Here is a 55380-nt window from a genome sequence, read left to right on the forward strand (position 1 = left end):
ATGAATCCACCATTAGATCATCAAAACCCGGCGAAGCGATGTACTCATCGACGGCCTTCTTCTTGGCATCTTCGATACCTTGAGAAAAGATCTGCATCCTCTCCCTGATGTCCTCCTGAAGATACTCGACCTGATGCTGCAGATCCAGCCTCAAGTCCGCCATGTGCTTCACTACCACTCCCATGGCCTCGGCATCTCTCTGAGACCTCGCCTGCCTGATCCGGGAAAAACCAGCAGTCTCTTCAGCAGCACGAGCAGCCTCCTCGGCGGCACGACGAGCCTCTTCAGCAGCTCACGCCTGCCTCGAGCTCCTCTCCACTTGAGCCGCCAAGGCGTGAATGGAAGAATTCACCTACCAAAAGAGACCGAATGATCAAAAGAACCAACAAAACAAAAGCCAAAGAGATCTAAGAAAAAGGAGAACACTTACCACCATGGCATGGGTAACGGCACGGCAGGCCACTTGATGCAGAGGGAGATCAGTCCACGCCGCGACCTCCTCGGGGAAGATAGCCTCTTTGCTCTTTTGAAGAGCATGGGTCGGCATCAACACACTCCTGAAATCCCCCGGTGTCCCCGAGCCCGAGGGCCCAGCTCGCGTTTGAGCAGACCCAGAGTAAGCAGGAGCCCCTGTGTATGTAGTCTCAGCATAAGGGCCCCCTGCCGGCTCCTGCATCAGAGGGACCATCTCGGGCCCCCTGGGCGGATCTTCTGGCTGGTAGCCCGACACCTCGGGCTCCGCATCCTGAGGCACCTCGGCGCAAGTTCGCTTGGCAACCCGCTTTCTCCTCTTCATGCCTTGAAACAAGTGCCCACCCCGGGTCCCTCGCAAATCCATCACACTTGCGAAAAGAAGTTCGCCGTCAGTAAAAAGCAAGAAAGACAGCAAGATAAGAGTTGCTAAGTGAAGAACCTACCCGAGCTCAGGCCGGCCGCAATGAGCTTGGTCTCCGTCAGATACTGTTCACACTTCAGCCCAAGCCGCGCCCATTGCCGGAGGCCCTTCGCCGTCTCCTTGTCAAGCGTAACCCCGGAGTCAGGAGCGGCCATCCCCCACCCTGTCTGAAAAGGCCACCCCAACACACTTTGCACCCCGAAATAGTCTCGCTTCCATGCTGGGACCTTGTTGGGGAGCTCGTGTAAAAGCTTAAAACCCGGGCGAGGAGACAGGTAGTAAGCCCGTCTGCGCCCGGGGAGAGGACCCGCTTGCTTCTTAAGCATCAAGATTGAAGAAAAAATCTCCAAGTCCAACGGAAAACTCTCATCGCAGAAAAGGGAGATTGTCCCCACCAAGTTTCGAATGGAATTCGGGTGAAACTGGCCGACTGTCACGCCGAAGTGGTTCAAGACTTCGATGAAGAGGGGGTGGAAAGGCAATCGCAGCCCCGCGGCGAGCTGCTCCCAGAATATTACGATCTCATCAGGACCGTGTTCCCAAGGAAAGCCACCCGAAGGTATAAAATAAGCATACTCCCCGGGCAAGTTATAGTAAGTAATGAGGGATTGGAGCCCCTCAGGCGTCATGGTCGAAGGGCCGAACTTGTCTAACATCTGACCCCGGCGAGAGGTGGACGCCAAACTACCCGAAGCGCCACGGCCTACGGGCTCGAACTCTTCCTCGAGCTCTACCTCCGGCTCGCTAGGGCTATCGAGGGATGCAACTTGGTTCGTAGAACCTGCATCAGACCCGCTGAAAGGACTATCTGAGCCATCCAAACTAGACATTGGGAGTGATGAGATCCAGGAAAGTACTCACCCGGACAAAAGCTGTAGACCACAGGAGCTCGGACGAACGGAAGACCTTGAGCGCGAACTGAAAAAAACCTGGACGCGAACTGGATGCGAGCTGAAACTCAGACGCGAGCTCGAGAGAAATACAAAAGCGACAACAATCGGGGTCCCCTCCCCCGCTATTTATGCTCACAGTGACCGAAAGGCAATGACTCAGATCAAAGCCAATTTGACGGCCTACGGCCGCACAGACTGCACGACCCCCGAGACCGAGACGTGATTGGCGTACGTCTTTCTGAAACTGACAGCGCCGACGCACATCTTTTCGAAACTGACAGAACGCCAGCGCACGTCTCCTTAGAAAAAACGGCAGTAGCACGTCTTTTTCAAATTTGAAAAAACGCCCGCTATCGCGCCCCCAAGTGGCGCACTTTTTTTGAAATTTCGAAACAACGCGCGCACCGTCACATCTACCAGCATTTAGACAGGCCGACGCACCTCCTGCATAAATGGACGCTCGAAGAAGCCCAAGAAACCCTGACAACGCACCTCGCGCCTGCAGAACCAAGATCCAAAGTGCAGGACAAATCTACCTGACACCTCGCGAACTCCCCTCGCTAGGGCAAGACCCTTAGCACGAGGAGTGGGGGGCAATTGATGAAGGAAGATTTGGCCCGACCTCGCAAATCACGGCACGTGGCAAAAAAGCAAATAGCTCGGCACTTAAAACAGCGTACCAAGGGTACAAGCGCCAAAGGAAAGAGACCAACGGTCTGAACTCCCTACTTAGTGGTCGAACTCCTTGCAAGGTGCCCGAACACCCTACTTAGTGGTCGAACTCCCTACTTAGTGGTCGAACTCCCTGTGAGGAGCCCGAACTCTCCCTTTGACCCCGAGTCACATAAAGCAGAGACCCGAACTGGCCCGACTTATGACAGTTCGGGGCCCCCCTTATCCGAACTCAAGACTTCGCCTCACGCACCGCTCCAGGCACTTCGCTTCCGGAGCATTGAACTGGACGAATTGCGCCGTACCTGACACCGAAGGAGTCTATATCCAGGGGCGGCGCACCTGACTGACTTGGGATCTGACGCTTGACGGCCGCACTTCAAACGACCACCTGCCACCGTCACCTGTCACCACTACCTCCAGTTACAGAGACGGTTCCGACAAAAGGAGCAGTGACGGTTCTGCCCCAGGAGAGGCGATGACGCCCGAACTGGCAGAAGCACGAAAATACTCATTCCCGACCTGACAGGAGTCTAGGAGTGAGTGTGCGAGGTAGTTATAAAAGGCTCTCCACCCCCAAAGAGGAGGTATGCAAACTCTGTGCTATCTGGTTTATCTTGCCTTTGAAGGATTCTAACTTAAGCTTTGGAGCCTTTACACCGGGTTCTCCCCGGAGCTTCCTCATCTCCTCCGTTTCAGGTTCCCCGCTACTCAGTTCAGAGGCAAGATCGTCGACAGCTAGGACCGGCCGGATTGCACATCATCAGTTAGCAATGGCACAATTGTAAATAATTACATGTTTAGTATCAAATATGAAAGGGGAAAAGGAGAAAGGACAAGTTATGATTGTTTTCATGGTTTTCAAAACCTGATTGGACTAGACGGTCGAATCGGAAAAATTGGGAACCGACCAGGTGACTGGTTCTATTTTACCCCATAATCATTGATCCAGGCAGTTGAACCATTTTAGTCGTTCAACGGTTTGGCCGTTTTTTTTTATTTTTTTGTCAGAATGGGTTATCTGTTCGATTTGAATGGTTGGACCGTTTGACCTGAGACTGGACCCTTGACCGATTCGGTTTTAAAAACCTTGATTTTTTTTTTATTTAGTGGTATCATTGTAATTAATTAAATTTATAATGATAGTGGTTAAAAACATGAAAAGAGAAAGATTATAAGATTCCATTTAGGTAATATAAAAAAAATAACAATCGGCCGTACAACCCTTTACTTTTAGGACGAGGTTCTAAATGAGAGTGAATTTTATGTAGTATATGCATACACAAATACATTATACACAAGTTTCAAAATATCAATATAGCTTGCCTTCATTTTTTTTAGTTTTTTTTTCCTCTCAAACTGGTTCAGGGGGTCGGTCTACCCCCTGAAATATGTGGGGTCCCAAAACACTGTATAGGGGCGTATTGGAGGAACCCATACGTGATGAAATTTTAATCCTTGATTATACATCAATAATACAAAATTTAAGGTCCAAGCAAAAAGGGTATCAACACATGAATACATGAATGAACACTCATCACATTCTTTTAACCTAGACATGGTCTCTGGGAGACGTAATTGCTTTTTTTTTTATGAAAAGATGTAATTGGTTAGATTGTTAGTGGAATGGAATCGGCTGATGTCGCTTATCTGTTATATATTAACTTGGACTCAATTTGTTTGCTGTGCAAATTTCATTCGTATTGGTATAAATACATGGCAGTGCAAACAAGCAGCAAGCAAATTCTTGTTTATTTTTTTATTCAAATTTGACTTTGTTTTATTTGTTTCTGAGAAATAAAATAGAAAGCAAAATGATGAAGTATTAATCTTATATGAAAGAGAACGGAGGTAGGTGTAAGGTTATCTGTTTGGAAGTGAGGTAGAAAGCAAGATGATGTGCTCCCATTCATGAAGCTTTATATGAGAGAATTCAGGTAGGAGAAAGGTTGCACAAATTTTGCATCAGTTTTTTTAGATACAAAGTTAGCACCGCTGATATATATATATATATATATATATATATATATATATATATATATATATATATATATATATATATAAGTGCCAATCATAATAATCATAATTACAACCAAATAGATGAAAATTTGAACCAGGTGGAAAATTGGTATTGGCTTTAAATTTGCACCACAAACAAACATAACCTAAAAGTTTACAGTAACTCCTAATATCATCATACTTTTTTTAATATCCTTAGGAATTCCCTGAAGCTTTGAGAGTGCAAATGTAAAAAAAAAAAAAGCAAATTCTTGTTTAATTTTGTTTTAGATTTTACTTCATTCTGCTTCATGTCTTAATTTACTTCATTTGTACTACAATCAAACAAAATAAGATAAAATTTGAAACAAAAATAGGTCAAAATTTACATTCAAATCATTTACATTGCCACAGTTTTGCACCAGTGCAAATTTATTTGCATTTGCAACCAAATACAGCCTAAGGCTCAGTTTGAAAAAAACTACAAATACAATTATATACAGTACAAATGTATACAAAATAATACAAAACACAGCCTAAGCTGCTGTTGGTGGAGTCTTTAGGCATTAGTTAGTTGCTAATTGCAGGAGCCTATCATCAAATATTTCTGACCTTATTTAGTCTGATGTTTCTTGAGATGCCCAACTCTAATCGAGCATTTATTAAATTTTAAATGGGCCTAACCCTAACCCGAGCTTGAGGTGGTTGAAGTTCTTTAACCCAACTTACACTCCTAATCGGGTCATCACTACAAGAGAGACCAGGTGATGATCTGAGCATCATCCCAAACATAAAAGCCCAAACCACAATAGCTAATTCTAAAGGTGAACTCACATTACTATTTTTTTATTTGAGGCATCTATTGGAAGTGACTCTAACCTAATCACTCTCATACTTCTAATATAATAAATGATGTTACTTTAATGTGATTATATATATATATATATATATATATATATATAAATATTCTTTTTTTATTATGATTTCTCCTGCATGCATTATCGTTTTCTATTTATCCGGACATACAATATAAACATGGTAGCCTAATAGCCTCCATCTGTCTCAATTACCTATAAACCCATAAAATGAATCCAAAATTTATTTTTATTTTATTATAAATAATAAATTAGTAAAAGAATGAAGCTCTAATAGCATAAACCAAAGAATAAAAAACAAAATGAATCGTTTTCTTGTATACTTGGTGGAGGGACAAAACCAATTTTAAATCTCCAATTGTCATATTCATGACATGGACATTATATACGTATTAGATGTTGGGACCCACTGCTTGACATTGAGCATCTAAGAGAATTCTCTGACTGTAAAAGCAATTTGATGAAATGATCCAACCCCTCCATTTTTTGTCAAGTTATATTGAGTAGTCTATTCTTTGTCAAAAAAGAAAAAAACAAAAAAAAGAAACTGATTAAGGGGTTTATTCCCAAAAAAAAAAACTAATGGATGATCCCATTTCTTATCCCATTCAATTTCTAGCAAATATGAACATCTAGCAGAGAGGGAGGTTGTTCAAAGTTGATGTCATAATTTCTTTCTTAAAGGGTAAGACACAGGAGAGAATGAGAGGGATGATAAGGACAAAGGTAGGGGTTATTGGAAAGCAGTGAAAAGGAGAGGCATGGGTTGGATAAGAACAGAAGGAGGGAAGCCAATTAGCCAACCCAAATGCATGCACCATCAGAGATATTGAAGCCTTAATTCATTTATTGAATTGATTTTATTTCTTTGAGCATCTCACTGGTAGCAGCTTTGATATTCCAGTTTTAGAATAAAACCTTGCTGAATCCAATTGGACGGCAGGTTAGGTAAAGAATTCCCATCTCTTAATCCACATGCCAAATCTGGTTTATCAATCTATTATAATAAATGTAAAACACGGTCGTGCATGTCAGCAATTGCTATATCTATGGTTTCGTTTGTTTTTGGTGTAAATTCTATTGTGATAATTGATGTAAATAATACATCAATGGAAAACTCAACCGATGGGGAGGTTTAATTTACATCGATGTAAATCTTACACTGAAAATAAACTAATGAAAATACAGACCAGAGGTGGAGTCTTACATTGGTTTGTATTTACATTGAAAACAAGCATAGGTAAATGGAACTAGCGGTGGAGTTTTGCGTTGATTCACATTTATACTGAAAACAAACACAACCTAAGAGTTTAACAATTTTTGTGGTTATTTGTGTCTCTTTTTTTATAATTTTTTCGAATACATAAATAATATAAAAACAGTTTATAAATAATTTGCCAACTTACACTCGATGGATACTTATTTTTCTTAAAAATGATAATTTTTTAATTATTATTGAGAAAAAAATCTAATTAAAATATTTCATTAAACAAATCCTGTACATCAAACGGGTCCCCAATCAATACAAAATACATATTAAAACTAAGAAGGAATTAACACAATTGATTGTCAATTCATGCAATCTATTCATATTTGTTTTCATTCCAAATAGGTTTAAAAGAAGTGTTAATTGTGATCTTGTGACTTGTGATGTATCAATCCAATGAATACAGATGAAAAGTGCATTTGATCGACCTAGTCGTTGATCTTGAATGAGGTCGGCCAGCCATCTTTATCCATCTAAATAAGCATTATTGTCATAATCCATCTTTATCCATTTAGCCATATCCCAACCCTTTGTTACAAAGGTCCCAAAAACAAATGCAAAAGGAGGCACAAAACTTTCCAAACTATTTAAAATATAATTTAGTAGGTGTTTGGCATCGGTGTTCAAAATATCGCACTATTTTCTTATAAAAATGATATTAGACATTTGGAGTTGTAAGAGAAAATAGTGCTTAATTTTTGTTTGAAACTGGTGTTGTCATATAGACGTTTTTTGAGAAAATAATACTGTTTTTGTTTGGTAATAATACTGGCAGCAACATTTTCAATATTGATTTAAATTATCCAATATTCAAGATGATGCCACATCATTGCATCGCTGGCAGCAATGTACCATTTTTCTTAAAAAACATTGAATTTGGTGTTTCTCCAGACCATACTTTCCCGATTTTCAAGGCATGGTCTAGAGCAATTTTTTTTTTCCTGAAAAACGGTACCAAACAAGAGGGCATTGTTTGAAGCACCGCTTTCTCTGATGTGGCACCTATGTGGCGCTATTTCTTAGAAAACAGTGTTGATGCCAAGCATCACCTTAAAAGCTCATTACTTTCACTTTCCATATTCTTTTTTTGATGCCTGAAATGGTTTTTTATTTTGTTAATGGTTGGTATGTTACAGAACTCTCACAGGATGTCCCAGTCGCATATCGGGAACGTAACATCTCTCGCACTTGTATGTTATTAGTCATGGGGAGATATTCCTAATATATGGTGGGATGTGATGTAAGGTCGATGTGAAGAACATATCGTAGTTCGTTTTAGAATAGTTAATGGAGCCCATTTAAGTATGGTGTCTTTTTTTTTCCGTTTTTTGATGAACAAGTTAGTAATATGTTAATATTTAGAGTTCCTCGTTGCATTTGATTAATATATTAGTTGCATGTTAAATCCAAATCTCAATCAATCATATTGAATTTGTTTAATTTTCATTAGTTCATGTTTCATAAAATGTTCTTTCACATTTAACAAGGTGTACTTATCATCGCGTTTGGCCAATCATGTCTTTCAAAGGATTCACCATAACTTTTGTCTAAAATTTATGTGATTTTAAGTCCAGTTATTTGATTTTAAGAATTTCAACTACATTAGACTCAGCTTAGGATTTGGGCTTATTGAAAATTTGATAATTTCCCAACTAAACACGACCCAAAGTTGTACCCCTAATTTCAGAACCAACAAAACCCCAACTGAACACTTGAAAACAAGGTTTTAAAAACTGACTTGGAATCAGAACCATTTTGGCCACTGGTTTTTGGGTCGACGGTTCGATCGTTTGGTTCGAACGGATGACCTATTCCAACAGAAAATAAAAAACGGACAAAACCATTGAACGGATTAATGGTTCAACCATACAGGTCAGCGGCTCGTTAACCAATTCAACGGTTTTTGGCCAAAAATTGGATTCGGGGTAAAATAGAACTATTTGCTTGGATGGTTCATAGGCCGAACAGCCTGATCGTCCAAATCAATGATGGTTTGAAAACATTGCTTAAAAATACCATGATATGTTCCAAAACCAAAATAAAAAACAAATACACTATGGTGTCAAACACCATTTCAACTATACTAATCACAACACATTGCTGGCCACACTCATGCAATTGCACATCGAAAATATTGGTATATTAATCAATAGATTTGGACTATCAAACACCCCCTAACCTGGTGGTGTTAAACATCATAAGTAACCTCATCAAAATGATCCACGTTATATGTCTACCCAAGGGAAAATAAGGAACATGGGTTCCAGATAATTTTTTATGTGGTCCACTCTCTCTTTTGCTTTAAGAAATTACTACGAGATTTTCCATGTTCAGAGAGAGCTTATTTTGTTTTCTTTTCTAAAAATCAAAACCATACACATTTGCCAACACTCCTTAATGGGCATATTTGGCCATGACCCATTTCTTAACAGACCAAAATTTGGAGATGGGATGATGAATGAGGCTGAAAATGTTGTCCATTTGTCTATATTCAAATTTAATGATATCAAATTGATTTATTTATACTTGCAAGTCACCCCAATTCAATATGTGGAGATGTAATAATAATTTAGGCTGTGTTTGGTTGCAATGCAAATAAATTTGCATTGATACAGAATTATGGCAATGCAAATGATTTGAGTGTAAATTTTGATATATTTTTGTTTTAAATTTTAGTTTATTTTGTTTGATTACAATATAAATGAATTAAATTAAGACATGAGAGAGAAAAAAATAAAATCCACAACAAAATTAAATAAAAATTTGCATTTTATTTTATTTGCACTGCTATGCATTTATAATAGTGCAAATAAAATTGCACTGCAACCAAACACGGTCTTAACTCTTAAGTCTATATGTTTGAATTTCCACTTCACTGCAATCATCTTATCTTATCATGATGTTTCAAAGTCACTTACGGTACTGAAAAGGTATAGTACCTAAAAAACCGGTAACCCATCAATGATCAATAATTCAGATTCACGTAGGTTTTTGATTGATTGAAGTTTTTCAGGTACACGTGTCGTTTCAGTATCATAGAAATTCTTATAATTATTTTGATCATTTTCAGTTTAATTTATGAATGGTATTTAATGAGCCCCATCTGAATTCAATTATAAGATTTAATTCGATTCAAACATAAATCAAGTTTGGATCAAAGTCCAATCTGTTTTGTTGAATAAGAGATTAGAAGTTAAATTTGAAAATTTAGGAATTCAAATATCATGTCGGCCAAAAAATAAAATAAATATAAAACTACAACAATGTCCATTGCAACCAATTCAACTCAACAACTAATCCTTATCCCAACCATATAGAATCTGTAAATGACCATTTCTCTACATATTTAGAGAATGTAGTTTTCAAATCCATCAATATACAAATCGATGGTGACTCATTTGATAGAATATCTGACTAGGGATCAAATTCAAATGCCAATTAGGTATGAGTTACTCCTAATTGTGTGGATTCGGATTTGTTTTTCACAAATCACGTCTCACATCAATCTTACACCATTTTTATCTGTACATTAGAAATATTTCCCGTACTTATATTATTATTGAGGAAGAATTATTTCCAATATAAATGTTAAAACGTAGTGTAGTATGAAATTGGTACGAGGTGTGTTTTGTAAGTAGGAGTGTCAATTGGACTGGATTTTGTCCAATCCCATCCGGTCTAATGTGAGTCAACCCAAAACCGGTCTATTGACACCCCTATCTAAAAAAAAATATGAATCATTCACAATGTTTGACATATATTGGATCATGGTTTAAAAAAATAACATAGAAATAGAATTGTTATGGCCACCGGTTTTTAGGTTAATGGCTTAATTGTCTAGTTTGAATGGACGACCTATTTTGACAAAGATTGAGTTTGGAATAAAATAGAATCAATTGCCTGAACGGTTCTCGGGCCGAATGATCCGATCGTCCGGATCAACAATGGTTCGAAAACCATATATTGGATCAATTTATTGAAATGAGAATACAGACAAATGGGTAGAGTTTGGACTAGCCATGAGCTCACCGTTTCCACTAATTTCTTCATAGCCCATAAAGAGTTTGAATTGTCTACAATGAAACAGATGATTAAAGAGAAACTCCTGAAAAGGAGGATATCTTTGGACTGAAGGTCGCCTTTTCACTTTTCTCGTAAGAAATTGTGCTAGTCCGTGTCTGTCCGATTCAAATTGGGGGTCCCCACATCAAGTGAGATATGGATTCTAATCTGACGTCTAAAAAAGCTTCTCCATATTTATGAGATCCTTTATGAAAAGCTGGTGCTGGTGCTGGTGCTTAGTGTCAGATGTAACATGTAAGATGGGTCACCTATTCTCTGCCTATCCTTCTTGGTAATTATACAGGGACCAGGGTAAGCATTTTAAAAATTTCCCTCCACCTTTTCCATATTTACGAATCACACCCATCCTTGGGCTTGGGAGTTGGGAGATGGGTACAATATGGGTGGGATAACCCGAATCCTTACCCGAGCCTGATGAGTTGAAAATTTTCAAATCGGTCAACCGGATTGCAGCCGCGCTCCGCCTTGGCTTCAGCCTTCAAGCTCCGGCGGTCCGCCGATTATTTCTCGTGAGTCGTGAATGGAGGGGAAGCCAGAGTGGCGTTTCCGTAATTCGAGTACGGACGCGTCCGTTTTAGTTTTTATATTCTATTTATGGTAGGTAACGGGGGTGATATCGTTACCACGTGTCACCTACTGGTTCTTACACGTGTAAAAGGAGATGATGGCTCATCTGAGGTTCTCGTGTTTGAACGGGTCTTCTGTCGTTTCCGCAAGTGAAGTGGGAAGAGGCGACGGGTCCAGCGATTGGATCGGAACCAGGGAGTCAGGCCTTCTAAACGCACTTGTTTCTCCTCAAAATTACGGGGCTTACCTCTCTCTCTACTCATGGAATGTATGTTTTGTTTCAGAGCATCTGACTTTGTACCCTCAAAAATAATAATATGGTAAATAAATCATTTAATTATCAAAAATTATTTGTAACAGGTTCAACCTAGTAATTTGAACCATCCAAACCGAGCAAAAGTGGTTCTGGCTTAGGTCGACCCTTTACGATTGGACCTGGGTCAATTAAGTAGGTGTTTGGCATCATTCATAAAATGGGGTACATCAGCACTATATCAGAAATCCATTTTTCTTTTTTTCTTTTTTGTGAAAACTGCTATTTGATTAGCTGTTTTTTGAAAAATGTTATTTTGGATCATACCTTAAAAATCGGGAAAGGTGTGGTATGAGAACCTGCCTTTTTTTTTTTGTGTTTTCCTATTTTTCTACTATTATTAATAACAGTATGCTGGCATAGCATTGAAAAACACCTATATGGCAACAGCAATAATGATATCAAATAGAACACCTGAGAAAATATCATACTTATGCAGCACCATTTTTGAGAAAACGCCTCTCAAAAAATGGCATTGGTTCCAAACACCACCTAAACTAGTATTCTTTTTTTCTTTTTTCTTTTGCAAGGTAGTCTATGTTAGGTCAGGTTGTTGAACCCCCAAATCTAAACCTTAATCCAACCCAACTTTTTTTTGAGTTGACCCTGTTTCTTTGCTTCACTTTGCCGAAATGTTTTTTTTAGATCTCGAGGTCAAAGTTCATTTGTTTTGGCATTATTATATATATACAATGACAAACGCACTCGAAAATTGTTTCCCCCAAACATAAAATTGTTGAAACTTATATATAAATTTCAATTTGCAGCTGTGCATTGGGAACATCTTTATACTTGTATGCTTTTATTCATGGGAGATATTCTTATGTACAGCTACAAGGGGCTAAGAGGCCGGTCTTATGAGAATCAAATCCAAATTCATAATATATATAAATAACCCTAACCCTAACCCTAATCCAAATTCATATTACTTATAAATAAATATAAATATGAAGAACTATCAGGTTTGGGTTAGAAGAGGTTGGTCAATGCATCAACTCTAACCCGAACTTCAACCTGACCGGCCGATCCAACCAATTCCGGCTAACCCGGCTATCCTACTCGCATGGGTTCCACCCGCTTCGGAAATCGCAACTTGAAAAGCAGTTTTAAAATGGGGAGAGGGGTGGGTTCGTAATTTGAATTTTGAAAAGCTAAACCGGAAAAAGGACATCTTTGTCATTTCCGAAAAATCTGACAAAAAGAGAAAATAGTGTGGCATTTTAGTATTTTAAAACGAATCCAAGGACAGTTTTACGAGGCCCGTTTGGGCATTTCTCATTCCCAAAATCAATTCATCCTCACACATTCATTTTCTCTCTGTAACGTCATACCAAACCCAAAAAACGAACATAGGAAAACAAAAAAGAAAATTTTGGGCAGAGAGATAAAAAGCTCAAAAGCGAAAAGCGAGAGAGAGAGAAAACGAAGAAGCAAAAGAGAAGGAAGGCGAAAGAAAAAACGTTAATCTCAACCAAACAGTAATCTCTACTCTGCTACGATATACGATTTACAAGAAAGAAGAAGAAGAAGAAAAAGAGATTAGTTTTATATGTAATGCATCAGAAGAAATCCGAAGATCAGATCGGGAAAGAAAGCAGCGGTGTCTCTTCCGATTTCAACCCAACACCGCCTCTCCTTCCAGTTTACCAGAAGCATCTCCAATCTCAAACCCATCAAATCCCACAAACCCAGAATCTCCTCCAAATCTATATCCCTCCTCCATCTTCTCCTGACTACTCTTCATCTATATTGGCAACAGCATCCCCGGCACCAACATCGATAACGGTAATAGCACATCAGAATGAAACCCAAATTCAACTTCACGATGAACCCACATCCAGTCCATCAGCCAAAACCCTTCTCTCGGCCCCTCACAAGAGACCCATAATGAACCACACGCCTTCGACGCTCTCTCACTCCCCTACCTTATCCTCCCTCCACCAACACAAGCACCACCATAATGCCTCACCGTATCCTTCCAATTTGTCATCGTCATCGCCGGCTTCTTCTTACCTGTCTCCTTTTCATATATCGCCGAACACCAGAGCCGCCGCCCTCCGTCTCCTTCGCCACCTCCGCCACGTTCGCCGCCTTCGCGTCCACCTCCGTCTCCTCCTGCTCTTCTCCCTCCCGTCCTTCTATTTTTTCTTTTCCAACCCCCGCAGTTCATTCCTCCTCGACTTCCTCTCTGCCCTCGCTTTCTCAACCGTGCTCCTCCTTTCCCTTAACCTAACCCTCCCTCGCCTACCCTCAATCCGGCTCCTCCTGTCCCGCTCCTTCCCTCTCAAATTATCTTCTCCTTCCTCCCGCCCTCCTCCCCCGGTTCTTTGGTCAATTGGGTCGAAGACAAAAACGGAGAAACGGGTCAATTCGGGGTGTTCCGTTCAGGTTTACAGTAATGGAGACGTCTACGAGGGTGAATTTCATAAAGGGAAGTGCTCAGGGAGCGGGGTTTATTATTATTACATGAGTGGGAGGTATGAAGGGGATTGGGTTGATGAGAGGTATGATGGGTATGGGGTGGAGACATGGGCAAGGGGGAGTCGATATCGTGGGCAGTACAGACAGGGTCTAAGGCATGGTCTTGGGGTGTATAGATTTTACACCGGGGACGTTTATTCTGGAGAGTGGTCGAATGGGCAGAGTCATGGATGCGGCGTTCATACCTGCGAGGATGGAAGTCGATATGTTGGGGAATTCAAGTGGGGTGTCAAGCATGGCCTGGGCCACTATCATTTCAGGTATTATAGATATTAGTCTTTAGATTTCTCTATTCAAATAAATTACACGGGTTTACTATTTCCGGGGCTTTGTTAGTCTTCCAAGATCAAACTGGTTTAATAGAATAGTGACCAATGATCATTTGGTATTTAAGTTTCCAATGTCACATTGTCTTATGCAAACTTTTCTGGGTTATTGAATCTCCTTCATTCTAATGGTGTTTGCAGAATAGACATGGATGGTTGATTTTACATTCTTGAGTTCATGAAATATAAAGATATCTGGATCTTGGGTCTAATTTCTAGGTTATTGATCAACCAGAAATGTTTCAATGATACCAAACATAACCTAAATTGATTATTAATAGTTAAGCAGTTTTATGTATAACATAATAAATAATTATGTTATTTATTATAACTTCCCTTTATAACTTCCCTCATTTATGTTGGCCATTGTCTTTTGCAGACTGCTTTGTTATTACATTAGATTTTTCTTCCTCACCTTCCTAAGCTGAAATATAGTGACCATAGGGTGATTACCCCCTAGGGGTTGAGGGATTATCAATTATTTGAATTTTGAATATGTCATGCCCCATAGGGGTTGAGGGATTATTATTATTTTTTTTTCTGCATCTTATCCCTTCTTAGATCTGTATACTACTTTTCAAGGCCATCCATGTTAAGGCATGGAGAATTGAAGACTAAGAAGATTTTGTAATAGGAGTATAAGACCTTTGCTTGCCAAGTCAAGAAAAAAAAAAGCTTGAGCTAAAAATATTGCTTAACACAATTTTGTAACAACTCTATATTTGTCTTAACTGTCTTCCTCTTCCAAAACCCCATGAGACAGCTTGAAAAGATCTAGCCTCTCATCCACTGTCAAATTTGGTGCAATAATTCTTTAGTTGTGTTGGAAGTCTCCACTGAGTTTAAATGGTTAATCCGTAGACCATAGTTCTATATTTAAATTTGATCAATTTTAAGAAATACAAATAACTAGCAATAACCAAACTCTCTTTCAGTTTTACATTTCCTTGAAAACCATTTCTTTCCTTTTTAAGCAAGTCAAATCATTATTGTCATTGTTGGTGTTGAAACTCTTTTACACATTATTCTGGTTTGCATTAGGTAATTGAAAGTCAAAACCTTGAAAAATTCTAATATTAATACTAGGACTAAATCTTTAACTTCCCTCCCCCAATGAAAACCTAGCTTCTGACCCTAACAATGGAAAGTAAAACCTCAAATTCGCAAGACTGTTCAGCTTGTGAATTTATACTAGTGACAACTAAAATAAGGTGCTCTTATACCAATTGAAAAATATGGGGCTCCCCACGTACATCATATACAAGGAAAAAGAACTATTTTGACATATTAGGGGCCCTAAATAGTTTATTTCTTATCTGATCCACTTCTATGCTATGCTATCCACTGTTGAATTGGAAACAATTGGTTACCTTCTGAATGAGGGATTAATCTAGGGCTCGACTATTATACTGGAATGTTATAATAACGGAGAAACTTATAACCAATCAAATGGTATCATAAAAGTGGTAACCAATCAAGTGGCAATCTTCCGGTATCATTCCTTTCTGGCTTCATGGATTTACTCCTTAATTTACCAGTCAGAGCCAAAGCCTTACACAATTGATAACTTGAGTCTCCAAGTCCAAGGTTAAGTGACTGGTAAATTGTGCACTATTCTCTGCCTATGACATTAGATATGAAATAGCTTAATGGAATTGTTCCAGATACGAGATACAAAGCTACAATGGAGAAATAGGTGAGCTATAACTTTGTTTTTCTTTCCCTGGTCACCAGCTAGGTGGTCTCTATTTATTTGCTTTCTATACATTTATTGTGATAGATGTTTGGCTTGATATCTATCACAATCATGGAAGTGCAGAAGCATGCATCACTGACCAACAGGCAACATTTTCTCATTTTGTTACTTATTTAAAGGTACAAGGTATAATGCCAATAATGTCCTAAAGATGCTGTTATTAACATGTCCACATCTCCACATAGTGTGGCTTTCTTTCTAGGACCATTACCCCTTCCAGGGTCTTGGGATGGTATCCTGGATATAGACTTAACCTTTGCCTTTTTTTGGCACTAAGTGGCCACTCTCAGATTCAAACCTGCTTTCTTATGCTTGTCAGCCCGAGATTTTGCAATTGCATTAAGCTGTACCCCCTAGTGGCTTTCTTTCTCTAGATGGCAATATAAGATGAAATATTGATGTGTACAAGCTTACAAGGAGGGAAATAGATCTCAAATGGGATATGGTAGGGATGCCCTCATCTCACCAAAAGAGGTGTCAATGTGCCCTCTCCAACTTGCATGCTCTCCAGTCTTGTGCTGGTCCCACTTCTTTAAAAGTCCGAACCCATGCTGGGTCTTCCCATAATCTGTTTCTGAAGCCTTACAAAGCTGGCATACTTGTACAGCTTCTCACTGTATGGGGATTCTTCCCTCTTTACACAAACATTAATTAATGAAATTATACATTATCTTTTCTCAAAGAAAAAAGTTTAATAATCAAGATCCATCTTATTTCTATGAATCGCAGAAATGGGGACACCTATGCTGGAGAATATTTTGCAGATAAGATGCATGGTTTTGGAGTCTATCGTTTTGCAAATGGGCATCGGTATGAAGGAGCTTGGCATGAAGGAAGAAGGCAAGGACTTGGGATGTACACATTTAGGAATGGGGAGACACAATCTGGCCATTGGCAAAATGGTATCCTTGACATTCCAAGCACACAGAACACCCATCCTGGATCTCCTGTTGCTGTTAATCATTCTAAAGTACTCAATGCAGTCCAGGTAACTTTACTTCCCTGCACCCTCGTCTAAAGGCTTGTGCTAGTTTTAGCAAACATGATGTTTCTATACTGTGAAGGTGTAAAAGCGTCTAGGCAATTAGGCAATGCTCAGGCCTTTTTATGCTCCATGAGACATGGCCTACACAATGATGCATGGACAATAATAGAAAAGTAATGCGTTATGGCTTAACATTAGCCTCTTGATGTAGAACCAACATTCTTGGAAGGAGCAAAATGAATAATGGGATATTTAGTATCTTTCAAAAAAAAGGAATATTTATTTGTTTATTTTGATAAGAAACAGTAATAAGAAGATTTTTATTGAATTAACAACTGAATAATGTACAAAAAAATGAAAACAGGATAAGCTGATCCCCCAGTTACAATTCAAAGATAACAATTAGCAGTTCAGACCAAGGCCCAGGCATATACATTTCCCCTGTAAACCCCAGTACTATCCAGGTTATTAGCAAGAGTATTGACTGTTCGTAGAACCAAGTTTTAAAATATTGACATGCATGATAACAAAAAATCGCATATCATGTGTATCTATTGGTCTATATATATATATATATGTATAAAATTTTTCAGCCTGGTAATTGAGAGACAGGCTTCTGAGGGTGCCTTCTACCATCTGAAACATCCAATACCCCCTAAATCTCATTATTTCACATTTTGGTAACTTTTGATACTGTACTGATAAAAAAAAAAACTTTTAATACTGATACAATACGCACTGCCATTCATTGCATATTGATACTTTAAACCTTGCTTAGAACCAACCTGAACAAGGCACTCAGGTGTTTGGCTTCTAAGCAAGAAACTAAACATCATGGTACTTCAATCCCGAACAGTAGTCAGGTTATGACTACTTGAAGTCCCCTCAACGGTTGGCCAAAATTTTTGCTCTTACTGAATTGCTTATTATTGCATATAAACCTAAAAAATGCACATCAAGCTATAATCTTGATACATCTACATAAGATACAGGATACTGTTCTAATCGAATTGGTCATAGCCATCCTTTAATCAGTGCCAACATTTTAATAGGCATATGAGGCTTCCACACGTTCCATGAGGCAAGCCTCAAGGAAAATACCTCAAAGCTCAGCCTTGAGGTCCACACCTAAAGGTAGAAAGCAAATTCCTTCCTTTGTTGTATGTTTAGATGCCTGTATCTGTGCTTTAACATATTTCAGGCCATTTTTAGCTCTTAACACATAGAATTCCTTAGTAGTTATTAAGGTTTTTTTGGTAGTGTTATTTTTGTGTTTCATCCAGTTCGAGAACACACCAAAGTGTATGGGCCTTTTTTTAAGCCACTTTCATTCTGGTACCAGCAATTCATGGTCATAGAAATCAAAGTATTGCAAGTTTCTGAACACACTTATTTCTCGTGTTCCCAACTGCACCATACTGTTCTGCCTTTATTTGTCATTGCTTCAGTACATATCACCTAAAAACCAACACATTTCAAATCCCGATTTTCTGGAACATACAACACAACACGCAGAGGACTACCAAAGGTGTGGAGTGTGGTGAGTTCCAAAACCTGTAGTTTCAAAGACCACAGTGGGGCCTAGTGGTTTGAAACAAACCATACCTATTCAAGACTACAGTACAGAAGACCCCCTGGATGATTTGTAAGAATGCTATTGCTTTTTTTAAAGCTCATTAATATTCCCAGCTCCTTTGTGTATATGATCATTTATCCAGCTATAAGCTTCTCTTATTTAATAATAAAAAAAACCTTTCTATACATATTTTTACACTATTCCTTGTATTAGTTTGATGTTTTTCTCAAGGACTTAGACTCTCACATCTAAAAGCTCTGGTGCCTATCTCATGCCTCCATATTTTTAATCATCTATGCTAATCAACCTGGAAGTACTACCCACCTTTGTTACAACAGTGGCCTGAAACTGTATGGAGATCACTTTGACCTACCATGCAATTCACATTTACCACCATAATATTGAATGATCTTGTAGTCCTGATTAATGACCATTGCAGAGCAAACAATTGGTCAAATGGATTAGGATCCATCCCTCGAGTATTGCTTTTTTTCACAGTTGCTCTCATAGTAAAGTTCAGAGGGCATATCTATTGTTTGATCATTGTTTCCAACAAGATCTGGAAAATATAAAAGCTGGACCATGAAGAGCAGGTGCTGGGAATAAGGGGTATCACATAGTTTTTAACACTTGATACAACCATTGAAGGTATTAGGTGGAATGTTCTTATTAGATTCTTTTATTTTCAGGAAGCTAGACGAGCAGCAGAGAAGGCATATGATGTTCCCAGAGTTGATGAGAGGGTGAACAGGGCTGTAGTGGCAGCTAATAAGGCAGCCAATGCAGCAAGAGTTGCTGCTGTAAAGGCTGTCCAGAAGCGAATGCATCATAGCAGTAGCGATGACATACCAATTCCAATTGTATGACAACTAATGTTCCATCCACCATCAGCAGCATCAACATCTTGTTTCCACTGCAGCTGAGGCGAATAATTGAACTAAACCAAAAGAAGTTTTGCTACCATTGGTCTTTTTTTCTTCTATATTGTTATTTTCTCTTCTGCATTTTCCCATCAAGAGGATAGCAATTGTGAGGTGCCTGCTTGGAACCACTTTCAGTTGGAAAATGTTGCTGATTGAGGAGCATGTTGGCTCTCTTTTTGCTTCAGTGTAATATGTACATAGGATGAGTGATAGAGGAGTATGAAGACTGGCACTAACAAAGTGCTAGGTGTAAAAGAGTTCTAATTTTGTTTTTCCATTTGGTCCTTTTTTCTTTGTAAAGGGTAGATGTAATGTTGGTGGTGGTGCTAAAGTTGAACTTAGCATGGCCACGGTGTTGTATCTGAACTATGGCTTAAAAGAAGATAATGGGGAGTTGATGTAATTGATTCTCTCTCTCCCTCTCTCCCTCTCTCCCCAACATAATTTGATTCTTTCTTTATTTCAACTTTTCTCGTAGGAAAACTATCATCAAATGTTCTGATGCAGCTAGCAATCCCAAGAAGATGACATAATGTTTGGTTTGAAGGAAAAGGTAGGGAAAGGAAGGGAAAGACAGGGAAACCAATACAAGGTTTGTAAAGGTTTCCCTACCTTTCCCTACATTTTCCTTCAAACCAAATATAGCCTAAAGGAATCATCTACTCAAAATGTTTTGACATGTGGATGATGGTTTTCTTTTTGAGATTTCAGCAATTCCACAAGTCATTCTCATCAACCCTTGGGTGGTCTTATGCTGGACTAAGAAATCCTTTCTATCTGTAATTCATAACCCGACTGTGATTCGTTTTGTACAGAGTAGGTATATTTTACGTTTGTGAACAAGACAGACATCCTGTGCTATTCTAAAAATCACTAATTTTAACATTTGACTGATTATGTTTCATGAGTTGTTTGCTGATTCATTTTAACAATCATGCTCATGATTGTGGTGGTACATTAGCTGGTTTGATGTATTAATGTGATGCTGTGCTATTCTAAAAATAAATGTCTTAGCTTGGTCTTGATGTATTTCATCAATCTTAGGGTATCAGACCTATTGGTTGGTTGGTTAAGTAACATTTGACTGATTCAGTGCATTGGCTTATTCAGTTGAAGGTATGCATAAATTCATCCATGAGAGATTGATTATTTGCAAATTGATCATTAGATTGTACATTGTTTATGGAGCCAATGTTGACCCAAACATTGGTCATTCTGATTCTATTAGGAAGTAAAAAAAGAATCTATAAAGATTAGGGGTGCTTATTAACAAAAACAGCTAGTAGGGTAGGTAGCCTGTAAATAGGGTGCATTGCTCGAAATGCATGCTTCTCCACAGTGCAGTCATATGGCTAGTTGTGCAACACAGAATACAAAAATAGAATGTCTGGCTTATATCAACCTGCATCTCTCTGAAGCCTAAACTGCCAAGAGCAACTCATTGTTATGAAATGTTCCTGACCGAACTCTGCAACAAGGAATGGTCTTGTTGTTATAATTGCGTGGATCTCTGCTAGTTTTCAGTCTGTAGCTTGTACGGCAAAAGGAATCACTGCTCACAGGGCCATGGCACCAACCTGCCAGCATGGGGGAAAGCATGAACCATATGCCATGACTCATGTCTGATCTTAGCACATATATATCATGTGGAATGTGGCTTTCTAACAAAGACATATTCATTCTACAACTAGGGTCCACTCTTGTACAAAGGAAACAAATAGAATCTATCTTGTACAAAGCATTGTTAATGTATTGTTTCTCTCTCTCTCTCTCTGGATGATTGCAGAATGGGAGCCATACTGCATCTAAGTGGTCATGTCATCTTTCTCAGATTTTGACTGATATCTTGGACTATTAGAAAAGAGTTTCTGGTTCTTACGAATACTTGCTTGCTCCCTTTCCCTGGTTGAATCTTGAATCTGAGTGGGCAAGTAATCAGTTGCACTACTGTAGTCTGTGTTTTATTTATTTATTTGTTAGGCAGATGGAGGACCAAAGAAAAAAAAAAAAAAAAGAGACAGTCGCTCCAAAGCCATCTTCAATAATGATATTCATTGGAAGATGTGATTTAACAGTGGGGGCCATTTGCATTTGGAATGCTCAGTATGTGCTATGTGGGGATATTCAATACAGGGATCATATAATCAATAAGTTAGATGAACTCCTCCAAGCTAGGTTCACATTAACAGCCATCATCAAAATGTGGTAGAATGGTGGAACGAAATGACAGGAGAAAAGTGAATAAGTTCAATCTATTCTTGGAAAATAAAAATAAGTTACCTTTTTTGGAAAAATAAAACGAAAAAAAAGAATTCAACAATAGGAGGTTCAATTCAATCCCCCCAAATCTGGAGTATCAAGTGCAAACTCTACAAAAGATGGAATAAAAAGAGACATACCCAAAAACATGACATGGATTAAATGGAAAGGTCCTAATCAGAATGAAGTTTACATAAATTTCATAGCTAGAAATAAATAAAGGAGAAATCATAAGGGCTAAAATAGGCCCAATAGGCAATTGGTAAGACTACAATCACAGTTGCCGAGGTGTGGGCCGCCCTAAGACTCAAGGCTCAATTACATTTGAAGGAGATTCAAAGATCACCATCAAGAAGAGCTGCAAGCTACGTGGAGATGGGAATCAATCAATGAAGACTGCAAACTCATAACTCGCAACCAAAACCTCAACATCAAGTATAGCACGGAGAAGAGGGTAACCAGAGAAGAGAAGTTCTAGTCGAGCGGTGCCCTGGAGTTTGAATTATACCACTAAGATTAGGGGTGAGCAAAAAAAACTGAAAAACAGAATTGATAAAAAAAATCGATCGAAACTGAACCAAAGATTCGGTTAATCAAATTGGTCTGTTTAGTTTTAGTTCAATATTTAAAAAAAACCAAAGGTATGGGTTCAGTTTCGGTTAACCAAAATAGAAAACTGATAGTTAACTGAACAGACCGTTATACATACATTTATATATATTTATGTATATTTGTATTATATATTTTCTATACATTATAAATTAATAAATACACATTATATATAAATATATATTTATAATATATTATTTATTATTTAAAATATAATATAATATTATACATATTTCTAGTATTTTATTATATAGTTATATATTTTTCTATAATAAACATTGTAAATAATAAAAAACTGAAAAACCAACGAACCGAACCGGTTAGCCAATCAACTCCAGTTCCATTTCAGTTATTAGTTTTTCAAAAACCGGTAACCCCGATTCAGTTTCAAAAGTTAGCCCACGGTTTGGTTAACCGAACCGTGAGCACCCCTAACTAAGATGGACTATTGGGGAAAGGATTCTCTCAATTGATGCATTATTATATGGTTGTAATACTTACTATCAGTAGGGGTGTCTATGGTTCGTGGGCAATTTTTTGCAAACTGAACCAGTACCACCAGTTAATCGGTCCGTCAATTTCAGTTTTTGACCAGTTCGGTTCATTGGTTTTTTATATTTATAATATAATATAAATATATGTATAATATTATATTATAAATAATAAATGATATATAATATATTATAAATATTATATACATATATATGTAGGTTAACCGAAAATCAAACCGATGCTTTAGTGTTTCAAAAATACCAAATCGATAGCTTTGATTAACCACATTTTCCAATTCGATTTTCTCAGTTCGGTTTGATTTTTTGATTTTCAATTTATTGGTATCAGGTACGAAACCGTTAAGGTCAGTTAAATGGTGCCGTTAATCACTTAATCTCATTCCATCTAGTTGTGACATGACATTTACTGGTTTTCTATCCTAATATACTATACATCCCGATACTCTGCAACTGATAATTTGATCTTTGTAGTAAGTCGAATCCTTAATGCTAGAGCTCATCAGAAAGCTCGTATTCATGGCATTCAGGGTCCTTACTCCTTTTCCTGTTAGGTCTTCCACGGTAGAATTTGATGTTTGTGCAAATTGAGGAAATGAGGAATACCATGATTGCAGTAAACCCACAAAGGGATTGAGCAGTTCATACACAACCAATTTCTCACACAATATTTATCTTTGGATTTTGTATGATTTGGAAGTTTTTTTTGTTCATAAAATTAGTGTAAGGGCAAATGTTATACACATGTACACATACAGAATAAAGATACAATCTAACATTATATAATAAAATTTAGGGTAAAAGACTTGAACCTCCCTTCATGTTTTCAATAAAAAATAAAACCTCGCTCCTATTTTCGAAACGGGCTATAACCAACCCCCTTATGGGGTGACATCATCAGCCTCTGTTAGCTACTTATTAAGATCCATTTGCATGTAATATAAAGGAGTAAATTTTTGAAGAACCAAACTTTGCCCCTTATCCAAACCTTCGGGATTTTTTTTTAAATGGTCTGTTTGAAACGAGAAGTCCCTTGTGATTCTGAAAATAAATCAAAGATCAAACCTTCTGTTTGCTCGTTTGGGATAGGAAGAAAACCAGCTGAAGGCCCCCAAGAGGTTTTTTGAGTTTTCCGGAATGGATTCCCAATACATTAGACTTGTATTTGAATCTCATACAATGCAATAACGTTAGTGAGACAGCTAAAGAGTAAAAGAAAGACCAGGCGGCTGAGATATGCATCAATATGAGATGGATTTGCTTGGGTTTAGAAGCACGGTAACTTAGAAATGAGACAAGCAAAATTAATTCTAATGCAACACCAGATATGAGATGAGCAAAATCGATTTTGGCATTGCACCAGAATCAAACAAAACAAGCAAAGCCAATCTTATGAATTGTTTTCTGCAGTTAGTGTCTTTGGTGTTGCAGCAAGCAAAGCCGTGAATATCGAGGCTTGTGGCAATGTTTTTGCCTATCCCTTGCAGCAAAAATGAATTCAGATAAATGGGACTTCTGATACTCAGTAATTTTGGTGTTTTAGTTTCAGTGGGTTTATTTGAAATTTTGAAGTACAATGAACGTGGAAAATGTCATTTTAATGGAAATATCAAATATAAGGGCGCAGGGGAGGTTTCAAAATAGAGGAGAGGTGTAAATATTTAAAAGAAACCTCATGGGAAATTAAGTCTTTTACCCTAAATGTGTTAAATCTGATAATGGTATAGATAAATGTGTTAAATCTGATTGCTGCTACTTTAAATTCAGATTTCTATCACCTGCAAAATACAAAAAAAAAAACCCTGATCTCACAACACTGACTTGAGAATGTTCACACAATGGCAATACAAGCCATATACTCACAAGCCCCTCCCTCAACAACAATTTAAATTAGATCCAATAGCTTCATCAAGTTGGCATCTAAGTTCTAACCTAGCCGGATTCTCATAAATTAAATAGAAAAAATCCCTACAAAAGTTTCAACGTTGCTAAATGGAAAAAAAAAAAAGCAAAGGTAAAGAAGAGCGAAGGGTCTCAGCCCTCAGTTTGCTCCCTCAGCCTGCGAATGGTGCTTCTAACAGTCACGGCACTAGCAGTGCTGCATCAAAGAAAAATTGGGGAAAAAGAATAATGAGTATCAGAAAGGAAAAGGCAATTACAATGTTAAGGGGAGTAAAATTTTATCGTCATTTTTCTGTAAATTAGATATTACCACCTAAGCCCCCAAAATTTAATATGTGACTAAGGCTGCATTTGGCATTCCTTATTTGAAGGACTTGTCTCCCTTTTGTAATTAAAAATTCAGTGTTCATAGGGGCATTGGAATGCCAAATGCAGCCTTAGACCCCCTGAACTTTCAGATTGAAACACTTTGGCCTTCTTCATTAAACTTGATTGTCATAGTTAATTTACTAAAATGCCCTTTCAAATTACTAAAATGCCCTTTCAAATTACTAAAATGCCCAACTTTAACTTAAACCCTAATCAAACAAAAGCACAAGTAAACATAAATATGCAAGAGAAAAGGCAAAATGGTCCTATAAATTAAGGAAAGGGTAGTTTGGGCATTTAGAGATGTTTCACAAGCACATGACAGTCACACAAGAATCTTTTTCTAAGCTAACGGAATGCTAACAAGGGAGTTAAGTGTTGGAATCCAAAAGTTAAGGGGGTCTTCGTTGCAAATGAAATCTCAGGGGGCTAAGTGTCACTACCCCCAAACTCTAGGGGGTAATATGTAATTTACCCTTTCTGAAGGGAGGAGGTGGGGGTTGGGAAAGGTAAAGGTATCAGAATCTCACTTCAATGTATAAGCACCGCCTGCTTTAACTTTGCCACAGTCTTTGCAGCCCCAAATTCCAACAACCTTCCTCTTCACTGCATACTGAAATATCTCACCATCCATTAGAATAAGTACTTGCATTTGACATCATTAAATTGAAACAACAACGTAACTGAATGCCTGGGTAAGATTGAAAGAAAAGAAATACCTTCCCACAAAACTCACAGAAATATTTGCTATGCTGGCTAACCTCCATCTTTTTAATCTGTTTCCGAAGACTAGCACCATAACGGGTACCTGAAATAAAGATCAAATAAGCACTATTACCGAGTACAGTTATAAATGTACTATATATCAGACTCAATTAGAGAAGCCAGTTATCACCAATGACCATGTATGTAGTCTAGGTGGTCAGTCAGTACCACTCACATTGATAAAAGGATTCAAACCTGCAGAAATACAAGCTCCCCATGTGGTGTATGTCAATGGACCCTATCTGCTACTGTGACCCCAGAAACAACAGATCTAGCATGTAGTACCTCATTACATTGCAATGGAAAAATTGAAATGCGAGGGAGAGGGAGAGGGAGAGAGAGAGAGAGAGAGAGAGAGCACATCTGATCTAGACCATTTTTGTTGCCCAAAAATCAACAAAGAAGGAAAAAGAGGGGAGTGGGGAAAACAATGCTCAATTGCTAAGAGTTCAACAAGATTTATCAACCATGAATTATTTACTTTCAGTAAGCCTAGTTAGCTCCACCAGGAGATTTGATGAGTAGGCATTTATCAGCACTGAAAAAGTACCAACTGATGATGGACCTTCTGGTCTAACATAGAAACTAAAAGCTGAGAAAAAAGGATAGGGTATATGTTGGACAAAGTCCATACTTGAAAAGATAAGTTTTCTATTAAAAAGAATTGCACTTACCATATTTCCCAACAATGCCTGCCTTCTTTGTTCGCTTCGTCTGCATCAGAGCGAGAGTGTCATTAAAACTCAAATCTGGGTAAAAAATCTTAACACTGTAAGTTCAGTTTACAAAATAACAATTAAGGCAATTGACATATGAAGTTAGGTTTTCACATGCATATATCCCCCTTGTTATAATGGTGAAGCAAACAAGCAATACTATACATGTTATTAACGTAAAGATCATCACTATGGTACAACACAACATGGCAACAATAATGCAAAGACTTGTCATACATCTTTGCAGTTCTAACCATAACAGCTGTCTGGCATATATTTGCATAGTTGTCATCAACTATTGATTACCTTGTCAACCAGCACTAAAGAATATCTAATTATCTATCAACTTAAAGAAATAAAAGTGGTAAGAAACTTGGCACATTTAAAAACAATAAAAGAGAAATACTATATCGTTTATTTAATAAAAAATTCTAATTTCATATATTGGTCCTTGTGTCAAAACCCCATCCCATTCTTTTCTCCTTTTCATCCCAACAACCAACCCTATAGAAAGGGATCAGACCTGAACTCTTGCTTAACTTGTTAATGAGAACGATTAGTAAGACATTTACCAAGGATAAATAGTCTCAGGTATATAAAATTAAACATCACAGCATATAAGCTTAAGACAATATGATTAAAATGCTATATAGCTAACCACTGCCTTAATGAATAATTGGCACTGTCCCTGGTTAAGCAAGTCAGTCATTTAGGCATGCAACGTTTAGATCAAATTGTGGTATATGATGGATAATTTGCAACTAAATTAGAGACCAAATTAACTCTTTGTCAAATAGTCATTCATCTTTTCTATTTCTTCTACTTAATCTATTAAATGGTTAACTAAAGAAGACATTAATTTTACCAAAGATCAGTTTTCCGCCAACATTCTCAGAGGCTTAAAGCCCCACATTAAATTAACCTTTCAGCACCGTCTTATCACAAATTTTAAATGTAATACTTGACTGAATAGATTGCATATCCTATTACTTCTATCAGATACTCATCAGTCATCAACTTTGAATTGCTTCTATTAAGTCTATTAATTCCCCTTCTTCCATCAGGACCAGTGCTTGGAGTGGTAAGAGACCCGTTAAGGGGCAAGAACAACAATGTAATGAGAAGCCTTAGAGACTATTCGATAGAAGTGGCCATGAAAATGCCTACAACCGAAAGAGAGGGCTGAGGGCCCATGTTTTAAAATGACATTCTCCCAATTGAATCAACCACCTCGCACAAAGCAGGTACCCTAATATACAGGAAGTCATGTTAAGCAGATAATAAAATAATTGATACGGGCATCTGGAAAAGACAAGGTGGTATTCGGAGTTCACACAAAAACAATGATACAGGCATCCGGCCCTGATTCACCCAAATACCAGAAATCCAAATTACCAATCATGGACCAAGTATAACAAGCTCAAAGATCTAATGAAATGACATTCAGCCACATAATCTCCAAAACTACTATTCGGAGTTCACACACCCAAAAAGTTAAGGATCCTAATTCTTTTCCTTTAGCAGATTACGCGTTTGACACTTTTTTATCTTATCTTTTGAGGAGGATCAGGCTCTATTTATTTTTATTTTTGCTTCATCTTTTGTCATATAGAAGCAAGTAAGCACTCAACAGCTAGAGCTTCTAGGTCGTTTGAAATCACTCTAAAAGATCTACCAAGTCCATGTTTCATAGTTCATATCATCGTGTACAGAATCATTTTGTTTTGGGTAAAAGAATAGAAAACCATAAATACAGATGAAGATTGTAGAAAATGTAAATGTCTTCTTTGATATAAAAATCAAATTTAAGTAGAATTAATGAGGTATTTCTACATTGACAGAAGAGAACAAAGGAGAGAAAGATTCATGTACCATTGTGGCTGGGGTAAAGCGGAGGCCGACTGTAGCAGACCGAAAGATGCTGAAACCCTAGACAGAAGCAAAGTCGGGAAAATCTTTGGTTGTTAGCTACTTAGTTTTTATACTATATGCACGCATGCTATAATTTTGCGCCGCAGTGCGCAATGCGCACCAGGCCAAGCTTTTATGAGGAAGAATGTTTTTTGGGTAAAATGGTAAATTAAAAATACCCCCGCCCGCCCAGGGTGCAAATGGATCGGGTCATGATTCGAGCTCCGATTTTATTTTGTAGAATTCGGATCTTTGTATTGGATTCAGATCATTCTTAGTCGATTCGATATATATTATTTATTTATAAATATATTATTTGTATTGTATTTTTGTAAATTTATTATATTATTTATTTTTTTATAAAAAAGATGTATATATATGACCAAATTAGTTGAATAGATACTTGTATTTTTTGTGTTTTTTATTTAAATTGTTATATTTTATTTTTCTTTTACTAAATTAGTTATTTTTTTTTTAAATCATATCGGATCAGATTATATCCGAAAATCTGACAATCTTGTTGGAGTCAAATTCAAATCCACGTTTTTGAGATCAGATTGGATCTCCCCTTGATAGTGTCAGATCGGATTTGGATATACCCTAATTGGAATTTGATCTGATCTGTTTGCATCCCTAGCCCCCCTCAGTTGGGTCGGGCTTTGCCTCTTTAATAACAAAAAAATACATCTAGGCCTGAGCCTGAGCTTGGCCCAACCATTGGGCCTAAATCTTGAGCCCAAACCCAACCTTGCTTAAATCCCAAAGCCCAGGCCTGAGCCTAAAGCTTGATCAACAAATAGGGAAAATATTTTTTTTTGTTTTTTACTCAATAAAAAAACCGACTTATTCCTATTAAATGACCTTAAAACCTAAAAATGTTGAAAAATCTCACTATGGCTTCCAAAGAAAGAGAAAAATAACAAAGAAAAAATATATTATATATATTTTTATTATACAAAAAACATGTTTTTTGTTATATCAAATATTATTGGGCTGTGGCTCAAGCCAAGCTCTGTTGAGAAAGCCCAAGCCTGGCCTAAAAATAAAGTAAGGCCTAGTGTTTTGGGTTGGAGCCTGAGCCCACAGGCCTGAAATAATGTCCAAGCTCAACAAATAACGTATCAGGCTAGGCTGACCCGTCAGACAACCTGACCATGACTCTTTCACATTTTTTTAAAACTCACCATGACTTTTCAAAACCCTCAAAGAGCCCTTGTTAGTGAGTTTTATTGTCCAAATGTTCATCTCATTAAGATTTCCATTAGATCATCGTTATTGACCATTAATAGAAGTTGTCCATGTAAGCATTTAAGTATTTTACATGACTAAACTACCCTTGAATGGCCAATGAAGCTTATTAAATGTCTTTTTTAATAATAAAATTACCCATGAAGGGCTAGGGCCCACACTAGTTCTACAAATTTTAAAGTCGAGCCTAGGCCTATCCCATACTTGCTTTCATAGATAACTTCTATTAATGGCCACTAATGGTGATCTAACAAAAATCTAATAAAAAGTGAGTTTCAGACAATAAAACTCATTAATAGCAGCTCTCTGGAGGTTTTGAAAATTTTGTCTTGTTCAAGTTGTTACTATTATTATTATTATTATTAACAATAATAATTTTGTAAAGGTGATCATGGGCCGGGCCAGACCTGATTTGAAAATTTGCCTAAAATTTTCTAGGCATCGCTCTGGGTTGAAAATGAACACCCTACTTTTTTTTGGTTGATAAAACAAATAAAAACGCAGCAATAGAAAAAGAGAACCAAAAAACCATAAAAACTAAGGAGGGCCAAAAACCCCTCCCACCAGGTCAGGCACCTGCAAAACATCTTCAGCACTAAAGAGGGGAAGCATCCATTGTGGGGGTTGCTCCCAAAATTCCTGAACACCAATCTGGCCCTTGGCAGCTAGTCTATGTGCTGCTTCAATAGAGTCCCTTTTTGCTAAACTTACCTTCAAGGAAAAGTCAGACAATGCATACAAGTTGTGAAGGATCGGCCAAATAACAGGATCACAATCAAAAGAGTTCCTGGCGATGACAGAAACAATAGTAGAGGGGTTGCAGAAAATATTAACAAATCTTAGGCCCATACCATAAATAAACAAAACACACTCAAGAACTGTTGTGGCCTCTGCATAGAGAGCAGAAGTAACTTTGCAAGGTCTAGACTTAGCAAAAAAGAAATGCCCTCTATCAATAGAAAACCAAAAACCATAGGCGCTTCTACCAGCTCCAAAACTTCCATCAGTCATAGCAATGCAACCTTCACACTCCATCTAGCTTTGCAAAAAAGGCTTGTCCACCATCTTTTTAGGCTAAGAACAGTCTATTGATATTGGAAGGGAAACTCTCATCACTTCCATCATCAACCTACGAACAACATAAGGGTTGGGAGATGCAGAATCAAAGATGAAGCCATTTATGGCTTTTCATATATTTCACAGAACAATGCAGATAATTCCAGAGCATCATCACCCACACAAGACAGAAGCTGATCCTGACTAATCCACCATTCCCACTAATCATAGAAATAGTTAAAAGAGATGAAAGTGTCCATGTGAAAGGCTAATTCACTGCCAAACCAAACTGATCTAGCATGACCGCACATAAACAGGGTATGCATAACAGATTTAGATACTCTACCACAGATTGGACAAAGGTCTTCAGTTCCTACCTGCCTTCTCACTAAGACTTGCTTCACAGCTATACTATTATGGCAGCATTTCCAAATGAAATGCTTTATCTTCTGAGGGATTTTCAGGGCCCAAATTTTCTTCCAAATTTTGCTGCCAGAGGGGCTTTGGACTACGCTTTGAATAGCTGGCTGCATTTTATTAGCTAGACTCTAATGAGCTGATTTAACTGAGAACTTACCTTTTGGATCTGGCTTCTACATTAGAATATCCTCCCCGCCCCCCCAAGCCTAGGAATTTCAATTTTACTTATGTTGCCAATGGTATTATGGTCAAAGACTTCAAGTAACTTTCTATAGTCCCAGTTCATGATTTGCATATCTATCAAATCAGCTACTTTACCTTTCTCACTATATCTGGGTTGAGGACCCATTGGTTTGAAATGAGGGATTCCATCAATCCACAGGTCCTCCCACAAAGACAACTCCTTTCCTATGGCCACACTCCAGCATGCCCCATCCCTTAACACCTTTCTTCTTGCCAAAATGCTTCTAAATCCCCAAGAGGAACTTGGGGGCTTTATAACTCCAAAAATTCTTATCCCCTAGGTACCTGCCCCTTATAATTTTGCCCCATAGGCTGTCCTTATTTGTGAAGAACCTCCAAGCGAGCTTTGATAGGAGAGCTAGGTTGAAAAGATGAGGGTCTTTGAACCCCAACCCTCCTGAGAATTTGCTTTTACAGATATTGCTCCAGCTCACCCAGTTAACCCTTTTTCTGATTACTATTCTCCCCCCACAAAAAAATGTCTTTGAATTCTTTTAAATTTTTTCACAAATTCCTATTGGAGTGAGGAAGGCTGACATTGTATAGGCTGGTACTGCCATTAACATTGCTTTTATCGACACCTCCTTTCCTGTAAGAAAAAGAAAATTGGTTTTCCATCCCTTTGATTTGGCCTCCATTCTTTCACAAATGTAATTAAAATACTCTTTTTTGAACTTTCCTAAACCTGCAGGTAAACCTAAGTAGTTTGAGGGAGAGCCAACCTTTTTTACCCCCATAACCCTGGATATTTGTGAACACCGTACTTATCCCATTGGCAATGCAATTGACCCTAAAGATGTGAGGAGATGAACACCCTACTTAATCTCCTCACATCTTTAGGGTCTGTTTGATTGCTGAGAAAGGATGGGATGAGAAGAGGAAAATTTATTTTCTCAGTTAATTATAATGTGTTTGTTTGCTGAGAAATTTTTTGTGAGAAAATCCACTTTCTAGTGTTTGTTTTGCAAGAAAATTTATAGGAGAAAAATCATGCTAAACTATAAAAATGCATGTAATTTACTTTTATGACAACTTGCACCCCCCAAATGTTGGGATGACAAGTTGCTTGCTCTCAAATGTTTCGACAAAATTTACATGTGCATAACCAAATCTCTACATTCAACCATCAGCAACTCCCTGTAGGTTATTTTTTCCTTTCTCTTTTCCATAAATCTCTTTGAGAGAGTATCCAGTGCAAGAAGAATCAATTACCTCCGTGGAATAAGGGGACAAGATGAGAAAATGGGAGAATATATTTGTTGTTATGGTGATTTTATATGTTCCATAACCCATTTGTTGAACAAAGTTAGTTATTTACCTTGGGATCCAAAAGTCTATTTTGAGTTGCTCCCACTGTCATGTTTCTTTAAATGAATTAATTTTCTATTATCTTCATTCTTCCTTTTCTATGCTAAAAGTTGCAATTTTCTAATTTTCTATTATCTTTAGAGAATATCATTACCATAACTATAATTTTGGTAGGTAACTGAATCTGGGACACAGGTGACTGCAAATGAGCATAGCTACCTGTAGAAGAGGAAAGGAGCATATGAAAAGGAAAATATCAACTAGGTGCAAGAACTCCTCATACAAATTGGGTATGAAATTGGAATGTCACACTTTCTGTTTTTCAGTTACATTACTCACATATAGGATGAAGAGAATAAAATCTAGCTCGCTATTAGCACTGTCATAAAAAATAACAGGATGCCAATGACAAGACAATTAAATAAGAAATGATTATTTACTGTGTAATGTAGAGAATTTCAGACTTAGTTATGTAAGGTAGGAAACCAAAACCAGTAGTAGGAAGATGACACATTGAAATGATCACAACTCATTGTAGTGAACAAAATAACTTAAGTTGGGCTCTATATCCACAGGTTTCGAGTCCATCAACTTATAATTCACTTAATAAATGCTGTCCTATCACATTGAAAGCAAGCTATACCCCATCATCTGTGAAGAGAGGCAAGCACAGGGAAGAATTGAGATGCCTTATACAAGTGGAAGCCTTACTGACAATCACAATCTTATCATTATCAATTTATAATCAAATAGCTTATTTAATATTCCCTGGAAAACCAAAGATTTCTCCAATCTCCATATGTAAATACCTCTACAAAACTTTTGCCATTAGTGAAGAAGAGCCATAAATATTTAAAGACAAAGAAACAAGCATATCCAACAGGGCCAGGGGGTTTCAGAATAAGGAAGCCATTAAGGATTCATTCTTCAATTACAACAGAAGGGTGCAGCTTATAAATTCCCAAAGAGTAATAGTACATGATTGCGAAGTACTGGAAGCACACATTAACAAAAGAAAAATGAAAAGAAAAAAAAAAAAAGAAAAACACCAATATGGATTAAAGGACCAGAATCAAATGGTAAAGTAAAATAGACAGAGCTAGTTAAGGTATATCTAACTACCGTCTGAATGAAGAAGATGTCTAATCGAGATGTGGGTGAGATTAAGAAACTGTCTGCACAGGGTACCTATCAATGCAATCTTCCCCCCTTGGGAGAAGGCTTTACATGCCGAAGAGCTTCCCAGACAGCAATGTTACACTTGAAACCACTTCCGAATGCAATCTGCCACACACGGTGGCCCTTGCGCATCCTCCCCTTGGCCTCTGTGTAGGCCAACTCATACCAAATGGAGCTTGACGATGTATTGCCGAAACGGTGGAGGGACATCCAAGAAGCCTCAACATGTACCGACATCAGCTGTAGGTTCTTCTCCAGTTCATCAATCACAGCCCTTCCTCCGGCAGAAATGATCGAAAGCCAACTTGAAGTCCGGAATGTATGGCTTCACCTTTGCATTGAACAGCTTCTTCGCCACTAGAGTTGCAAGGAAGAGAAGCTACTCACTAATTGGGAGGACAAGAGGACCGAGGGTGGTAATGTTGGTCTTCTAAGCTCCTCCAGTAATTGTCCGATAAATTTTCTTAGCTTTTTCTTTTTTCACCGGTTTTGGGATCCCGCATCCGTCTTGTTTCTTATCCCAGAATACTTACCGGTAAACAAACACAAGATAGGAAGAATAATTCGGAAATATTCCCTTTTCTCATTCCTTTCTCCGCAATCAAATAGACCCTTTGGGTCAATTACATTGCCAATGATAGCTTTGGCTGGGAGGACAGTCTGAGGTATTTGAGTTTGAGAGCTTCCTCCACTTGACACGTTACCCCACTCAGTCCCTTTGCATTTACTCTTTTACCCCATACCCTTAATTATATGTCATGCGAAAGAGGCTTTCAAACAGCCTGTAATCATAGGATGGATGGTTTTTCACTAACAGCCAAAGCTTTTCCCCTCCTACTGCTTTATAGCGTTTTGTAGTTGAATGGGGCTTTTGTGAAGGCTAACAGATTGGGTTGCTTCTGTAGTATAGTGGTGGTGCGTTCGCTTCGTAAGCAAATGGTCGCGAGTTCGATCCTCGCGATGAGATTTTCTTAAAAATTTTTTGTATAAAAATCAAGTTTTAAACTTTAAATTATTATCGGTACTAAAAATCACATGCTTTTATATTATTTTTAGTTGTTTTTTTTTTAAATTGGTTTTGGGATACATTTTTATATATTTTTTCTATTAAAAAAACCCGAAACACTTATTTAATTCAAAAGAAACGATAAGTATCATACCACAAATCTGATCATTGATAAAAATAAAGTTAAAAAATGTTAAGAAAGTTAGATAGTTACTACAACAGATGTTAGAAATAAATTCTTTTGTTGGATTTATGCAAATTAATCCTAGCGATTTATGAAGAATTAGAACTACATTCTCCATCTTTAATCGAATATCATCATCATTTATGCTTCGCTTTAAATATATGAGATCAGCCATATAAATTCTTTAGCCGAAGGTTAAAAATGTCACAATATAAATGGTATATGATACATATCAACTTTCAAGGTCACTGGAAAATAAAATAGATTAGAGTTAAGTAGGTTTAGTGGATTTAAATAATAGTGACCATTAAAAGAGAATAAAAGATAAAAAGTTTCAATCAAGGATTTAGATATTGTAAGTTTGTAACCAAGGTTCTAAATATCAACATGGGTCGGCATATTGGCCTGTATCGGTACATTTTTGTAGTTTTATTTATTTTTTTCGGAACTGGTTCAAAGGGGTCGGTTTAAGGCCCGGCTACCCTCTAAACTGGTGGCTTACCCGATACAACCCTTGGAGGGGTGTATCAGTATCACGTATTGGCCGATACGTATCAATACTTTGGACCTTGATGGTAATGTATCTTATAAATTGTATGTATCTGGTCGATATGGATGCGTATTGGCCCATATCGCATTGTATTGACCGGTACATTAGGGCGATTGAAACCCAAATTGATTAGTGCGCTTAGCAGTTTAATACCTAAGCCCTTAAACCATTAAGCCACTTAGTTTTTTATAGCTAAAAATGAAATAAAATAATATTTATTAATTTTATTCTCTAAATACAATCCTAATAAACAATACACATTTATGTCTAAAAAGTAACAACTCCAACTAAAAATTAAAAAGAATAATATTCAAAATTGGTATTTTATAAAAATGGAATAAATAATTTATCAAACCTACATGTATATCAAATGATTATTCGAATCTCAAGAAATTAATACAAAAAAAATATTAATAACATAATAATAAAATTTAGTACTTAAAATTTACAAATTTGTACATGGTATGTATCTTAAAAATTACATATATTTATAATTATTAATTAATATTTTAATTTACATTAAATTATACAATATTCAAGAATATTGTAAGTGTTGTGGTGAGGCGAGGTAGGGTGGTTTCCTTGAAGGATGAAGAAGGACTAGGACTAGGGTCGCAAGGGGAGATAATGGGTATGCTTTCGTCGGTTGGGAGATCCAACAGAGTTGGGCAGAAAAGCAGTAAAAGAATGTGTGCTCATTGTTCTTTTTTCCCTCATTATATAAGGGGGATCCCAAGACTTTAAGGAGAATGATCCAAAAAGGGTTTGGTTCCTAAGGTTTCACCATGTGTCCAACGAGATCCTCCAAGGACAATGTTTATTTTTTCCTAATGATTCTCGTCTGGCACATGTGTGCTACATTGGTCACATGGCGAAGGCGGGACCTAGGTCTGACTAGCGCATTTGGTTGTGAGCTCAGTCACTCTAGAGGAGCTACATCACGGCTTCTTCAAGTCTTAGGTTTAGGACAACTCTTTGGATCCATTGCAGGTTTAAGATAGCCTTCTGAGCTCGTCGCAAGCTTGGGATAGCTTTTTGAGCTCATCGTAGGTATATATATATATATGGTTCTGTTTTGATATCTTCATCATAATTACGACAATGGAGGACTACATGTACTTACAAATATAATATTAAATTGAACCTATTAAACCTACGAATCTACATTTATATCAAAAAAATTTTAATTTAAAAAAATATAAAAATAAAAGTATTAATAATGGAATAATAATTTTAGTAATTAAAAATTATGAATTTTCATATGATATTTATCTTACAAATTTTAATAGATTTGATATATTTTAAGTTGAGATTATATATTTTTATAAGTTATTAATGATATTTTAATTTGCATTTGAGAATTAAAATTTGGTTGACTTCTTTGTTAATGTAAAAAAATATAAATAGTAAAATATAAAATAATTGATATATTAATTAAAGTATAATAGATGCATGTATTTTGTGTTTTGTACTTTTGATTGATGCATTATCAATAAAATTATATGATATCTATACATCTTATTATATAAAGGGCAAATTTCTTAAAGTACTCCTATGGTTTAGTGAACTAACAAACTCACCCTTACTATTTACATATTGTCTTAAAGTACCCTTAAGTTTTTTGACAACTGTCTAAAACCTCCCTTACCATTAACTTTCCATCACACTCTATTCACATATGACATCACGTGACATATATATATTTTAAAATTCCTAAAATACCCTTTTATGGTTCCACTCCATCACAGTCTTCGTCTTCGTCTCCATCTCCATCTCCATCTCCGTCTTTGTCTCTGTCTCTAACTCCGCCTCCTCCTTCAGCTCCATTTCTGTGTTGTTCTTTAAGTGTATCTATTTAATCTTCTACACATCCATCGAACGCCTAGAATTACCCTATATTCCACTTGGTGTCCGTCAAGGTTTATCTTCTATGAGAAATAAGCTTCTTAACAACCAATATTTAAGATAGGATTAAAAAATCGTCATTATAAGACACTATTAATGTAAAAATTTGTGCATCTTCGGTATTGTTCAACAAGAGACTATCTTTTAATGACAAATTTAAAAAGTTGTCATTATTGATATTGATAAATTAATTCCACCATTAATAATGAGAGATATAGAACTTATAAGGAAATTGCCTAAAACTCACCATGAATTTTCATCATTTCTTTTAAATTCACCATAACTTTTCAAAATGTTTAAAAACCATCATATCAGATCATCCGTTAGATCACCGTTAGTAATGATTGAAAGAAGTTTCCCACACCAGTGTGAATACAATTTTCATGACCAAACTGCCCCATGAATGGTGAGTTAGCCTTGTTAAAAATATCTTACGCGCATATGTAAAAAGTTTATAAATTTTTTACCGAGTGACAGTAACTTCCACCAAAAAGAGATGGAGGGGGAGCCCCAATCGGGGGTGAATTGTTATTACTACCATAACAAGAACCACGACAACAACAGAAGTAGGACCCCACCTCCCCAACCCCAACTACCTACTCCGCCTCTTCAACAACACCAAAAATTCCAACTGGGGTTACCTACCAGTCCGTCACCAGGATCAATTCCTCCCCTGATGATGGCCTTCGGAGGCGGTGGTGGAATTGGCGGCGGAGCAACTGAGTCGTCAAGCAAGAACCTCAATGCGTACTAGTCCAATGCACCTGGGGGAGCAACATAGCCTCCCCAACCATTGTCTCTATCAAAGAAGAGGTTTTGAACGAAATTCATCCAAGAGCAGAAAGATAGGATGTTGGAGAGGAACAAAAAACAATTACTCTCTCTATCTCCATTGTCTCTATCAAAGAAGAGGTTTTGGATGAAATTCATCCAAGAACAGAAAGACAGGGTGTTGGAGAGGAACGGAAAACAATTACTCTCTCTCTCTCTCTCCGTTTGCAAGGAACGGAAAAAGGGGAAGGGGAAGAAGAGAGATCGGGGGAGAGAGAGAGGGAGGACTTTGGAAGGCCGCCGCCACTTTAACGGCTACCGCCGCTGATGTTCGTGTATCGTGAGGTCAGGGAAGATGAACAGTGTTTTTCTTCAAATAGTTATTATAAGGGTAGTATGGGGATTAAAAAAATATTGCAACTACGGATTTCAATGGAAGGCTAATAGAAGGGGGTCTTTGTCTCACGGTCAAAATACAAGGGGGGTTTTGTCGCAAAAACAAAGTACAGGGGGTCTTTGTCATAGACCCCATAGTATAGGGGGCTCTTTGTAATTTACCCTTTATTTTTTTATAAAACACATGTATATATGATCAACTTAGTTGAATAGATACTTGTATTTTTTGTGTTTTTATTTAAATTGTTATATTTTATTTTTCTTTTACTAATTTATTTATTTTTTTAAAAAAAATCAGATCAGATTAGATTAGATCTAAGGATCTGATAGTCTAATCGAATTCGAATTTAAATCCACATTTAAGAGATCGGATCAGATCTCCCCTTGATAGTGTCAGATCAGATTCGGATATACCCTAATTTGAATCCAATCCGATCCATTTGCATCCCCTAGCCCCGCCCCCTGGTTGGTGTGAAGCGCACCATGTGAAGACTAAAGAGCAAATCCTGACCATGAACAGGCCATTTGTTCATGGGTCAGGCTTTGCCTCTTTAATAACAAACATACATCCAAGCCCAAGCCTGAGCTTGGCCCAACCATTGGGCCTAAATCTTAAGCCCAAGCCCAACCCTGCTTAAAGCCTGAAGCCCGGGTCTAAGCCTAAAGCTTGATCTACAAATAGGGAAAATATTTTTTTTTTGTTTTTTACTCAATAAAAAAATTGATTTATTCCTATTAAATGACCTTAAAACCTAAAAATGATGAAAAATCTCACCATGGATTGCAAATAAAGGGAAAAATAACAAAGAAAAAAATATATTATATATATTTTTATTATACAAAACATGTTATTTTGTTATACTAAATATTATTGGGTGGGGCTCAAGCCAAGCTCTTTTGAGAAAGTCCAAGCCCAACCCAAAAATAAAGTAGGGCCTAGTGTTTTGGGTTGGAGCCCGAGCCCACAGGCTTGAAATAATGTCCAAGCCCGACAAATAACGTATCGGGCTAGGCTGACCCGTCAGGCAACCAGATCATGACTTTTTCACATTTTTCTAAAATTCACCATGACTTTTCAAAACCTCCAAGGAGCCCTTGTTAGTGGGTTTTATTGTCTAAAAGTCCATTTCATTAAGATTTACATTAGATCATTGTTATTGACCATTAATAGAACTTGTCCCTGTAAGCGTTTAAGTATTTTACATGACCAAACTACCCTTGAATGGCCAATGAAGCCTATTAAATGTCTTTTTAATAATAAAATTATCCATGAAGGGCTAGGGCCCACACTAGGCCTATAAATTTTAGAGTTGAGCCTAGGCTTGTCCCATACTTGCTTTCATGGATAACTTATATTGGTCACCAATAGTGATCTAACAAAAATCTAACAGAAGGTGAGTTTTGGACAATAAAACTCATTGATAGGAGCTCTTTGGAGGTTTTGAAAAGTCCTGATGAAATTATGAGAAATGAAAAAAAAGTCATAGTGAGTTTTAGACCATATCCATTTTTTGTTCACTTGTTCAAGAGTATTATTATTATTATTATTATTATTATTATTATTATTATTATTATTATTATTATTATTAAAAAGGTGGTGATCACGGGTTGGGCCAGGCTCGGTCTCGGGCCTACACATTTTCTGTTGATAAAGAGGCAAAGCCTAGCCCGAGCCCGAGCCGGTCCATGAACAGGTCTATTCTCCTCACATCTTTAGGATCAATTGCATTACCAATGGGATAGCTTTGGCTGATTAGGAGGACACTTTGAGGTGTTTGAGCTTGAAAGCTTCCTTCACTTGACACTTTACCCCACTCAGTCCCTTTGCAATTATTCTTTTACCCCATACCCTTAATTACGTGTCATGCGAAAGAGGTTTTCAAACAACCTAGGATGGATGGTTTTTCTTTTTCACCATTAACCATAGTTTTTCTCTTCCTACCGCTTTTAGCGTTTTGCATGGAATGGGGCTTTTGTGAAATCTAACAAATTGGGTTACTTCCGTAGCATAGTGGTAGTGCGTTCGCTTCATAAGCGAAAGGTCGCGAGTTCGATCCTCGCCAAGAGCTCTCCTTAAAAAAAAATTCATTTTTCATATAAAAATCAAGGTTTAAATTTTAAATTATCAGTACTAAAAACCACATGCCTTTATATTATTTTTTTCAAAAATTGATTTTGGGGTACATTTTTATATATCTTTTCTATTAAAAATTTCTTGAAATACCTATTTAATTCAAAAGAAACGATAAATGTTATACCACAAATTTGATCATTGATAAAAATAAAGTTAACAAATGTTAAGAAAGTTAGATAGTTATTCTGACAGATGTTAGAAATAAATTCTTTTGTTGGATCTATGCAAATTAATCCTAGCGATTTATGAAGAATTAGAACTACATTCTCCATCTTTAATTGAATATCATCATCATTTAAGCCTCGTCTTAAATATATGAGATCAGCCATATAAATTCTTTAGCCGAAGGTTAAAAATATAAATGGTATATGATACATATCAAATTTCAAGGTCACTAGTACATAAAATAGATTAGAGTTAAATAATAATGACCATCTTAATGTAAAAAGAAAAAAAAGGATAAAAAGTTTCAATCAAGGATTTAAATATTGTAACCAAGGTTCTAAATAGGGTCAGTGTATCGGCTTGTGTCGATACATTTTTTTTAGTTTTTTTTTGAAACCGGTTTAGAGGGATCGGTTTAAGGCCCAACTATCCTCTAAACCGGCGGCTGACCCGATACAATCCCTAGAGGGACGTATTGGTAAGCCATCGACACAATATGTATCGACTGATATGGCCCGATACGTATCAATACTTCGAACCTTGATTGTAACGCGTCCTGTAAATCGTGTGTATCTGATCGATATGGACGCGTATTGACCCATATTGCATTGTATTGGCAGACACATTAGGGCGATTGGAACCTAGATTGATTAGTGTGCTTAGCAATTTAACACCTAAGCCCTTAAACCATTAAGCCACTTAGTTTTTATAGCTAAAAATGAAATAAAATAATATTTACTAATTTTATTCTCTAAATGCAATCCTAATAAGCGATACACATTTATGTCTAAAAAGTAACAACTCCAACTAAAAATTAAAAAAGAATAATATTCAAAATTAGTATTTTACAAAATAATGGAGTAAACAATTTATCAAATCTACATTTATATCAAATGATTATTTGAATATCAAGAAATTAATACAAATAAAATATTAATAATAGAATAATAAATTTTACTACTTAAAATTTACAAATTTTTACATGGTATATAGCTTAAAAATTATATATATTTATAATTATTAATTAATATTTTAATTTACATTAAATAACAACATACTTATTATTTTATAAAACTAAAAAATAGTTATACAATATTCAAGAATATTGTAAGTGTTGTGGTAAGGCAAGGTAGGGTGGTTTCCTTGAAGAAGGACTAGGACTAGGGTCGCAAGGGGAGATAATGGGTATTGCTTCGCCGGTTGGGAGATTCAATAGAGTCGAGCAACAAAAGCAGTAAAAGAATGTGTGCTCATTGTTCTTTTCCCCTCATTTTATAAGGGGGATCCCAAGACTTTAAGGAGAATGATCCAAAAAGGGTTTGGTTCCTGGGGTTACACCACGTGTCCAATGAGATCCTCCAAGGACAAAGTTTCTTTTTTCCTAATGATTCTCATTTGGCACGTGCGTGCTACATTCTAGCATAGGTTTCCTCGTAGTCACATGGAAAAGGCAAGACCCAGGTCTGACTGGCGTGTTTAGTTGTGAGCTCGATCGCTCTCGAGGCGTTGCATCACGGCTTTCTCAAGTGTCAGGTCTAGGACAGATCTTTGGGTTCATTACAAGTTTAAGATAGCCTTTTGAGCTCGTCGCAAGCTTGGGATGGATTTTTGAGCTCATCGCAAGTATATATATGGTTTTGTTTTGATATCTTCATCTAATTTTAGTAATTAAAAATTATAAATTTTCATGTGATATTTATCTTACAAATTTTAATAGATTTGATATATTTTAAGTTGAGATTATATATTTTTATAAGTTATTAATGATATTTTAATTTGCATTTGAGAATTATAATTTGGTTGACTTCTTTGTTAATGTAAAAAAAAATAGTAAAATAGAAAATAATTGGACTCACCCTTAAGTTTTCTAACAATTGTCTAAATCCTCCCTTACCGTTAACTTTCTGTTACACTCTGTTCACATATGACATCACGTGACATATATGTACTTTAAAATCCCTAAAATACCCTTTTATGGTTCACTCCATTATAGTCTTTGTCTCCATCTCCACCTGCAACTCCATTTCTATGTTGTTCTTTAAGTGTATCTATTTAATCTTCTACACATCCACTGGATGCTTGGAATTTCCCTATATTCCACTTGGTGTTTGTCCGTGTCTGTCAACGTTTATCTTCTGAGAAATAAGCTTTTTAACAACCAATATTTAACGACATGATTAAAAATTTGTTCAACATTTCTTAATGACCAATTTGTGCATCTTTGGTATTGTTCAACATCTTTTAATGACCAATTTAAAAAGTTGTCGTTATTGATAAATTAATGCCGCCATTAATAATGAGAGATATAAAACTTATAAGGAAATTGTCTAAAGCTCACTCACCATAACTTTTCAAAATCTCAAAAAACAATCATGTCTAATCATCCATTGGAGCACCGTTTGTAATGATTAAAAGTTGTCCACATCAGCGTGAATACAATTTTCATGACCAAACTGCCCTTGAATGGTGAGTTAGCCTTGTTAAAAATATCCTACGTGCATCTGCAAAAAATTTGTAAAATTTGTAAATTTTTTACCGAGTGACGGTAACTTCTTATTTTTATTCCCTTTGATTCCCCCACCTGGTCTTTTCCATTCTCTTGTTGCATCCAGCCCTCAAAATCATCCATACACGCCCTTGTATCCCTGTGAATTTGAGGACACAATAGTTGTATGGTGTGCATGAGAATCTCCGCTCTTGTATCAAGAACTTAGTAGTATAGCTAGATTCCATGCATTCATTAATTAGCTTAAACCTTAGAAGATAAAAGAAACTAATGGAATAATAGAAAAGTTAGAGATGAATAAAGAAATTTTCTCAAGTTGATCGCAAATTTAATAAATACCCACTTATTATTTTTCATGTTCTACACAAAACCCATGACTAAAACTTGAGAAATTATCATTGATCATGAGTCTGAATGCTAATACAAGGTTTTTCCATTACTAGGTGATATCAATTATCAAAAACAATAGGTACTTTAAGATAATATGTAAATAGTAAGGGTAGAGTTAGTCAATTAGCTAAACCATAAGGGTAGTTTAAGAAATTTGCCCTTATATAACTTATTATATATTTTTTCATATACCACTAAAATATACATTTCTATATATGTATACATTATTTGTAGCCATTTAATTTTACATGTAGTATTGTTCATGTATTTATGGAATTTATATATGTTTCCCTAATGTATATATCCAAGTGTTTTCATATTCTCGTCCATATCCATGCATTTCCAAAGTATATCTGTATCCGTATCCGTATCCGTATCCATATCCAAGTTGTTTGATACGATACCTGATACCAATACTTTAATCATTGGTTTCAATTGGTAAAACATTTAATACTAAGAAATTGACTATCGAGTTTGTTGAGGCCCGTGGTTTACAGGTAAATAAGCTTGGGAAAATTGGTCAATGGGTATCTTTTTCTCATTAACCAACTTTACAATGTTCTTTTTGCATTTACAAATGGCTCTCATGGTAAAATAAACTCCACTTCCCTATGTAAAACTTACTCATATTTCGGGTGAGTAACTTTTACACTTGAGGGGGAAATTTTATATAGCATAATGGGACAACTTTGCCCATTTTTATATTAGCCTTTTGTTGGATAAAAATGTCATTTTGTTACTTACCTTGGAATCCTATATATCAAAAGAACATGGGCAAGTACACTTATCAAGGTAAATGTTACCCTGGAAATATTTACTTGGGTAAGTGCACTTACCCGGGCAAGTTACAAAGATGCAAATGAACGATGCCTTTGAACCATGTTTTAACTTGTACCTTTTCTCCTCGACAATGACTCTCTTAGGCAACATTTGACATTCCATATTTTAATAACTTATCCCCTTTTTGCAGTTAAAAATCATGCACAGTTAACTAGAGGTGTAAATCGGGCCAGGCCGCTTGCGGCCCAACACGACCCAACACGACTTTGAGTTGGCCCAACCCAATGGTCCACGAGCTGTGTCATAGCCCGACATGATTGTATGGGTTGGGCCATGCTAGGCTTGGAGTTTCAGGTCAACGAGCCGGGCTGGTATGGCCCATATATATTTTATATAATATATTTATATATATAATATAATATAGTATATAAATTATAATTATATAATAATATAGTATATAATATATTAATAAAATAAATAAAAATTTTCAATTTTATTTTATTGTATATATAAGCAATTGTATACATCAAAATTCATATAAAATTAAAATTATAAGTTTGTTTTTTCAATTTTTTAAATAAATAACTTTTGCCTGGTCTACAACCCAGCCTGGTCCAAGGCTCAATCCACGAACCAGCCCAACCCAGGCCCACATGGTCTCTGGCCGTGCTAGCCCAGCATGACCCATTTTACACCTCTACATTTGGCTAGGCAACCTATCAAAGAGTAAAAACATGTCAGTGTTCACGTGGGCCCATATGCACAGACTTTAACTATAGTCTATCCAAACTCCATATGCATAAGTTGTACACAAATGTCACGGACAACTTATAGTTATGAGCTTTCTTTGTCTGGCTACATAGCATACTTGAACTCACTACTAGCCGAGAATAGAAGGATACAAAATGGAAAATAGAGATATTCCATCTACTCCTTACTTATCATCCTCCTCTGTTGTGATAGGCTTTGAAGCATTTAGGCGAGAATGGAAAAATCTGTGTTGCCAGAGTGCTGGAAAGACATAATCCCCTACGAATTTTGGTCAATACCCCTCATTGGTTACCATTTTTGTGATTCCAGCTTGTTGTTTGAGGTGCAAGAGATGAAAGATGCACAGTTTATAATAATTAAAGGGGAAATTACTTAGGCCTTATTCATTTTCTTTTTGGAACGGGATCTGCTCCTCACACATGGGCGCCTCACAGGCACATCCACCGTGTATTGAGAACATTTCTTGTGAATAATAACTTATAAGTATGGAAGATGCTTCCAATGCATGATAGGATATGTGTGAGGTCGGTGTGAGGCACCCTGTGTGAGGAGCATATCGATGTCTTTCTTTTTGGTCATTTACCCAGGTAAATGCATTTATTTTGGTAAGGGAGACCATGACCATTCTATTCTTAAAAATAAAGAATTAAATAGAAAGGAGAATATTATCCCATCATGTGTTGGAAACTTTTTTGTGTGTGCCAGGTAAGTAATTTTTCTATGGATCCCGCTAGAATATGTGATAAAAAACATGGGTAAATCAATCAATGAGAACCACAATTCTATTGACTGAATTCAAATCAAGAGTAGCCACTTTGTACAAAAAATTACCAAAAGCTTAGATGATATCCAATCTGCCCATCTTAAGACCCCCAAATAGCTGGGACCAACATTGGATAATGGCATTTTAATACATGGAAGGAGTTGATGCTGCACAATCTGGGCACTCCTAGCTGGCAGCTGACTGGCTCCTCGTTGGGGACGGACGGTACCTGAGAAGAGAGCGGTGAAGGATTCCCGGTGGGAATACTCCGATGCTTAAGTTAGAACGCTGGAGAAAGTAGTAAAGAGTGTAAAGAAGGCTAAGAGTGTAGGTCGCGCTAGATCACTGAGTTAGCTCGAGAGAAAGTTCGAGATATTCAAGATAAGATATCAGATATTCGAGAGAGCCCTTTCCTTCAACTAGGGGGCTCTTATATATGAGTGTTCTTGTCAAATCGGGCGTGACCGCTACTGGACCTCTGCCTTAGCCATTATCTTCCAGGGCTGCGCAGGTAACCGTTACAGGGTACTAGCCAATCGGATGAGTGACACGTCCCGGAAGGACAAACATGCCACCACCTATCAAGAGACGTGGGCGCAGACTTGTCGGGTTGGCAGGGATTGCACTGCCGGTCAGGAGATGTGGCGCAGTCTGACAAGTACGGTCTTGTCAAATAGAAGCTTCCTGAAAACATCGCATCGCTTAGTAGCGAGCTACCCTGTCACGAGCTACCTTGTAGCGAGCTCCTGAGGGTATTGTAAGGTGATTCCTCTTAAAGTGGCCCTTGAGGCAGTTTTTCTACCTAAGTATTGGAGCGAGTTGGTTATCCTAGCTTGCGAGCTGGGGTAGACTCGTCTTGGAGTATTCCCTTTTAGTACACTGGGGGTCCTCGAGCTCCCCCTGTAGCGAGCCATGACGTAGCGAGCTATCCTGTGGACTCGTTACTTAGTCGCGGTCAGGCTGTGATGCTGAGCTGTTACTTGTGATGAGTCATGTCCACGTGTCACTGCCTCAAGGGGTTGGGTCAAATCACCCTCCATCAATTGCCCCCCACTCCTCGGGCTAAGAGTGTTACCTTAGCGTGAGGAGTTCATGAAGCGTGACGGGTGGATTTGACCGAAGTTCAAACTTGATTGACTGCTCGCATTAAATGTGCGCGTGGAAATTAGGGGATTTCTAACTCTGGAGGTCGTGTAGCTGTCATTACCTCAATCATGGAAGACGTGCAGCCAGTCACATTTTAGTTTCAGAAGACGTGAGGTCAGTTTGACTGCGGACCGTCAGATCTGTCTCAATCCAAGCCGTTGATTTGAGGGTATAGTGACTCTAAATAGGGGGGCCCTAGGCCTCACTTTCTTTTACGCTAACTTGCCTTGTCTTCGGATTCTGAAGTCGCGTCTCCATCTTGCTGCCCGAGCTCTTTTCCCGTTCACACCGTGTCTTCTTTTTTGGTGAGTCTTACCATCTTGTCAATTTGTCTGGATATCTGTACCACGTCTATTCCCGGGACGGTAACTAGGATGGCGCCCCCTCGAGCTTAGGGAGAGCTTGGGGGCAGGCTCCGGAGGCCTCCGGCGAGACGGCTTCCACTTCTTGGGGAAGGGAGCCCAACAACTTCGGCCCCTCCTCTATGTCGATGAAGAGACTTAGATCTTTAGTTCTTCATTTTAACCTTCCCGGAGACCTCATCTACAGTCTCCCTTCTAGTAATTTTCCTTGGGAGCATGGTCCCAACAAGATAGTGATCTTTCAGGAACAGCTCAAGGCTGGCCTGCGCCTTCCTTTGCATCCTCTAATAGTGGAGGTTTTGAACCATTTCAACGTCACCATCGACCAACTTCACCCCAACTCCATTCAAAACGTAGTTGGGACTATTTCCCTGCTTTATGAGTACTGTCTTCCCCTCAATCTTGATATCCTCTCCACCATCCTCTGCATCAAGAATGCTTCTCCCGGAGCGCCTCCAGAAAGGCGTTCCTACTATTTTTCTCCCCACCGCGGCTTCAAGCTCTTATATGAGCTGCCGAACAGGATCCTGGCCTGAAAGTGAGACTATTTTGTTGCTCGCAACCCCGAAGGGTGGCCCTTCCCAACTCACTAGAGGGCCGCCATCCAGGATTCAAGGGTTGAGTTGGACCCCAAAGTTCAGAAAATGCTGCAGTCCTGGGTAGCAGTTTGCTTCCATTGGTCGGACTACTTGACCGAGGAGAAGCTTGCGTAGGCTGGTCTGAGCCCGGGTAGGTTGCCTTTTAGGTCGCGTAGTGCCTTGTTATTATTTTTTTTACCGGACTAATACCTTGTGGTTTTTTTGGTAGCCATCATGTCTGGTGTTGACGCACGCGCCTTCTGCCCAGCAACCAGAAGCGCAAGGCCAAGAGGTCGCATCCTGACCAAGCCTCCACTTCTGGGGGTGCTGAGTTCGAGTCTGCTGACCCGGTCTTCGCTTCTCCACCACCTGAGGTCCCACCTGTCCCATTCGAGGGAGTCGCCACGGAAGGTGGCGCAGAAGGGTCCGAGCTCCCGGTGCAAGGGTAGTTTCCTTCGTCTGGGCCATCCCATCCCTTCCCCTTTCCGCAGTTCCCTACCGGGAACTGGGAGGGTGTTAATGACTACATCGTGGCTGCACGAAAAAGCCGAAGGGTGATCTGCCACGAGGAGGTCGCTAGCTGAGAAGAGATGGACCCCAAGGAGCTCGCCAGGTTTGCCTCCGCCCACTGCATTGTGGTAAGTGTCATTTCTCTTCCTTCTTTCTTTTTTCTCCTTTTCTCTTTTCTGACCTTAGTCTCCTGTTGGCAGGTGAACTCTGCCATCCACGCCATGGTCCTCCAGACCAACATCCACTCTGGCGATGCTCATGCTCAGAGGTCAACCGTGCAAAAGCTCCAGGGCGAGCTCGACCGGGCTCGAGGTGAAGTCCTTCAGGCTCAAAAGGGGAGCGAGGCCCAAGAGCTGCTCGTTCGGGACCAGGAGGCACAGATCGCCAGGCTTTCTGAGGAGAGCGCTCACTACAGGGAGGAGTCATCGAGGGTGGCGGCGGAGAGGGAGCTTCTTCGCCAGTAGGTTCAAGATTTGGAGTCTACGCTTCAGGACCGAACTCGGAACTTTGACACCATGGTGGAGTCCGAGCGGGCTAAAGCGGTCTGGGACTTCAAGGACTCCCAGGAGTATCACGACCTCCAAGTGGAGTATGGCTTGAGCTCGTACCTCTCCGGATTCAAGCTCTGCCGCTGGTTGGTCCGAAAGAAGTTCTCTGGGCTCAACCTCGACGACATAACAATAAAGGGCCTGGATCTTGAGACGACGGACTAGGCGGAGAAGGAGGAGCCTAACTCCCCAGAGGATGATGACGAGGTGGAGGAGGTGGACCCTTGAGGCTGGCGGCTCTTCTATTTTTTTTCTTCTGACTGAATTCTGGTGCTTCCCGGGTGTCAGAACCCGGTTTTCAAAATCTCTTTCTTGGGCGGTTGTGCCCTATTTACTTTTGTTGAAATCCCTCCGGTCTGTTAAGCCTGGTTTTTATTTATGAATTAGTAATGGAATTTTTCTTTTTCTGCTAAGTATGGTGTGCTCTTTATTTTCTACCGAAGCGGTTTCATCACTTGGGCTGTTAGAGCTACATACCCGAAGTAGGATTTTTCGGTAGTTGTTACCCCGAGCTATCCCTTACTGCTTGAGGTATTTTTATAGTATACCCCGAAGTAATTACCATGTATGCCCGGATTGTATGTTCGTAGGTTGTTCCTTGTCAGGTTCAACCAATATACTGAGACGAGCTATGCTTCATAGGGTTCAGACCCGAGCTGCCTACGCCTCTGATACTTAATACTTTGCCTTTACCGGTGAAGCGGCTAAGTCTTCCATCGTGACGAGGTCTTAGTTAGCTCGGTGTTTTAGCCCTTAGGCTGAGGGAGTGACTTATAGTCCACTCTTGGAGTTCGCCTATGCCATGGAGGTGACTGGGTCTCATTGCACTGAGGTCGTGTTAGCTCGGCATTTTGGCCCTTAGGCTCTGAGACTCGTGGTCTACTCAGTAGTTCGCCCATGCCATAGAGGCGACTGGGTCTTATCGCGCCAAGGTCTTTGTTAGCTTGGCACTTTTGGCCCTTAGGCTCTGAGAGTGACTCGTGGCCTACTCAGTAGTTACAGGTAATACTGCCTTAAGTTGACAATATTCCATGCCCGAGGTACTTGTTTCCCTTCAAGGGTTTCGAGCTCGTATGTTCCTTCCCCGAGCACCCGTTTCACTCAGTAGGGTCCTTCCCAATTCGGTCTGAGCTTGCCAACGCCGAGCTTAGGTACCAAAACTTTACAAAGGACCAGGTCAACGATGCGGAGGTTCCGCTTCTTGACCCTGGCGTTATAGTACCGAGCTACTCTTTGCTGGTAAGCTGCGGTCCTGATATATGCGAGGTCCCTTACTTCATCGAGTAGGTCGAGGTTGGTACATAGCTCGTCTTCATTTACCTTATCATCATACACTTCCAGTCGTAGCGAGGGAACCTCGATCTCAGTTGGGATGACTGCTTCGGTAACGTAGGTGTGGTTGAAGGGGGTCTCTCCTGTGGCGATCTTCTCTGTGGTTCGGTAAGCCCATAGAACACTGGGTAGCTCGTCTGCCCATAGTCCTTTATCTCGGTCTAATCGTGCCTTCAGTCCACGGAGGATAGCTTTGTTCGTGACTTCTACTTGATCGTTTGCTTGGGGGTGTGCAATTGAAGTGAAGTTCAGTCGGATCCCCATGTCTTGGCACCAGTTCTAGAATTTAATGTCCTCGAACTGCTTACCGTTATCAGAAATCAGTACCCGAGGTAACCCGAAGCGGCACACTATGTTCTTCCAAAAGAAGTTCTGGACATTTCGAGCTGTGATCGTCACGAGAGGTTCAACTTCTACCCACTTGGTGAAATAATCCACTGCTACCACTAGGAGCTTCCTCTGGCATGTCGCTGGTGGAAACGGTCCGAGTATAACGATGCCCCATTGTGCGAAAGGCCACGGGCTGGTGAGATACTTGAGGTCAGCAGCGGGCTGATGGTGGATATTGGCGTGCTTCTGGCACTTGTCACACTTTCTAACGCGCTCAATAGCATCTGCTTTCATTGTTGGCCAGTAGTACCCCTGTCGTAGCGCTTTTTGGGCGAGGGCCCTACTCCCCAAGTGTCCGCCGCACAGGCCCTCATGAGTGTCACGGAGTACAAGCTCAGCTTCGGAAGGTCACAAGCAGCGCAGGTAGGGGAGCGTGTAGGATCTTCGGTACAGCCGTTCGTCTATCATGACGTATTTGGCTGCCTGACGCTCTACCCTTTTAGTGGCATTGCGATTTGCAGGGAGGGTCCCGTGTAGCGGGAATCTCGCGAGCGGGTCAATCCAGCTTGGCTCTGCTTGACCGACAGGACCGACCTCCTCTGCCCCCCCCCCCCCCCCCGAGAATGATAGGTCGTGGCAGGTTCTCTATGTACAGGGTTCTCATGGTGTTATCACTGGTGCTGGCTAACCGGGACAAGGCGTCGGCCTCAGTGTTCTCCGACCTTGGGACTTGCCTGATGAAGTGTGACTAGAAGTTGAGAAGAGCCTATCTTACTTTGGCTAAGTAGGCTATCATAGTCGGTTTGCGAGCTTCGTATTCGCCTGTGATTTGATTGACCACGAGCTGTGAATCGCTGTAAATGACGATATGCTTGGATTTCACTTCTTTGGCTAGAGCTAGCCCGGCTATCAACGCTTCATTGTTGGATGCCGCGAGCTCGAAGCATAGTGCGTACTCCATTTTTGTGCCACTTGGGCCGTGCAGAACTATTCCGGCTCCGCTGCCCTGTTGGTTCGAGGAGCCATCTACGTGAAGGATCCAGGGCTCCTCATCCTACTTCGCGCTTGGCCTAACTAGGAGAGATGCCGCACTGGTTACTACCTCATGATGCTTGGACTCAACTAGCTTGGGAGCTCCGAGCTCGCCCGAACTGGGGGCCTCGTGCTTAACCGGCCTGGGGACTTCGGAGCTGAAAGTGCACTCCGCGACGAAGTCTGCTAAGGCTTGGGCCTTGATAGTAGTTCGCAGCTTGTATTGGAGGTCATACTCGCTGAGCTCAACGACCCACTTCGTCCATCGACGAGAGACCTCGGGCTTGAGCAGAACTTGCTCAGAGGTTTGTTGGTGAGGACGACAATAGTATGAGCTTGGAAGTACGGACAGAGTTTTCGGGCTGCAATAACCAGTGCGTAGGCCAGCTTTTCTATCTCTGGATATCTTGTCTCTGCTCCCTGCAACACTTTACTAACATAGTAGATAGGTCATTGGACCCGATCTACCTCTTTTATTAGTACCGAGCTGACCATTTCATCACTTGCTGAGAGGTACAACTCCAAAACGTTGCCCTACTCAGGCCGGGTTAAAACCGGTATGCTAGCGAGGTACTTTTTGAGCTCGTTGAATGCGAGCTGGCAATCTTGGGTCCATTCAAACCATTTGCTTTTAATTGCCTTAAAGAAAGGTAGGCAACGGTCTGCCAACTTGGACATGAAGCGGCTCAGGGTGGCTATTCGGCCATTCAGCCTCTGAACCTCCTTCATTTTTCGGGGTGGTCTCATGTCTAGGATGGCCTTTATTTTGTCCGGGTTGGCTTCAAAGCCGCGCCAGTTAACAATGTATCCTAGAAATTCACCCGAGGTGACACCGAAGACACACTTATTCGGGTTCAACTTCATATTAAATCTATGCAGAATTTCAAAAACTAAATGTAAGTCTTGTATTAAGTTGCATGAAAACTGGGTTTTGACGACCATGTCGTCTACATAACACTATTTTTTGGCCAATCAATGGCTCAAACAACTTATTTACAAGTCTTTGAAAGGTTGCCTCGGCATTTTTTAGCCCAAAGGGCATGACCTTGTAGCAATACATGCCAAGCTCGGTTATGAAGGTTGTCTTTTCTTCATCTGCCGGGTTCATCCTGATCTAGTTGTAGCTCGAGTAGGCGTCTAGAAAGCTCAGCAACTCATGCCCCGAGGTCGCGTCCACCAGACGATCGATCCTGGGAAGTGGGAAGCAGTCTTTTGGGCAAGCTCGGTTCAGGTCGATGTAGTCGACGCACATGCGCCATTTACCGTTAGCCTTTTTCACCAGAATGGGGTTGGCCACCCAACTCGGGTAATGGACTTCCCTGATAAAATCGACTGCAAGGAGCTTCCTGACCTCCTCGTCGACTGCCCTCCATCGCTCTGGGGCTAGGTTGCGTTTCTTCTGTCTAACAGGCCTAACTACAGGATCAATATTAAGCTTATGAGTTATAATGCTAGGGTCTATGCCGGGCATTTCTGCCGCGGATCATGCAAAAACATCTAAATTTTCGAGTAAAAAGTGTACCAATTTAGATCGCAGAGGCTCCTCAATGGAAGCACCGATCTGGAGTGTTCAGGCTAGGTCCTCCGTCGAGGCTGGGATGGAGACGGTCTCTTCTGTGGGTGCAACTCACTCCTCGCTCTGCTCTGTAGGTCGCTCCAGCTCGAGGTCATCGGCCACCTTGGTTTTCCCTTTAAGGGCAGCGACGTAGCATTTGCGAGACTTAAGCTGTTCACCTCGCGCTATCCCGATTCCGAAGTCCGTGGGGAACTTCATGGCTAAGTAGTAAGTGGACACCACAACCCATAAGGCATGGGTAATCGGCCGACCTACTATGGCATTATATGGGGAGGGGGTTGCGACCACTAAGAAATCATGGATGAGCCTCACTATGCTAGGCCACGTGCCGACTTCCACAAGTATTGTGATCCTTCCCATGGGCTTGACTTCCTCTCCGTTGAAGCCTACCAGGGGAGTGTTCGCGGGCTTCAGGTTGCTCTCTTGGAGCTGAAGTTGGTCGAAGGCTGCTTTGAAGAGGATATCCGCTGAGCTGCCTGAGTCGACGAGGACGTGCCTGACTTCGAAGTCGTTGATCTTCACCTTTATGACGAGCGCGTCATCATGGGGTAGTGGACCCCGCGCACGTCGTCTTCTTTGAAGAAGATGGGGTCCTCCATCCTTGGCCGCTTCGGGGGGTTCTGTTCTTCCCCGACGGCCTGCTAGACTTGGGAGCATCTCTACTCTGCTCCCCCTATCGACTTGTTTTATTACTATTACTATTTTGTACAAAATTTCTCAGATACCCGCGACTGATGAGCTCATCTATCTCATCGCGGAGGTTTTTACAGTTCCCAGTTCTATGACCGTGGTCTTTATGAAAACTACAATACAAATTTTTATTTCTAACATTAGGGTCCGCCTTCAGCCGAGGTGGCCACTTCACATACGGGGCGTCCTTGATCGCCATGAGGATCTCGGCCCGCTTCGCGTTGAGGGGCGTATAGTCCCTTTCTGCTGCTGGAGCTCGGAAAGGTTGATTTGGCTTTGCCCCCTGGGCTTGGTCCTTCTTCTTCTTGCTGTCGCCCTGAGCTGGGGGCTCTGGTTCCCTCTTTCTTTTTTCAAGGGCCTGCTTGCCCTTCTGGTTGATCTCCGTCCCTATGAACCGATCTGCGAGCTTGAGGAACTCGGTCATAGTCTTGGGCTGATTGACAACTACATGCCACTTGAACTCTTTGTGGGTGATGCCTCACTTGGCCGTAGTGAGGCAAACTGCGGGATCCAAATCGGGTATCTGCAAACAAGCGTCGTTGAACCGCTTGATATAACTTCAAATGGACTCCCCTTCCCTTTGAACTATGCCGAGGAAGCTTTCTTGAGTTCTTGGGCACCTCTTGCTGGTGACAAAGTGGGAGGTGAAAACTTGCACGAATTGCGCCCAACTTCTTATCGAACCGGGCGCGAGGTTTCGGTACCATGTGCACGCTACCCCTTTGAAGGTGGTGGAGAAGGCCATGCACATGCAGGATTCACTGGTCCTTTCCAGGTGCATCTGGGACTGAAAGGCATCCACATGATCATTCGGATCAAAGGATCCGTCATACCTGTCCAACGGAGGGAGC

The 55380-nt window shown here is 39.2% G+C and overlaps 2 protein-coding genes and 1 non-coding gene across 3 annotated transcripts; 2 read left to right on the forward strand and 1 right to left on the reverse strand.

Moving 5' to 3' along the window:
* Positions 1-12872: 12872 nt before the first annotated feature.
* Positions 12873-20013, forward strand: LOC104609836 (uncharacterized). Its single transcript, XM_010276228.2, has 3 exons — positions 12873-14304; positions 16856-17114; positions 19377-20013. Exons 1-3 carry the CDS (start codon positions 13118-13120, stop codon positions 19551-19553), a joined length of 1623 nt encoding a protein of 540 aa, XP_010274530.2. The 5' UTR covers positions 12873-13117; the 3' UTR covers positions 19554-20013.
* Positions 20014-24721: 4708 nt separating this feature from the next.
* On the reverse strand, positions 24722-28729 carry LOC104609837 (large ribosomal subunit protein eL43z-like). The gene is made up of 5 exons (XM_010276231.3): positions 28612-28729; positions 26698-26737; positions 25978-26066; positions 25789-25871; positions 24722-25085 (listed from the first exon to the last, which is right to left on the reverse strand). The coding sequence occupies exons 1-5, from the start codon at positions 28612-28614 to the stop codon at positions 25022-25024; spliced, it is 279 nt and encodes a 92-aa protein (XP_010274533.1). The 5' UTR covers positions 28615-28729; the 3' UTR covers positions 24722-25021.
* A 12184-nt stretch (positions 28730-40913) lies between these two features.
* Positions 40914-40985, forward strand: TRNAM-CAU (transfer RNA methionine (anticodon CAU)). Its single transcript has one exon. It is a non-coding gene; the product is annotated as a tRNA-Met (tRNA).
* The last annotated feature ends 14395 nt before the right edge of the window (positions 40986-55380 follow it).

This window comes from Nelumbo nucifera, chromosome 1, assembly GCF_055504915.1.
Source record: "Nelumbo nucifera cultivar China Antique chromosome 1, China Antique-T2T, whole genome shotgun sequence".
Taxonomy (NCBI): Eukaryota; Viridiplantae; Streptophyta; class Magnoliopsida; order Proteales; family Nelumbonaceae; genus Nelumbo; species Nelumbo nucifera.

Excerpts from the sequence above, each read along its gene's own strand:
- LOC104609836 (XM_010276228.2), top strand. The coding sequence starts at position 13,118 with ATGCATCAGAAGAAATCCGAAGATCAGATCGGGAAAGAAAGCAGCGGT. Across the intron at positions 14,305-16,855 it reads CTGGGCCACTATCATTTCAG|AAATGGGGACACCTATGCTG; the intron begins GTATTATAGATA and ends TATGAATCGCAG. Across the intron at positions 17,115-19,376 it reads AAGTACTCAATGCAGTCCAG|GAAGCTAGACGAGCAGCAGA; the intron begins GTAACTTTACTT and ends TTTTATTTTCAG.
- LOC104609837 (XM_010276231.3), bottom strand. Across the intron at positions 25,872-25,977 it reads TCTGTGAGTTTTGTGGGAAG|TATGCAGTGAAGAGGAAGGT; the intron begins GTATTTCTTTTC and ends GAGATATTTCAG. Across the intron at positions 25,086-25,788 it reads GGCGGTGCTTATACATTGAA|CACTGCTAGTGCCGTGACTG; the intron begins GTGAGATTCTGA and ends TCTTTGATGCAG.